A 72,089-nucleotide genomic window follows, 5' to 3' on the forward strand; every position below is an offset into this window, starting at 1 on the left:
GAGCAACCATCAATAACACTCAGCAAAAAAGTCTTAATAAACTTATTAGATGTCATTGAAAGTATATAATCAAAAATGGACGTTCAGTTAACACAGAACAAGGCTATGTAGAAGTGCTTGTTTCTTCTCAGCCATGCTTCATTCCCTCAAATAATGAAGAGACAGGTATTCTTCATGTCACCCTTCTGTCATCAGCTTCAACTAACTTCTTTACTATTCCTTTGGCCAAAAGTCCAACACTAAATAGCCTTCTGTCTAGCTCTACTACTACAGATAGACTGACTACTTCCCTTATAGTACAAAGATATAAATAGGTCCACAGATGTGCATAAATGGTACACACTACCAGGCTGGCTAGTCCCTTGTGTTGCAGTATAAAATAAGTCCCTTTCAATTTTGGCTCAGACAGTGGCTGTCATTAAAGTGTCACTGAAGCCATTCCTTGCCAGTCGGATGGGCCCACTGTTTCCGGTCTCACAGAGTGAATCTGTATGCCTGTGGCCCGTCAAAACACAGGGCACTTCTGTCTTCTTTCGGGCTGTTTTTGAGACGGAGGAGCATGAGTTTCCTTTGTCAGTTACGCAGATAGCGGCTTTCTGAAGGACAGACGTAGGCCTCGCTCTTTCCAACCTGTTTGTGTGCGAGTCCGTAATGTAATTCACTCTCTCACATGAGCAGAGAAAAGGACAGCAGTTGACCACTGTTAAACCCTCTCAAGTCCAAAGAGGAGACACATGACATTACAGTGGTAAGCAGTGCTGTGTTGAATATTCAACTCACAATTACCCGGGATTAGCCTTTATGCTACACCAGGTTTAAAATGCCCCCATTCCATTTTAGCATGCAGTACACATCTGGTAATTGCAAGCCATGGTGATGAACACTAAGCACTTAAACTGCACTGGGAAAGAAGCCATCATTTAAACATTCATTCATCTACTGCATTAAATTACTGCCAGCACCCTTATTGTGAATTACAAGCCGAAAGACCACCAAGAACTCCTTTATAAAGAAAAAAAAAACTTCACAGGTCAAGCTTTTGGTGCCAAAGATGTTTGTGTACTCAGCTGTGCAGTTCATTACAGACACACTTGATGGTTTTTGACCAAGGCCCTGAAGAGCTAACGACCTCGATTTCATTTAGAGGCGGCATCTGGTCCCTCATATTAATGAACCCAGCAAAACTGCTCTAAATAGGGCCAGTTGGTGTCCAGGCCTCACGTGCAACAAGTGCATGTGGAAGACGGAGCCAAAGTGTCCCGCCAGGGGAGGGGTGTGAAGAGACCAAAAAAGAGAGCGGAAAAAAAGCCCCCCGTCGTCACGGTAACGGCTGGGGCAGCGGGGCAGAGAGTGCGGGTCTGTATTCACACTTGCTGCTCTGGTCCCACTCAGTGTCTCTGGAGTACACACTTGAATGTGACAGTAGCTTAGCAACCCCCTCAGTGGCTGGATATGGGTATTGATATTCACTGAGGGGGCTCAAAGGAGGAGGGGGGTGGGGGGGTCAGGAACAATAGTGTCCTTATGAGAACCTCGATTCCTTGTGGTGTGCTGAGCGACTAATGTGGGAGGACAAATATTTTATCCGAGAGAACTGAGCCACCCTGAGCCAACCAGGCACAGAAACTTCCCAGCATCCCAACTCCAACCCCCCCCCCCCACACACACACACACACACACACACACACCAAACCCTCTTTCACTTCTGTTTGTGCATCTGTGTGTGAGAGAGACAAGGATAGAGTGAGGGAAAAAGAAAGAGAGGAGCAGAGAGAAAACATCATGTGTTAGAAAACAGACATGGTTTGAATGAGTGACTGGGTTGTTCCCTGTTGTTGATGGGTGGTTCACCCTTTTGTCTACATAAAGACTTGCAACTTGAACAAGTTATTTTATTGGGTCCAAATCAGTACAATCCAGTGTAAACATACAAATAAAAAAATAAAGGTCTAACTGGTTTTTTTTTGCTCATGATTCTCAAAACAGCCTACTGACAATACTTTTCCAGTGTAGAAACATTCATTGGAAATATATCAAAGAAACTGCAAAAGCGTTCTGATTACTGTTATTGATAATTGCTGAAAAAGTTTAAATTCAAAACAAATGCACTCAATTTTACATGATTTAAATGACTGAATTATAGAGATGTCACATTTCAGATTCTCATTCAAGATATCACGGTAATGTCAGAAGAAACAGGTTGGTAACAGATTCTACAAAGAAATATCTTTCCAGAGCAGAGTGGACAACAACAGACTTAATTTAGTTTGTTCACTTTATACCAGCTACCTACATTTAGCCAAAGCATGCCGTAATAGTGACTTGTGTATTTATAACTAACGTGTCTATTTGCTTTACAAAAAAAATGGTGTTAAACTATGAATCTTTCTATCCATGAAAATATTTCTAAAATGCTATTAAACTATTCAATTCATATTTTTCAGCACTGAGTAGAAAAGACATACTAAATCAGTCCCACAGCATCATCATACATATTGTTACCCACATAAACAGTAATAACTGTATGTATTGCTATGAGGCCTTGAGTTAACTAAAAATCAGTAAACATATACAAAATTCCAGCCCGTGGATGGAGCAATGTCATGTGTTGATGAATAAAGAATACTACATCACATTCCTCTCCTTGTTCATTATGCAACACAGAAAAAAGGGTTAGCATAACAGAAGACAAAGGCCATCTACTGAGTCAAACCACCAGATGAAAAGCCATCACTGGACTAATTTAGGCCCACATAACTCCACATGTCAAAAGTCCTTTCAAAGAAGGAGAGAAAAAAACGACTTCATAATAAAGGCCACACAAGCCGTTCAGTTTCAAGAATCGTAATCTTTCTTTTTGGCCAGCTTGCTTTTGACATAGAAAGAAAAATGGAGGAAAGGGGGATTTCTTATGCTCCCCCATTGTAGTGTGGTTTCTTCACTCTCCTTCTTCTTGGGTTTTATTTCAGAATCTGTCTTGTGCTGGTATAGCAACGAGGGCATCAGAGAGCTTGCATGTCAGCTGAGATGGTTAAACCACTAATACTGGACAGAGCCCTCGGCTTTCAACAGGTAAACTATGGTTTATGTACAGTAAAGGGTCACATCAGCAAACACAATGGCCCTCATTTACGAAAGGAACGTACAACATAGTCAAGTCAGTATGGTGTGGGGTGCAACAGAGTAAATTAGTGGAGGACTGGGGGGTTCTAATCATAGAATATAATCTATTGAAACTGCACATTTGTAGCGTTCATGTAGCCTGTTATGTTGACACAATGCTTAGGATACCCATCATGTGTCAGAATTACTTAAAAACCAAGAAAAGCACAGTCAGGACATGAATCAAAACAGTCAGGACATGAATCATGCATTTTGTTTTCGTGTGCACAAAAGATTATGTTGTCCTTCAACTTGTCTCCAGTGTTCCATGGACATATATAAAAAAAAATGTGGCTATCCCAAGGTCGGAAAATGTTCTCATCTGGACGTATTATGCACCTCCATGTCATAAATTCTAGGGGTGTGGCCTCTAAAATGAGAATATAGGGGCGTGATATTTAAATTACTTTTTTTTCAGCCGCCACATTAACCAACACCCGTTCATTTTCATGATGCAACAATACATTTCATGAATCCCATGTGAGCCCTCTCGTAAGGTGACTCCTGTGCTCAGATCTGTGCTGGTTTCTACGTTAGATTGATAAATGAGGCCCACTGAAAGTTTCAGCAAAAGAATAATCTTCATGATAAAATGACTCAACATCTTCCTTCATTATTTTCTACCTCAAGCCCCACAGATGGGACAGTAGGTCATGAGATGTCCCTGCAGCAAAGTCATTGAGGACGGGGTCCACAAAGAGGGCCCCTCAGCAGGGGGTGCCTAGGGCCAGTATGGAAGAGTTGTCCTTGGCTTTGTCGAAGAGGATGGCGGGCGTGGTGCCTGAGACAATTTTGAGTTTGTCCTCAGGGACGGAGGATGTGGGTGAGGAGGAGGTGGTGGCAGTGGCGGCTGTGGAGTGCGAGGAAGAGGAGGAGGAGGCGGACGAGGACGAGCGGTCAGGCAGACACTCGTCGCAGCAGCAGCAGCAGCAGTCCATGAAGGCCTGGCCCAGCGCACGGCACAGGCACAGCAGGATGACCGGCGTGGCGGCCGCCCGGGCGAACATCAGGAACTGGCCGATCAGCTGCAGCAGAGCCAGCGTCGCCACAGACACCTCCAGCCCGGCATAGGCCAGTGTGATGTTGGTGGCGTTCTCCGGCAGGCCGCAGACGCCGAACACGACGGCCAGCGCCAGGACTGTGCGTGTCAGCTGGCGCTCCCGCCGCCGCTGCTGCTGCCTCTTGGGCGAGGAGGAGGACGACGACGTGGATGATGACGACGCGGTGGAGGGCGAGAGCGGGCGCCCCGCTGCGGTGGACGCCGCCTGCCGTGCCTCCTCGGTCACGTGGCGTGTGAGGAGCTGGCACGCCAGCGTGAAGAGCAGCGGCAGGCAGAAGAAGCAGCCAAAGTACCACCACATGCGCGCCTCGTGGTACGTGAGCACCAGCGAGTACACCGACTCCGGCAGCTCCACCGAGGGCCGCTGCACGCACGAGTCCACCGGCAGGCCAGACGCCGGCGCCACGTCCTGCTGCAGCTGCCAAAGCAGGAGCTCAGGGATGGCTAGCACCATGGAGCCCACCCAGATGACCGACAGCTTGGCCAGGATGGACTGGCAGGGCTCCACCATCCGTGGCCGGGGCTGTGGGCTCGTGGCCGTGTGGAAGCGGTCAATGCTCAGGGCACACAGGCTGAAGGTGGTCACTCCCAGTGAGGTTACCTGGATGGAGAGAGAGGAAGGGAGAGGAGTGAAGACATGAATGATGGTAGGGGTGGAGAGGAGAATTGGAGAGACTGGAGAGTTCCATGTCATACCAACAGGTGGGGCAAACCACACAGTCCATCATCCATCATAAGACTGCCGAGCCTACTTTGTGTTTTCAGCCATTATGGGGTGGCCTAGGAGAGGCCTGTTCAAGTGTGTGTGTTTTTTTATCAACACACTTGATTAGTTTCAAATCAAACCAATTTCTATAGGCAACCAAACAAAGTACAACAGGAGTAAATAACCACTCATTATTGATCAGGTACTCCTGCTGGCATCACTGTAAATATCTGGCCTTGTTTATTTATGTAGGGCAGCACAAGTACACAATTGTCACTTGGCGACCGTTTGACCTAAATCTGGTCTCATTTAAAGTCGTAATGGCTCCATTAATTAGTCTTCCCCCCAGACAAATGTGGTGAATAGGTAATTAGCATAACAAAGTCTCGACTAGTAAAGGAAAACGAGGGGGCAGGGCAACATACCCCATAGGGAAGATATACTACCAGAGAGTGTTAAATGTATCTAAACATATGTAACTTATATAAACATAGTTACATAGGCTACATTAATATATGAATGAAACTCACCTCCATGTAAGGCACAATTCTACACGAAAGGTCTCCCATTAACCTCCTTTTGGTCAGTTCATTAAAGATGACCACGGGCAGACAGAAAAACAGGATCAGGAAATCCCAAAAGGCCAGGCTGGCCAGAATGCAATTCCAAGCAGTTTTCATGTAGTAGTTGTGCCACACGATGCACATCACCGCCAAGTTACCTATGATACCCACAGCAAACACTATCAGTGACAGGAGCATCACTGCATAAGCGCTGTAGGAACTGTCAGTCACGGGGTACAGAGGGTTGTGGATTCGAATAGAATTGCTACTATTTTTTCCATCCCCGTGAGTGTTATTAGGGAAATGTGCATTCCTAGGTGTTGTAAAATAACCGTCTGGGTCGTAAGGTCTTGGGTGCCTGAAGTTATAGGGAAACTTCGATGTTCCATCCTTCGCCCCCCTGGGCACTCTCTTCAGGTTTGCCTCCCGAAATAGCATAACATGATTTGTCCCAACCATATCTCCTATTGGATTTGATTTGGCGTCAGGAATTGAAATGTGCATCGCATTAGAGCCCGCTAATCCACTTGGTAACATGTCCAAAGAAGTCAGGTACCCTGATGATTCCTTCAGTGGTTTTGCGTAACGGGGCTCCGTTAATCCCAAAATAAGGAACAAAATAGGGCAAAACATTGTATCTACTCAATAATGCAACAGTTCCATCAAAACGACCAACCACAGTTGAGTTCAGAGAGTGTTTTTCACAGCCGACGAATAATTTACGATCCTGTAAGCTCCAGAAAGTCAGACCCCAAAGCCCAAAGACGAGATGTTCGGAAGTTTGAAGCAACTATATCCCCATCCTTTGAGCCCGTTATTCATAGGCAACCGCATTTTTGCTGGCTCAAAAGCCCTCTAGTGTTCATCAGTGGTTACACAAGCCAAGTTCCCTGGATCACGTGAAAGCTGCACATTTCACCAGGAATTCAATTAGGGGTTTGCACGGATGTCACGTTTTGGCCGGTAACCATGGTAACCCAGCACGCGCGGCCATATTGGCGGTACTCGGTGAATGAAGTACAATGGAGTATTATGCACTTTGGATATCTTACGTGATTGTAGCCGTGTCTAAACAACAGAAAAGCTCATCAAAATGCGTCTAAGATGCGAAGGCATATAGGGCAGGACTTGGACCACAAGAAAAGGAGTGATGGTTCGAGAAATTACAGTTTATTGGCAGCGCAGATCCATATGAGTTGGGTGAGGGAGACGAAGTACCAAGTTCGACCACAAGCGCCCCCCTTCTTCTGATAACTTCTGGCATTATTCTCCTTTCTCCCTGGTTTTTTAATAACTTTTGGAAGTCGATACCTACACCAGATGTTTTTCTCAGTCTGACCTATTGGTACAACCTAAAACACGGCAATAATTAAGCATTTTCCTTGACGATGTTAGGGATTTACTTCAGTGCCTAATGCTTTCTAATGAGGCGAGTATCTCCAATATGGCAACGTCCAGATCTGATGACACGCCGTGCAAACCCCTAATACCGAGAGCAACAATTAAGCAACAGCACGGCACATGTCCTAAAGGACAATGTAGGCTAAAGTTATCATCAAGATGTGCATTGCATTTTCAATGCAAGTAATCGTCAACTTGATATGGCACAGCAATACAGCTGGCTTACTTATGCCTATAGGCTATACAGTTAGTGGGAAGCGACAACACAGGTAGGCCTACACTACACAAGCAAGCAACATGATGGTAGGTTACACTAGTAACAAAGGAACACAATAATCAACACGGCCAGGTCATACAAGACCATGTAACACTGCACTGGCGTTGTGGCTTTGTATTTTTCTGAAATATTAAATATAGCAATCTATTTTAAATAGGGCTGTCAAAATAACTGATTAATTTCGATTAATTAATTTGAGAAAAAATAACTGATTAAAAAAAAATAACGCAGATTAATCGATTCCGTATGACCTTTGACCCCGAGCCGTTGTAGTCAGTAACCATTAGACTGTAAAAAGAAGGAGAGAGAAGAAAATGTGCTGCCTAGATCATTGATTGGAACATTTACTTTTAAAAAATGGCCTGATGGTGTTGATTAAAATAAAGTCCTCTGCAATGTCTGCAGCAAGGAATTTGCATATCACTGGAGTTCATCAACTCTAAAGTCGCACATCAATGCAAAGAAATAGTGTTGACATTGAGGGGAGTGTTAATTTATTTTCATTGTGTCCCCTAGGTTATATCTGTGGCCTGAAATACCTTGTATATGAAAAAAAAGTTCTTCCCGAAGCACTTTTGAATTTATTTCCTCAGCATACTAGGTCATATCATAAATTACTATAGCCATTATTAAAATAATAATAAAAGAGTTTTTGAACTTTAATGTCACTAATGCTGATTATTCAATGATTCATTTGAATTTAAATATTTAAAATACCTTCACAGAAATATTATATATGCGATTAATTTAGATTAATTAATCAGAGTATGTAATTAATTAGATTCTTTTTTTAATCGATTGACAGCCCTAATTTTAAATAATCTCAGTTGGGTACACTTTTGAATGTATTTGTAATTAGCAAGTTTCTTGATTTCGCAAACTGATTTGTTCACTCAGGGTGATACATTCAGTCCGCACTTTAAATGTAATAAAAAGAGGTTACTTAAGTAGGCCTACAGCAAAAGGCCAGTTTATGAACATGATAATAGGGACATGCATGCCTTTGGATTTGTGGTTTTCTGCAGTATGTCATGCAGTTTGCCAAAGACATTTCAGACAGCCTATTTCCTGATAGACTGGCATCACATGAAAATACAGTAATTGATCTGACAGTTTATACATTCCCATCCTGGTGTTGACATCAATTTGACAGGGGACATAGCTTCCTCATTATTCACTTATTATTTCCCGCAAACCAATTGCATGGTCTGGAATATTACCAAGAAAATACCTTCTTGTCCTTCCTGTTTTCAATACTGCCTGGCACATAGGTTATACCCCAATTGTCTGTGCACAAGCTTGCAATGCAGAAGAACGCCATTGTGTTTTGCCTTCACTGTCCGACAGATGTTAAATAATACAAATAAAAGTCTTCAGTACAACCAAGCCTGCAGAATTTGCCCCTTATAGCTAATGTATAGAGTGGGCAGTGTATAGCCAGAGAACTCCTAGAGCTTAGCCTTTTTTGTGTTTGTGTTTTTGATTGGGCTTGTATGTCATACCTTGTCTCTAGTCTGTGATTCCTTGTTAGTATGAAGCAGTGATGTCATATTTGGCTCCTGTGAGACCAGCACAGCTTAAAGGTGAAAACTCTGAATTCTGACCGTGTATGTATTAATATAATAATCTTTATTACAGTGCATGAAAATGCACTGTTCTGTTATCTGAAGTCTTCTTCCAGTGCCGGCCCAAGCCTTTTGGGGGCCCTAAGCAGAATTTGATTTGGGGGCCCCCTCCCACAACGCAGTCACCTGTGCTTGGCGATAATTGACAACTTCACACTATAATGTCATATTATAAATTAATACAGTGAGGTTATGTATTAATACAGCGACTGATTATGAACTACTGTCCCCCTGGACACAGATGCATAAGGACCCTCTCCCCCTACCCTCTTTGTGCAAATGTGGGTACAAACGGGTGTGTGTGTGTGTGTGTGTGTGTGGGGGGGGGGGGTTAGATGTGATTTCCTGTATTCTGGTGCATTTTTGGGATGGTCAGCTGGAGAAGGGCAGTACCTAAATTTGTTCAGATTCATAGCCTTTTGCTTTTTGACTTATTGGTAGTGAATTCACACAACTATTTGGGGTTCAGGGTCCCTTGACCTCTTGGGCTCGGTAGGCTCATTCAGTAATCCATCCTTGCTCACATGCCAAAAATGTTTTGGGGCTCCAATCTAGACTTCTGGCCCCATGTGCTTAGTAAACCAATGTATTAATATAGTTGTTATTTACACCAACCCTGTCACCTTTTAATCTTAGAGGGTACTAAAATCACAGATTTATTTGAAACATTCATATTCAAAGTGAAGCACTAAGGGTGGTTTACTGAAGTTGAATTGACAAATAAGAAAATTCAACAGCATTTGTATTTGTTGTAAACAAGTACATCAGTTTAATGACTTGTTTTTCAACAGATTTGCTGAACAAATCCGCAAATGTGCATTAAATGAGCAATTTTCAACTACAAAATAAAAACAAAATAGACAAACATTAATAATCAAAAATAAAATGTCCCAAAAAATAGATAATTATTCCTACTTCGTTCCTGGTTTTTAGGCATCTGCAACTCTGCAGTGGACGAACCTGCAATGATTAAATAAATACATAAATAAATTAAAAAAAACGATGTTAAATGTGTCGTGTCATATTAACAGGCTATGTAACCATTTGCCATCAAGAAAACCTCACCTTCTGGTAGGTAGAGTTAGGTAGAGGTAGAGATGTGCTCCAAAGGACTTCAAAAGTGTCTCTGAAAAAAAACAAATATGCATAAGTGCATAGTTGATCGAGCCGAATGAGTTTTTTTTGCTATCATTACTTACACTCAAATAACAAGCAATTCCACATGTAACAATTCATATTCTATTGGCAAATGAGGCATAATCAAAAGAGTATACTTAATTGCAGTATGGTGAACGCTTAACATGGTGATCTACTGCAGCCTAAATATTAGGGTAGCACCGCTACATCACTTGCCACTATCTTAATCAAATGTAAATTTATTTTCATCACAGAAGTCTCCCCACCCAACATGGTATATTTTCTCAAACACTACCATCTCTCTCCAAAGATCTTAGAGCAGAGCGCACGTACTGTTCCATCTTTGCCTATGAAGCTGGAACGTTACCGATGCCCAGAGTCGCGCTAGTCAGTGGGTTGGGTTGGGACTGGGAGCCTGGGCTTAGTCTGTTGTTGCTATCAGACTTACCACTATGTCACATATTATAGAGCAGTAATAAACTATCAACACTTTCAGGTGCGAAATCAGAAACAATCCCTCTGTGGTAAATTTGCCTTCAGCTACGTTTTCATGTAGCTACTGTAGTGCTAATGTCCACTTCAGTCAGCTAGCTAACTTTAATTTACGACATAATAAGCCCACCTAGAGCTAGGGTACATGCTTGATTGAACATCCAAAACAATCCCAATATCCTTGACATCTGAAATACATCTAGATAAATATATATTAATGGGAGACATTTCTCTGTTGATGGCGGAGATTTAGCTCTGGTGATGGCTTATATTAGATCATGACAGCTAGCTAGCTACCTCAAGCACAAAACATACCGTAAATAATCATGCAAAACATACCTGTATCTTGCTCGTTTTTCTCCTCCTCTGTCATTTTCTTCGTTCTGTTTTCGGCACCAGAGGGATACGTCCTTTTTTGTGACTTGTCTTAACATTACCGTCTCTTCCGATTGTTGAACTTTTTGCAGTGTCTGCACGAATTGTCTATCCACCCAGGTGTCTACTTTATGCGCGTGACTCAAAGGCTGGCAGACACAGTAGCAGTAGGCAGGCATATTGATCATGAAATCATAATTTTCTTGATTTGAATGATAATTGTTTCATTTATTCATTCATTGATGTCACTTGTTTACGTTATTTATTATGTAAAAAAAAAAAAAAAAGAAACTCGATTGGGGCCCCCCTGGTGGCCAGGAGGCCCCAAGCAGCCGCTTAGTTCGCTTATGCCTCGGGCCGGCCCTGTCTTCTTCTTATTAAAGTGCATGAAAATGCACTGTTCTGTTATCCGAAGTCGTCGTCTTCTTCTTCTTCTTCTTCCCACCAAATTTCTGCGTCTAATTCAGCTTCATCAGTTTAACGTAGAAACTTCGTTCAAACTTTGTAACGTAGGCCTTGAAAAGGACACTTGAGGAAATTATTTTTCACTTTTGTAAACTTTATAGATTTTGAGATGTTAACAAAAAACAAGCTTATTTTCCCCATAGACTTTGTATTGGCACTATGACATCACAATGGGCTAATTAACTTGATTTGCACCTGTATCAACTTCCAGCTGCTCAACTAGGCCCCATCAAAGAGCCAGTTAAACTGATTGCACCTATCAACTGCTTTCTGCTCAACTAGGCCAACTCTCTCTGTGTCTCTCCATTCTACAAGGATATAAGGCACATTCCATCCAACTTTATCCATTCATCCTCTTCAAACCATTCACTCATCCACCCATTAAACTATCCATCAACATCCATTAAACAATCTGCCTATCAACATCCATTCAACTTTCTGACTATCAACATCCATTACACTATCTACATTTAACTTTTAAACTATATACTCTATCTCAGGCTTTAAACATACAATCTGACTCTCTTAAGACTACAGATCCTGTTCAACTATTTCCTCTGCCCGCAACTGTTTCAAAATAAATGTCCTCCTCACTACAATAATTCATTATAATAATTTAACTATTTAAACTACTCAACTATTTAACTGTTCAGCCATTTCAACTGTCAGTTGTTATCAACTATGACTCCTGCCAACTGTTTCCTCTGCCCACAACTGTTTCCAAATAAAAGTTTGTTTCGCATTTTATGTTAATATATGTTTTGCACTTTCATGCACTGGTAATTTTCTCGAAATGACATTTTCTAGTTTATAGAGCGCTTTTCTAAACAAAGTTACAAAGTGCTTTACATATATAAAAGAATTAAAAGAACAACATTAAAATGGTCTAAAAATAATACAAATAAGACCATATCAACATTGGCAAGAATACTAGAAAAATGTATCTTTTTTTAATAACAAAAAACTACAGGAATTAGATAGCATACACGCAAAACAAAACAAGACACAACAAAAAATAAACTTAAATTGGAAATGCAATTCCAAGGAATTACCCGTGTATGAAAATGCAAAAAATGTAAATATAAAATATCATATCACAGATAATGGAGAGGTTACTAAGGTGTTGCTAGGACTGGCACTGAAATGGTGGTTGTATAGTTTAATGAAAGTTGATAAGTAGACAGTTCAAAAGTTGAATGTAGATAGTTTAAAAGTTGTTTATAGATGGATGGTTTAATGAATGATGATAGACAGATAGTTTAATGGATGTTGATACACATAGTTTAATGAATGGTTTGAAAGTAGATGGTTTAAAAGTAGATAGTTTAAACGTTGAATGTAAATAGTTTAATGGATGTTGATAGGCAGATAGTTTAATGGATGTTGATGGTCAGAATGTTTAATGAATGGTGATACACAATAGTTTAATGAATCTTGATGGTTTAAAACAGGGCCGTAGTCACCATAGACTTTGGGGGGGATGTCCCCCCCAATATTCAGACGTGACCAAAATGTCCCCCCCCAATATTCGGACATAGAAAAATAAATAAAGAAAAAAACGCTATAGGCTATTACAGAAAACCAACAAGTCCCGCCATCTGAAATGCAATCAAACGTAAATAACGCACAAATTAGTGACCTGTTGATGGTTTCAGAGAGAGTAGCCTACACTGTGAGTGATTTGTCCTGGAGGTTTTGCGTTTGTGCGTGCGCTATCAAAAGCTTACTGCACCCTGCTGCGGTGCAGGCTGTCAACAATATCGCAAAAGATACCTGTACAATTCTCACAAAACTTGTTGGAAAGGTGTAGCACTGTCTAAGGAAACCCGATTAATTTTTGAAGCTGATCAGACTCAAAGGGAACTTTGAAGCAATTCCATATTGTAGCCTATTTTGTCGCAATGATAGCGAAAGTGAAACGTAGTGTCCTTTTATTTGATTTTGTGCGTGCCTATGTCATTCATTTCTTTCACATGTCTTACAACATATAATGCATTCATATGCTAGTAGTAATGTCAGAAATGAACCGGTTTATAAGCCTCTTAGAAATGGTTGTTGCATCTTGCATGTTACATTTAGATGTGCGCTCAATCGAGCATCCATGCAGGCAAAACGTAGCACTCAAATGTGGCGACGGCACAAAAGTTGAAAAAACGTTTACAATGGCGGTGATAACCTACAGTTAATGTGAATCGCGGACAATAACCAAAGAAAGGAATTTCCACCTCCATTCACCAAATAAAGGCTGTGTTTCTACACAAAACGTAATTTCTGTCAGAAACCAGCCTATAATGCATAGGGTAACTTAAGGTGAGTCAGACAGAAGAGGGACCTGACTTAGTAGGCTAGCCTAGCTGTCTTGAACCCCATCCCGTTCAAACTACCTTAAAATTGTGTGATTAGCCGCCAGAATAATAAAATCAAAATACAAAATATGATTGGGCTATAGGTCCAAACCTATGAGTAAGCATTCAGTGTAATATAGAGGTTATCAAAGATACTCTAGTTTGTATTTTTTTTTTAAATATACATTTTGGAGACAAATGGAGTCATACCACAGGTCTATATCCAGAGATGGATTATTGAATGGACCTATGGGCCCAAGAGCTCAGGGGGCCCTGAAGCCTAAGACTGTGTGAAGTTGCTTCTCCGCCCTTCTCTTCTATTTCCACAAAATTCACAAGTCGTCATAATATAAAGGGTATTTTATTTAAGTCTTCTGGGGAAGTATGCCCCCGGGCCTCCCTATCTTAACTGGGGAGGTTTTTTTTGCATCTATGCCCAGGGGTTCATAATCCATCCGTGCCTATGTCCGTCAAAAGTTTGGTATATCCTAATTGACTGACTTAACTAATGACTTGTTTGTGATTTTAATAATATTTTTGCATGGCAGGAAATGTATTGAAATTCTGTTATTGAAATTCACACCGCACCACAGATTTGGTCCCCCCCAATGTTGACATCATGGCTACGGCCTTGGTTTAAAAGTAGATAGTTTAAAAGTTGAATGTAGATAGTTTAATGGATGTTGATAGGCAGATTGTTTAATGGGTGTTGACCGTATTAATATTAACTGATCAAAGTTGTCGGTAGTCGGTTAAAAAAAATAGTGATCTCTAAATTATAGACCAGTGGTCCCCAAACTACGGCCCGCCACCTCATTTTGGGTGGCCCCCCAAAACATATCTGTGGTATATAGCATCTGGTCCGCACAAGAGTATGACATCGCCAAACTGTAACCTCCGTAATTCCCCCCATTCATTCTCTATGGCGAGTCTTAACAGTAACGTGTAATACTCTTTTTGTCCACTGGTGGTTGTTTTGGCGCTGTTTCGCGTTTACCATTAAAAAACGGAATGAAATGTAGGCTTACAAACAATGTAAAGAGGCCTATGCTGACTGCATCAGTGCTCAAAGTATTCTAAAAGTTTATCAATTAATTGTTAATAACTAACTAACTTCTATTCAAGTCATATTTCTGGGACTTCCTGGGATAATTATTTCTATTTTTTATTCACTCGTTCAAATGTTCATCCAAATTCACACTTCACAAAGTTCTCATCAGGTGAGTGAAAGTTAGAATGGTGGTCATTTCAGATGTTTTTGGCAGCACTTCATAAAACTCTCATAGTTTGGTTATTAAATTATTTGTAGGATATTGCTTGTTCACAACTTGAGCTGTGTATGCAAAGACTCAGAGTTCACACATTTTAGATAAAATATACTTTTGGGACTCCCTGCTAATACTTTTGGGAATGCTAAAGTCTTTTTTATTAGTATCATTTCATTTGAGCTACATTTTACATGGCATGATGGAAATATAAACACAGTTAACAATGGTATTAAATTGCAGTAGCCTATGATTAAATGTTTGTTGTTCACAGCACTAAGCTATTTAAGGTTACTGATATACTCAGAGTCTCTGGCCCTCTCTTAGAGCCAGGCATAGTGAGCTGGCCCTCGGAAGAAAACGTTGCTTGTTATAGACAGTGGACTAAACGCTACTACAGTTAGCCACTCATTCCAAGATCTTTTTGTGTGAAGTGAACAAATTATCCCTCACTCTGAATTTTTCCATAACTCGCCTGTTTGTACTTAATAAACCAACAAAACATTTGGCGTGAGGTCACAGCGTTTGGGTTCGCGCGCTCACAAGGTTTGCGAAAAGTATAGGCTACAAGCTAAAACACTTCAGGTTAGAGCCTGGCCAGACGACAGGATGAAGTGTGCAAAGAAAAGTAGTGTGTGGGACCATTTCATCTAAAAGAATGACACAGATGTAAGTTGCAACTTGTGTGATACAGTGCTTAAATATAGTAGCACATCATGATGTATCACTTGAAAATGCGACACCTATGGAGTCAAAATAGGGTCATTAATATTGAGAGGTTGTAGAAAGATGTTCACATGTGTAATAAAGTTTTGCAACTGTGCAAAAGGAGTTCTGAATGTGCAAAGACATTTCGTACCTGTAGAAATATTTTGTACATGTGTGAACAAATTATGTACCTGTAGAAATATTACGTACTTGTGTGAAAGAAATGTCTATCTGTAGAAATGTTTTGTACATATGTGGGGGGAAAATGCGGATCTGTAAAAATATTTTGTACACGTGTGGAAAAAATATGTACCTGCACAAATACTTTACGTGTGTGTACGTGTGTGAATCTCCTACGCGATGCTTTCCTGCGCAACACTGAAAGTACGAGTGTGAAACTGAGATACAATGCTTACAGACTTTTGACCCTAATTTTACGGCCTTTCTGAAGAGCCAATCAACACATTGCTTATTGCCAACCAATCAGCGTTCATGCATGATGTTTTTTTGGTCAATTACATTCTCACAGAGGACCTGCAATACAAAATCAAAAGCATCCTTGTGTGCTGCAGTCAGGTGGGCTTGCTCTGTTTCTTGACTCTTTCTTCGTTTCTGTTGCAAATGGTTTCTGTAAGTGATACAAAATCTGTCACGACATGAAGGATGGCACTGACCCTCAGCAGCATGTAGATCCTTTCCATGAACCTGTCGATAAAGGCGCATTTGTCCTAGTTCTTGTGCTTCCAATTCAATCTTCTGCCATGCCGAATCTTTATAACCTGGCCCTAGCCAGATGAATGTCGTTCCGCTTAGCTCCGCCTAGCTTCACTCACATCCATCTGGAACCTCTTCCATTGAGAGTGATTTCTCCAACCAACTTTATGGTTTAGCCAATCAGGACACAGGGCGGGAGTTTCATAGATGTGACATAGCGTAGAAGCGACTGTGAGACTGTTATCAGCGTCACGGGTTGGCTTCGATGAGAGTAGTTGAAGTTGCACGTCAATAGATGACGGACAAGTGGCTTATTCAATCATATGCAAGCATTTTTTGATTAGGTCCAGCCTTCTGAAGCAACACTTCAATGGATCGGTTCCAGATGGATGAGTGGAGCTAGGCGGAGCGAAATTCATCTGGCTAGGGCCAGGTTAGAATCTTTATGCTTCCATGAGACAAACTTCACCGGCCTTTCAGTTTTTCCATGCACCTTTATTTCAAGCTTTTCACAGAATATACACTCATATACACTGATGGTGATTCACCTTCAGTTGGCCTGATCTTTTTCTGTGGAGAATGGTGCCGGTGTTGTGCCCCTTCTGGTTTTTCCACCTACTGGTTTCCGAGCTGTTTCCAAGCCTGTCCAGATGTCATGTATACCTATCAACAGCAACTGACTGCTACCCACGTCGACAGATTCGCTACATATTCATAAACATTTTACTGGCCTTTGCATGTCGCACCTCAATAAAAACTGCACTGAACTGAACTGAATACCTGAGCACTATATTACTATAACATTTTCCAGCGGGAAAAATGCTTTTTTAAAGTAACCTAATTTCGATTCTCTGTGTCGCGCTGGATTCGAACCTTCATCAGCAAAAGTATCACCATGCGAAACCGCCTCGCTCTCCACTAAACTATCATCATCTACATAACTTCCAGAACATAACGCGGTGTTCACTCAGTAGGCCATGATTCACCGTTTATCTGATTATTTTGAAACAACTGGTTACCTTGATTTAGGCTTCAAAAACATAACTGTATCATGCACTCTACCTTCTGTTACACCTCTGCGCTATTCATGTGCAAGGATTTGTCATAAATTCTGCCAGGCAGCGCACGGATCATGAAACAATTGGGCCTAAAACAACTGGTTACCCTGGACTGAAAACGCATGATCTCGCTGTCAAACATTCAACAGCTGGAGCTGGAGAGCTTTTGGTGCAAATTAACTAGCACATAATGTTGGTATATGCGCAAGCAGCTTGTGGGGATCATCTGTAGCCTAATTGAGGCAAGGTGACCAGTTTCATCCCAATTTAGAACAAGCTGCTTGTGATAACAGGGATATGAGGTTAACCTTTTAAAATTAAAAACCTGAAATGAAAAGCATTGTAGGGGTTGCAAATACTTATCTTCCGTCGTAAACATAACGTTGTAGGATAGCAGGCTATAACTTTGGAAACGAGACGCCATGGCCATAGAAATCTGCTTGTCCTAAACCAAAGGAACTGGCTATTGTAGCTGTTTTTCACAGTCTTGAATTCATGCGTTTCCAGGCCAGGTAACCATGCAGTTGTTTCAGACCCATTGTTTCAGAATCCATATGCTGCCTGGTAGAATTTTTGACAAATCATTGCACACAGATGGCGCAGCGGTGTAGCAGAGCGATATGTTTTAAGCCTAAATTAAGGTAACCAGTTGTTTCGGAATATTCAGACAAACAGTGATGTATGACCTGATAGAAAATAGTTAAACGATCATTGACACAGTGTTGATAGTGTAGTGGGGAACGGTGTGGTCACGCATGTAATTTGTTTTCCTGAAGAGAGTTCGAATCTAGATCATGGTCATGGTCATTAGGCGACTTCTAAAAAATAATTTTCTCGCTGGAGAATGTTATAGTGCTCAGCTGTTCCGTTTAGTACAGATTATATTAAGGCAGTGTTTTTCAACCACTGTGCCGGGGCACACTAGTGTGCCGTGAGAGATCATCAGGTGTGCCGCAGAAAATTACCCAAATGTCACTCACTGGTCCAGGAAAGTTGCATCAAAGAATTTATAACCACATGCTGTCATTGATTGTATGATTGCACTATTTGTGGTATGCAGGCATTGTACAACGGGGGCCCCATATCCAGTATTCACAGAATCATCACATATCCAGTTCATAACAACAATTAAATTAGATTTAGTCACCTACAAATGAAACAGAGGGCGCTCGTTGTCTTGCATAGAAGCCATAAGGCCATATCTGTGTATTATTTGACATTTTAGGCTATGGTATGTGTATTTTTTCTTCGCACAGGATGTTAGTGTGCCGTGGGACAATTTAAGTGTCAAAAGTGTGCCGTTGCACAAAAAAGGTTGAAAAACACTGTATTAAAGGAGAATTCCGGTGTGATATTGACCTAAAGTGTGTTGAAACATGATACCGAGTGTGAACGTATGTCTCATAGCCCATCTCGGCTTGTCCCCTGCACTCCAAAATCTGGCGCTAGTTAGCCGATGCTACCAACAGCTTTTTCAATGGTGGTGCTTCGGCATCGGGCTAGCCATGCAAATAAATTTTGCAGCCATCTTGAATTTAGTCACGATAAGTCGAGCGACGAGTAAGAATGAACAGGTATGATAAGGCATCAGATTCCAAAAATAATTCAGTGGAAATGCATGGATTCCAGTTTCTTCCAGTAGCAGCAACTGGAATCCATGCATTTCCACGGAATTATTTTTGGAATCTGATGCCTTATCATACCTGTTCATTGTTACTCGTCGCTCGACTTATCGTGACTAAATTCAAGATGGCTGCAAACGCTAAACTTCGTGAAGATACTGTCTGTATAAATCAGGGGTCTCAAACACCCGGCCCGCGGGCCAAATCCGGCCCACTTCCGGCCCGCGACGTATGTCAAAATAATAATGTAATCCGGCCCTTGAGACTTTTTAATTGCGAAAAACAACGCTACTGATTAAAATAGACGATAGTTCCAAGTACGGTGACAAATCTCATTTGCACTCTGCTCCACTATGTGCTAGACATCCAGAGCTTCATTCAAACCCAAAATCGCTGCGCAAAGTTTTCAGGAAATACTTGTATTACACGGGAGAAACACAAAGAAGTGCATTTGTAATGACGCGGAAGCGATGCAGGCCATAGTGTTGCATAAATTGAAGCAGAAATAGGCCTACACCAAATGTTGAAAAATGTTTACGTGTGATGAAGTCTTAGGTAGGCTATGTTATTCACCTATTTTAAATCTGAAGGAGAATATCCTTTCGGAGATTATGATCGATCGTCTATTGAATGGAGGTGCGTCTGCGTGTATACGACGGTGTCCACTAAGCATACCATGCTTATTTCGTCCCTCTGCCCAACATAGCTTGGAGGCTGCAGTGGTAATTGTGATGATAGTGTTCGTAATGGACGTGGTACAGACAGCAGGTCTAGTAGAAATAGGGCTCTAAACTACAAAATCACCCGCAATATGATGCGAACTTCTGGGTACTCAGATTACCCGCGATAGGAACTGATTTGACCAGAATACTTTATTGTAGGCCTTGTGGTTTAGAAACCATATACATCTTAGGTGTTGGTATACATCTTAGGTGTTTTCCTGTTAATTTGTTATGTGGATAATATGAAAAAAGGAAAGTAAACCTGCTCAAATATGTTCATCCAGTATTTACTGAAAGGTGCATAATTTGAGGTGCTTGCCATCCAGTGGCAAATTAGATGGGTAAATTTACCCCCTTCATAAACTTTTGTTTTACTCAAAGATTTTAGGACTTTATCTCTGACCACTTTCAAGCCATGGCCTTTTGAAATTTTGATATAAAAATCCAATGGTGTTGCTTTCTTAACCCTGACGCCTATAGTTTGCCAGGTCTAAAAAAGTTATGAGAGGAAAATATTTTTATTTGGTGTGAAACACACATACCTGTTTTTATGCTTTTCATTTGTTTTATAATTTGTATTAATATTTATTTTATCATTATTTTATTTATAAGCTAAGGTTGCTAGCACAGGTGTCTAAAACTAGATAAAAACATTTGCACTTTCTGTTTGCAGTTTTGTGTGGTATTTGAAAAAAAGAATATTGCATTTTCAGAAATAGCCGGCCCTCCAATCAGATGACGTTGGCAGAATTGGCCCCCAGCTCATTTGAGTTTGAGACCCCTGGTATAAATCGTTTTGTAAGTAAACTACCAGTGCTTTTTCAAAGTTCTCAATGTCTCGTTTTAAATGTCAGGGCCTTCGGTAGTCTACCAATGAAGTGTGGAGATACATTGAGCCTCGTAAATGGTGTAAAACAGTGATTTATTTGCATGGCTAGCCCGATGCCGAAGCACCACCATTGAAAAAGCTGTTGGTAGCATCGGCTAACTAGCGCCAGATTTTGGAGTGCAGGGGACAAGCCGAGATGGGCTGAGACATACGTTCACACTCGGTATCATGTTTCAACACACTTTAGGTCAATATCACACCGGAATTTTCCTTTAAGGTGCGAAACGCAAAGGCCAGTAAAATGTGTAGGCATATGCATCCAAAGAACGTAGGCTATTGCAGCCTAGCTGTTTGAGAGCGAGATCATGCGTTTTCAGTCCAGGGTAACCAGTTGTTTTAGACCCATTGTTTCATAACTCGTGCGTTGCCTGGTAGAATTTATGACAAATCCTTGCACATGGATAGCGCAGGTGTAACAGAAGGTAGAGTGCATGATACAGTTACGTTTTTAAAGCCTAAATCAAGGTAACCAATTGTTTCAAAATATTCAGATAAATGGTGAATCATGGCCTAGGCCTACTGAGTGAACAAAGCGTTGTGTTCTAGAAGTTATGAAGATGTTGATAGTTTAGTGGAGAGCGAGGCGGTCTAGCATGGTGATACTTTTGCTGATGAGGGTTCGAATCCAGCGCGACACAGAGAATCGAAATTAGGTTACTTTAAAAAAGCATTTTCCTCGCTGGAAAATGTTATAGTAATGTAGTGCTCAGGTATTCAGTTCAGTGCAGTTTTTATTGAGGTGCGACATGCAAAGGCCAGTAAAATGTTTATGAATATGTAGCGAATCTGTCGACGTGGGTAGCCGTCAGCTGCTGTAGATAGGTATACATGACATCTGGACAGGCTCGGAAACAGTAGGTGGAAAAACCGGAAGGGGCACAACACCGGGTCCCAGATGTTGATGGTTCATTTGATGTAAGCGCTGAAGAGTCTTTCAAACAATTTAAACTCAAGTGAAAGCGTTGGTAACATTGTCGGGTACTCAAAAAATACTAAGGCCATGAGAACTCTGATTCTGTATGAGTCGTATGTGACCTCAAAGGGTTATTAATGTGTCTTTTTTTTTTTTTTTTTTTTTTCTTTCTGCCTACCTGCCTGTCCACCTTGGCCTACTGTGACTGTGGCTGTACCCCTGTATGTTGTGTATTTGATGTAATATTGTATGTATTTTGTTCTGTCTATTTTGTGTTGTATTTGACTACAATGAAATAAGTAAATAAAAAAAAAAAATAAAAAAAAAAACATTGTCGGTGATAGCCGTATGTATCAAGATCCAAACCTTCCAGTGTGGTAGGAATAAGGTTACATACTGTTTCCATTCGATGAACTGATCCTGTTGGCTGAGCAAGTCGTCTCGGACTGTGAGGAGCTGTGACAGCTTCTTTCTTCTTCTTCTTTCCTTTAATGGCAGATTACATCGTTTAATTGATGTAATACCGCCACCTACTGTACAGGAGTGTGTAGAGTGATGCTATTTTGGCTACTCAATCAGAAAGGTGTAAAACTAGATGTACCGCGTAGCGGTACAAAATATGACCGCCGCTCAGTCCTGCACATCCATTCGGCGAAAATAAATCATATTAATGAATTTGTCTCCATCTTCTACTCCATCCCCCACTCTTGAAACTTTTGTGTATGCTTGTTTGGAATGTGTGTTTGCACACATTTCGCACACAAAGTAGCCTACTGGCGCTGCAAAGGTGAATAGATTTGTTTCTGGGCCAAAAAATCTGTAACATTGTTATAAAACCTTTAAAATATCTAAACAATCACAAGTAGGGCAGTTCATCACAGTCCATCCATTGCAACTGGACTGATGAAAGGTACACCTGTAGGCATTGTATTTGGGAAAAGCAGAACGTAGCAGCATAATGTATTTATTTATTTATTATTAAACAAAACAATCCCTGTCAGTTCCATACAGTTTTCAACAGCTATCAAGAAGAGAGGTCATGTCATGGATTTTTGTGAATGTTTCTTCTTCTACATATGCATAAGTTTAGTCATCTAGTTCAAATGATATTCAGCTTTATTGTCAATGCACAAATTAAATACCAGTAGTCTAAAACAAAATTCCGTTTTACCCAGTGGTGCAAATAACTGACATGTCCAAAAGGGCCTTCATGAAATGCGTTGCGAGACTGTTCATACACATTTTAACGGGCAAAGTTGAAGAGCTACTCTCCGTTATTGTTTGTGCAAATAATATGCTGATTCATGTTCCCTTGCATTTTGCAACCATGAGGTCCATGGTTAAGCTCAATCTTTTGACGCAATCTTTTGATTTTCACCCAGCCTAGTCCATGGTAGGCGCCCGATAGAAATATTGTTTAATTTTGCGATTGAGATATCCACGCACTGGCGCCCCCCCTGCGACGTGTTCGCCCCCCGGTTTTAGAGCTATTCTAAATGCAAAAATGCATAGAGGGAGTTATGACAAAACCGTGACTGTTAACAAACTATAAGCTATATAAGGTAGGCCCTATGCTAGGCCTATTACACAACACAAATTGTCACTAGGCTATGCTGGCGACCCAAATAAAATCTCCGTTGGAACCAATGGCTTACACCTTACAGCAGCGGTTCCCAAACTTTCCCCCCCGCGTACCACCGCCTACATTCCGACTCGGCTCGCGTACCCCCACCATCCGACACATAAACACATAGCCTAAAAACGTAACGCATTCTATAACACCCCCCCGCGTTGACAATATTTGTCCGTTTCCCGGTTTTAGGTGCGTGCATTTGGTCAGTTAAAAAGTTATGAAAATTAGCCTGCATAGTAGCCTAACTACATCCACATATAATATCTTATCTTATAATAATAGGCCTACAACAACGCATGACAAGGATGTATTCGTTTGTACAACACTATAGCCTACAGCCTAGAAAGGCTAAACTTAGGCTACCTTTAGTTTGTTAAATGTAAAGCCTAGCTTAATGTTACCTTTCTTGCCCATCTGAAATAACTCCTAGCTTTGCTCGATCCCTCCTTTCTGTTTTTGTTGTTTTCAAAAACCTGTTATATCCGCGAAACTTTCCCCCCACGGACAACGCATTCAAAAGTAACGCATTCTAGCTATTCCAGGCGTCATGTTTAATAAGCTGCCCTTTTTTTGATGAACACATACAGAGTTTATAAATGATATCCTTTAATTTCATGTTTTCATATCATTATGACCTGATTCGAAATTATGTATTTATTCATGAATTAATTACAAAAGATTTAAAATTTTCATTTTATAGGCTACCTGTCCGCCATAGCCCTTTTCATCTCGCGTACCCCCTTGAAGCAGCTCGCGTACCACCGGGGGTACGCGTACCACAGTTTGGGAATCCCTGCCTTACAGTATCAAGCTGCCACCTCTTGGCGAAAAGTTAATAGTTTTGCATATCAGTAGTAATACATTTCACGTAGCTGTGAATCACGGAAAGGGCGAATGAAGTGGACACTTCTAAATGGAACCCAACCCACTGTACAGTAGCTCAAGGTCTGTGGCTAAAGCAGCCATAATGAAAGCGTTATCATTGTTTGGATACTTCACACACACGTGTTTTTTAATCGCATAGACTACAACTACCAAGCTGGAATCAAAGCACATCGACTCCCCTCTCACACCCTAAACACGCACTTCGAACAAACAAAAAGCGCCTCAGTCTCACGGAATAGCCATAGGCAAAACTGTATCTGACCGGTGTAACGTTGGTACTAAATCATCCATCGCAAAGAATGATTTTTGTAGCACGTGCAACAAATATGTGTAGGTACAGCCCTGCCCTGAATACATCTCAACGTGCGCTCTAAAACATCTGGTTTAAATGGAGATGTAGATCATCACGGGATCATAGACAGGTTATCTTTCAGGTAGCCTAGGCCTATATATTTTCCATTAAAAAACCATCACGTAGCGAACGTGTTGTGGCTAACTCACTTAGCTCCTGTTAGTAGCCTAGGTTATGGTCATAAGCAAATGAGATGACAGTCGAAAGATACAATTAGTGCTGTTATCGATTTGCTTGGTAGCCTATAAACGCATTTATGGTTTTCTACAAATACATCAATAATCAAATCGGCCTCCATCACTCAACCATGCTAACGGTAACATTATTTTACCTACGTTCTGCTATTGATAGGATTAACGTAGCCTACCTGCAGTAAAAAACAAGCATGTCCGATAAACATTCTCAGATTTATTTCGGCTTCAAGAGGAAATGGGAATTACATTTCATGCAGAAATCATCCTACCCTTAGACGTTCTCTGCGGTAAACTACTGTAGCCTACAGTCTTGTCCTTGTAGGAAGCATAGTGTCTTTCTAACCCACTTTAGATTAACTTCCAACAAAATTACGTCTCACTGCAACGATGCGCCATCTAGTGGACAAACGACTACTTATCGCCAATACTGGAAATGCAGCCATGATGATGATGATGAATATTTATTTTGGCTTTCTTTTAATCCTACTGAATTTGTAATTATGTATCAGCCGTTCTAATACCGATAGTATGTGGGTGCCTGTGTGTGTGTGTGCATGTGTATATGTGTGCACCACCATCTACAGGCCAATGAGTGTAGAGTCACTAAATGTACACATAACTTAATTTTTTAGACCCCCCCATGGATGAAATTCTACGAAACTTGGCATACCCCCAGAGAATGTCAGGTTAATCATACACATAAAATTTGGTGCAGTTCTGAACGTCTTTACTGAAGAGAGGGGCGATTAAAGCAGAATGATATTGCATTTTCATTTTTTACCGGGGGGGTGCAAATCACAAATGAGTGATTATGGGCTAAGTTGATGTGGGCCCTTGAGACCAACATACCATAAAAATGTCTTCATCCTCGGTGCCACGGTTCAGGTAGTTATTTAGGAAAAACTGCATTTTTTGGGTTTCGGGGGGCCCAGCGCGGAGGGGGAGTGGCCCCCGGGGACCAAACGAAATTTTTCCGTAAAAGTCTAGTGGGGCTACATACCCACCAAATTTCATGTGCCCCGGGTATCGTTGACCAAAATTTCAGGAAGTAGATGACGGGAAAAAAAAAAAAAAAAAAAAAAAAACTTTGACAATCCCTATATGACCGCTTCGCTAGCTTCGCTAGCGGCGGTCATAATAAATCTAGAGATAATAAATAATAACAAAACAGAAACCAACAAATAAACAACCAATCAAAACAAAACCAAAATTAAATTATTTTCATTAGCTCAGTGTTTTTCAGGAAAACAAATAAGGCTCTAATTTTATCTACTTGCATTCCTTCTTCCCCAAGAATTTCCTCTATGTTCTCATCCAATTCTTGCCATGTTTGTCTCTGTTCCCTGTATTTTCCACATCTAAACAAAACATGTCCCACATCTTCCAGTGTTTGGCACTCTATGCATAATCCATCACCTTTTCCAATCAGTTTTAGTGTTGCATTTAGTCCTGTGTGTCCCATTCTTAATCTTCTGTACACTATTTCTTCTTTTCTATTTTGCATATTCATTCTTTTTCCTCCAATGTTTTTCTGATTGTTGTAATAGTGTCTAGCCTTATAGGTTCAGCGTCCCATTCCTGTTGCCATCTCTTCATTATTCCAATGTTTTTGCTTCTCCTTTCCCTATTGGAACATTAATTTCTATTTCTTTATTTTTTAGTGCCTTTTTGGCTAATCCATCTGCCTTTTAATTTCCTCTAACTCCAATATGTGCTGGAACCCAACAAAACTGAACCATTAGTCCTAGGCTTCTAATACTTAACAATATATTTCTGACTTCCATCATTAGGTCTTCTCTGACTGAATCACCATTTTCAAAGCTCTGCAGTACAGCCATTGAATCAGAGCATATTAGAGATGTTAATGGTTTTATCTCCTCTATCCACCTTAGAGCTGTTATTATGCCAGTCATTTCTATTGTGTATACTGAGAGGTAATTGCTCAATCTGTATTTCAGTCCTTTTTTAAATTCAGGAATGTAAATTCCTATTCCACAATGACCATTTTGGTCTTTTGATCCATCAGTAAAAATTTTAATAAAACCATAAAATGAAGAGGATATATCTTTCACTATAATTAGCAAAACTCTGATCATCAGGGTATTCCCTCTTTTCTTTCAGTATTTCTGTATTAACTTCTGGAATTGGTAGCATCCAGGGAGGGATTTCACTCAGAGCTATTGCAGGACTATTCTAAATCTTTAATGTCATACTGCTCTGCTAATTTATTTTTGTTCCATCCAAACCCTTTAGCCTTCGTTTGATACTCCCAACAATCATTCAATACTGATGCTGCTGGATTATTACTATCCCCCATTAGTCGTACCCTATATGTTAGAGCCAGCTTAGTGTATCTTAAAGTAAGTGGAGCTTCCTCTGTCTCTACCAGAATAGCACTTGTTGGAGTTGTTTTAATAGCATAAGGCCATTCTTAATGCTCTAAACTGAATTCTGTCCCAACTTAGTTAACTTAGTTTTACATGCTGTGCTATATACTAGACTTCCATAATCTATAATTGACCTTATTAATGCTATATAAATATTCATTAAAGATTGCTTATCTGCTCCCCAGTTATGTCCAGTAATCATCCTCATCAAGTTCAGGACTTTTTTACATTTAGTTTCGACATAATGCACATGATATTTCCATGTAAGTTTTTCATCCATCCAAACTCCTATAAGTATTTAAATTTCACAACTCTTTTCAAAATTTGATTATACATAAATAAATGGTGGTCCTCAGCCATTTTCTTTCTTGTAAAGTACATAACATTTGATTTTTCAATAGAAAATTTGAATCCCCAATCCACTCCCCATTGCTCTAATATTTGAATTTTCTTTTGCATAATTGTTGTTATATATGGAATATTTCTGCCTCTTTTCCATATTACCGCATCATCTGCATACAGTAATCCATCACTTCCTTTTATCATTAATCATTAAATTAAATAAGATGGGACTGATTACACTTCCTTGAGGAATTCCATTCTCCACTGTAAATTCATCTGAATTTTCTGAGCCTACTCTGACTCTAAAAGTACGTTGGGAAAGGAAGTCCAGTATGAAATTATACATCTTCCCTCCAATTCCCATTCTATCCAGTTTGATCAATAGCCCTTCTCTCCACATAGTCTCATATGCCTTTTCTATGTCTAAAAACACGGCCACCATTACCTCCTTCATAATCAGTGTTTTCTCCACCTCATTACACAGCTTCACCAAAGCATCTGCCGTAGATCTACCCTTTCTAAATCCAGTTTGATAATCTTTAAGAATACTTTTCTTTTCCAGAAAATAATTTAATCTTGCCACTATCAGTTTCTCCATTAACTTTCCTGAATGTGACGTCAGTGCTATAGGCCTGTAGTTCCCTGGATTGTTTGGCTCTTTTCCTGGCTTAGGGAAAGGAAGAATAATTGCCTTTTTCCATATCTTTGGTAATTTGCCCTTATTCCATATACTATTGAACAATTCTAATACCTTAACCAATAATCCATCAGGTAATTTCCTAAACATAACGTAACATAAATTACCAGGTCCTGGTGAGGAGTATCCAGTAGTATTTAAGGCCATTTTAAGTTCTGACATAGTAAATTCTGCATCTAGTATATGATTTGACTCTTGTTTAGCATTTCATATTTTTTTTATTTTCCTTCAAAATGTCCTCTTTTCTCATTTTGAACATTTCATCTAGGTGATTTCCTTTATGAATGTCAGCAAACTTTTCCCCCAACATATTTGCTTTATCAGCATCTGAAATAGCTTTATTTCTTCCATCATTTAACACTGGCATTTGCGTTGGTTTAAACTTACCTGTCATTTTCTTCACCATCATCCACATCTTATCCAAAGTTGTTTCTCTTCCAATTGTTGAACAAAATTGTCTCCATGCTTCTTTTTTGGTTTCTTTAATTACCTTCCTTGTTAGAGCTTTTTCCTTTGATAATCTACAAGATTATCCATTGTTAAAGTGTTACGTAGTTTCTTAAATGCTTTATTTCGATCTGTACATTCATCATTCCACCATGGTATATTTCTTCTTTTGTTTTGGCTTTTACTAATTGGAATACTCTGACTTGCTGCACTTAAAATAATGTTACTTACAGAATCATTCATTCTATCTATCGACTCTTCCAGGTCTAAAGATAAATTATTTATTTGATCATTACAACATTCCACATACTTAACCCAGTTGGCTTTCTGAAAGCACCATTTGTGGTTTATATAATTTTGCTGTATATATACATTTGTTTCTATCTTGCATAGAATTGGAAAGTGATCACTACCAATACTTGTATTTTGATCCACTTCCCATTCACATCTATTAGCTATTTTTCTATCCACTAAAGTTAAGTCTATACATGATGTCTCATTTTTATATATATTTATACGTGTACCAGTGCCATTGTTTAAACACACCAGCATTCTATCATTGATCATTTCTTCTATAATTTCTCCATTTGCATCTGTTTTGCTTCCCCATAATGTATTATGGGCATTGAAATCCCCACACCATATTTCTCTATGACCTCTTCCCTTATAAATACTCTTCATTAAGTCATTTGATAGTTCTTTACATGGATTATAATAGTTGATAATTATCAAATTACCTCTATCCTCTTTATTAACTATTTCAGTTACAATACATTCATATCCTTCAGATACCTTTATTGGGCTGTATGATATTCCTTCTTTAACAAATGTCAAACACCCCCCTCCTCTATCTATCTCTCTATCATATCTTATACTATTGTATCCTTTTAAAACAAAGTGTAGTTGTGGCTTTAACCATGTTTCTTGGATGCATATAATATCAGGTTTAATTGGTAAATCATTAACATAACTTTTGAATTCCTGTCCATTTGCAATTAAACTTCGTGCATTCCACTGAATAGAAAAAACCATAATCCATTTAACTAGTATGTATTCCATCATGATTAATATTTAACATTTCATGTACTTCATCAGCCTTTGCTATGATCCCCAAGTAATTATTAGCTGCTTCCACTACTGATTTTATTCTATCACTTTTCTTAGCATGCTGTATAGTGACATTGACTATTGAGCAAATGAATGCAACAAAATTGTTCTTGTTTACCAATATTGTATCTTCTGATATTTTAGCCTTATATTCATTCATTTCTGAGATAGCAGTGTGTATGATTTCCTGCTGAGTTCTTTCCCTGTCATGACCTCTGTTATTCTCTCTACCTCTGTCTGAAGCTTCAGCAGAGTCCCTTCTTCTGCTCTGTGCTGGTGTATGGGCAGGCCTCTGATTGATTCTATCATTATCATTCACTTTCTTAAGTGCTTCTGCATATGATACTTGATGTGTAACCTTATATTTCTGAATTTCTCTTGCCTCTTTTTGCTTTTCACATCCCCCATAAGCTGCACTATATGCTGGCCTCCACAATTACAGCATTTTAATTCAGTTATTTCCCCACAGTTACCATACTCATGTTCCCCTCCACATTTAGCACATCTGATCTTACCTCTGCATTATGCTGCTACATGTCCAAACCGTTGACATTTAAAGCATCTTAATGGGGGTGGGATGTATTCCCGCACTGGATAACTCATATATCCCATTTGAACTTTAGTAGGCATTTCCACCTTAAAGTATAGCAAAATCGACAAACTTTCAACTTTCTCTTTTCCTTTAGTCAGCCTTTTTGCATCCATAAGCTCACCTCCTTTTAGACTATTTTTGATTTCGTCATGGAAACAGATATCGGTATTCCTGTAATCACTCCTCTTGATTTTGATGTTGCACCTGGTATGTGTGATGTGATCTTGACCCCATTTAGTTTTTCTTTGCTTAGTACTTGTTTACGCTGTTCTTCAGATGCTGCAAATATAAGCAATCTACCATTTCCCATGAATCTGGCATGATTAATTTTGCCTATCTCTTTCTCAATTGCTTTCGTTACATGTATCGGGTGTAAATCAGGACCTCCATGTTGATCAAACACCACTACAACTTTAAATGTTTCACTTAATTGTTTATTAGCACTCTTCTTAGCTCTGCTTTCTTCAATCTTACTCCGTTTAACAGTGTCTAACGACTCCACGCTACTACTGGAATCTGATCTCAGTCTAACCTGCTTTCTCCTAACTTCTTCCCAGAACATCTCATTATCTTTATCCATAGTCAATGGATCTAAATCTTTGAGATCCTTCAAATAACCATCTGATTTTGCTGCCATCAGTCACTCTACATTCACTGTACAGTAAAGCTTTTTATTTACCAACTCCGAATGATACGAACGTGTCTTTCACCAACAGCAACCTAGAACCGGAAAATCCGCGCGTCCAAGCCCAGACCATGAAGCCGAGACGTCTAGACACAAATACACTGGATAGTTCAGCCTGTGACAGCTTTTCATGTGGAGCTCCTAGCCTATCTCATCTAAAAATGGCGGCTCTTCCGTTTTGCTATGTTAAGACGGATCGCTACTTCCGGTCATGCGGAACACCGTTCACGGTGAATGGCAATTGCACAGGCGGTATTATGTACCTCTGTGTACCAACAGCAGATAAAAACAACCATATTTGAGCTTTCATAATTTTCCCCGCAATGTGGACCGTTGAAGAAAATGGATTCAAGCCATCAGGAGAGAGGAAGGCCCACTGTTTAAGGTCTCTAATAGCACTGTCGTTTCTAGTATGCATTTCCATAGCAGTGACCTGTACAAAACACCTAGTGGTTTTAACAAACCAGAATTAAACAAGACACGGTACCTTTTGTTTTTTCATGGGTCTCTGACACAACCCAAGCCAGGAAGTCTGTTTTTGAGAGGACAACTGAGAGACTGGGGTTTGATGTTCATGAAGTCCAACAACCTTGTGGAAAAGAAGATGTTGATGTTGCTAGCTACGGACCACGACTACGACGCACAACCATCGCCTGGTAAGATTTGATCTGAGTAGATGAACTGGCAAGGAGATAAATAGCCAGGTGTACATTTGCATATACATTATGTTTATTTGGAGGATTTTACTGGCTCTGTGCACTAGATAATGAGTACTTAAATTGTACCAAAAACGTAAGAAACTAGATGTACCGCAGAGCGGTACAAAATATGACCGCCGCCCAGTCCAGCACATTTTTCCACAAAAAGGCCTATATGATTCTAACTGTCTCACTAAATTGCATTATCCACACTCAATTCTCACTGGTATCTGCTAGACAACAAGTACCAAAACATGATTAGTTCATAGATTTCACATGTAAAATTCATTTTATACAACCCCACCTCCATCTTGCCTGTTCATAATTCTGAGAAATTCTTGATTGTTTGTGTTATGTTTATGTGTGTGTGGGTGTGTGTGTGTGTGTGTGTGTGTGTGTGTGTGTGTGTGTGCGTGCTTGAGTGTGTGCCTGCGTATGTGCCTGTGCATGCAAGCGTACATATGTCTACTGTGTGCACTCTAAAAAATACTGGGTTATTTTCTCAACCCAAACGCTGGGTTGAGGCTGTCAGGGCATTTTGTGGGGTTGTTTTTACTCATGTTGGGTTATTTTCTGTAACCCAGCTTGTTGGGTTGATAGTTTAGGACAGCGCCCCTCCTCTCTCCCACCTGACGTGGAGTACACTACCCAGCACTGGGTGACTTTAACACAGCTGCATAGTTATTTGAGAATTCGAAAAAACATCGTTATTCTTCCAACCGTCCAGTCCACCAGCTGTCAGCATGCAATGGTAATCAGGCGATTTCGTAAGGTATGTATCTTTAACTTTTTTTAAATGTTTTATCCAGACGGATTTTAAAAGTCCACCCAGATATGTAGAAGCTACCCTTCATGATATGAATGGATATTCTGCCTGCCAATTTCATTCAGGCGATTTCGTAAGGTATGTATCTTTAACTTTTTTTAAATGTTTTATCCAGACGGATTTTAAAAGTCCACCCAGAGATGTAGAAGCTACCCTTCATGATATGAATGGATATTCTGCCTGCCAATTTCGTTCAGCCTCAAACAGGTTAACAATTGTGTCATTCATGCTAACTAACGTTAGCTAACATTAACTTACAATTACTGTTCATGTTAAATATACACAAAGACAGACTCATAAAAACATAGTTCTTTGTTCACTGGGTATGTACGGAAGCTTATTGCTGCCACACTAAAATAAATAAAAAGTCTCAGTATTATGTAATTACGTGAAAAGTTTCTTGTTATAACAATATCTTTTTCATGTTTTAACAAGATATTTATCACGTTATTACATGAAATTATCATGTTATTTCATGATACTGATATTTTCACGTTATAACATGAAAATATCATGTTATTTCAAGATATGATATTTTTACGTTTTAACAAGATATTTATCACGTTATTACATGAAATTATCACGTTATTTCATGATACTGATATGATACTGATATTTTCACCCTTCCCCACAGCCTTAGAAATGACAGCGATGACCTGACATGCAGGCTACCGAGCCAGAGCGGTCTATACATTCACCCACATTGCGTGAAGATTTGCATATTTATCAAAGCCCTTTCTCCCTCTTGCGTCAAGTTAGCGAAAGTTTTATTTATTGTGTTGATAAGAAGATAAAGCAGAACTATGAGGCTGTGTGAGCCATACAGTCTATGGTGTGAGCAGGCTATCCTGCACAGAACCTCTCTATCGGCCTCCTTTTCAGCAGCTCTCTGCCGATACACACACATCCCTCTTCGCTGCTCTTCAGTCAGCTGGGAATTGACCACACACACAGCCTACATACTCATACACACATGCACAAAAACAAACACTCATCAAGCAGCACTGTAATAGCAGTCAGGGTGCAAGTTCATAGACACGACTAGTTATCATTTATGCCAGCCATGAGCTCTCGTGGCCTTGTTTCGTTTAGTTTTGTTATTTTGAAATAACGTGATAATTTCATGTAAAAACGTGATAAATATCTTGTAAAAACGTGAAAAAATCCTATCTTGAAATAACATGATATTTTCATGTTATAACGTGAAAATATCATTATCATGAAATAACGTGATAATTTCATGTAATAACGTGATACATATCTTGTTAAAACATGAAAAAGATATTGTTATAACAAGAAACTTTTCACGTAATTACATAATACTGAACCTTTTTATTTCTTTTAGTGTGGCAGCAATAAGCTTCCGTAGGTATGAACTGCTGACAGAAACAAAACGAACTTTAACAACGAACTAAAATGAGCATACCAAGCTGGTTAACATTAGCAGACCATATAGCTAGCATCAGTGCTAATTAAATATGCTTCGTGGTGGTTGTAGCCTAGACTATGGTTGCAGCTAACGTTTGTCAGCTAATATTAGCCAACACAGTTGAAGTAATGTTAGTCTCATCACAAGCCACACGTACGGTAATAATAATGGCAAACAACATCTTATTAATTCATTCAGGGTAGCTTCATATTATAGCCATGTAACTTAACTTTACTGGGTGTTTTTGGTTGTAGCAGAGAAGACGGGCTCTGGTTGTAGCATCAGACAGTCATTTAGCTAACGTTACCCGGTAATGCAGTGATTAGTTCCCCCCTCATTATGAAATACTTTTTAAAGTTTTTCACTGTTTTTCTCAGTTGCTAAAACACTAAAACTCATTGGCTGAAGAAAGTTCTCAGTTGCCTGAACTCATTTAGCTAATTGTTCAGTCTGTTGTCAATACCTTAAACCATTTCACATGGTAAAACACAATTTGTAGATCCCACTTACACTTTTCACCAAAACTCTAAACACATTCGCATTCTCAAAACACATTCTGAACTCTAATGCACATGTCATCCATACTGGTAAACACAAGTGACGACAATTACAGTTTTTTTCAATTGCTAAAACACAATTTCTGAAACTTTGCTCCATTTTCTTAAAGCATTAAACATAAAACCCTATTTACAAGCACTATTTACAAAACCTCTGACTCCTCTTGCAAAATCAAACTTTCGCCTCAACAGGAAACATCAAGTACTTTGCTTTGCTCTTTGCATTTTTTTGTTCTTCCTCCTCCTTGTACCTCTATTTTTACAGTATCCTGCATCTCACAAACTTGTCCTTTGATTCTTGTTCTTTGTTGATATGAACTTGCACCAGTCAAAATCTATTGAGCAGTCAGCACTGTAAACAAATGGCAGGGCCATACGATTTGTTTACAGTATTGTACAGTATACAGCCTACAATGCACTGTACTACAGTGTCCAATAAAAATCCTCTTTCTTGCCATCCTCCCCTTCCTCCTCATCCCCCACCTTGCATATACTCGTCCATTTTCATTCCCACCTTCAACAACCTGTTTGCTTTCTGAACTGGCGTATATTGGTTTTGTCACATCATTTGAAAAAAGTGAAATCAATTTTGAGTGGTTGTGTTTAATCGATGTGTATGTCTATTTCTATTTCATTTTTGCCACTTGTGTTTACCAGTATGGATACAGTACATGAGCATTAGTGCAGAATGTGTTTTGAGAATGAGTGTTTAAAGTTTTTCTAAAAATTGTGTTTTACCATGTGAAATGGTTTAAGGTATTGACAACAGACTGAATAATTAGCTTAATGAGTTCAAGCAACTGAGAACTTTCTTCAGCCAATGGATTTTAGTGTTTTAGCAACTGAGAAAAACTGTAAGTACTCATATATTTTAGATGTTACATGTAATGTACATATACTGTATATATCACCACATATGTATTGTGCATACATTGTATGTGCATGGTCTCATATATACATATATATTGTAACATATATTGTGCATATATGTTACAATATATATGTACATATATCTTTACAAATATTACCAATACATTTCCCCATATACATCTGAATACATTATGGTGGATATTTCTAACTAATTTGGGGCAGTCATGGCCTACTGGTCAGGACTTGAAACCGAAGGGTTGCTGGTTCGATCCCCGACCAATAGATAAAATGCTGACCTGATCACGATGTTGTGGCACCATTCTTCATGGCACCAAATGTTGTGGCAACATCACTCCAAATACTACATGGCAACATCATCGGCTGACGTCGCCGGTACATTTCCCACAGCACCAAATGGCAACGTCATCGGCTGACCTAATCACGATGTTGTGGCAACATTACTCCAAATACTACATGGCAACATCATCGGCTGACGTCGCCGGTACATTTCCCACAGCACCAACTGGCAACGTCATTGGCTGACCTAATCACGATGTTGTGGCAATATCACTCCAAATACTACATGGCAACATCATCGGCTGACGTCGCGGGGACGTTTCCCACGGAACCAAATGTCAACGTCATCAGCTGACCCGTTTACAACGTTGTGGCAACATCACTCCAAATACTACATGTCAACGTCATTGGCTGACGTCGCAGGGACATTTCCTGATACTAAATGGCAACGTCATCAGCTGACCTGATCATGATGTTGTGGCAACATCACTCACAATACTACATGGCACACTCTCAAAAATAGGGGTACGGTTGGGGTACATTTTTGTTCTTTTAGGTACAACTTTTGACCCTGTACCTTAAAGGGAACAAAATTGAGCCCCTAAAGTACTAATATGTACCATTCCTGGATCATTAATGTACCTTTTCGCAAAGGGACCATATTTGTACCTAAGGGTACAAAAAGTACATGGCCTGTCACTCAAAAGTTGTTGGGGGAGGAGATTCGGGACGGGAGCAACCGTTATTTTCCCCCTCAACTTTGTTCATCTCACTCACCAAGAAATGGAGCAACTTTCAGTGAGGAGCTTGGTGTGAGAAAACACATGTGCAGGATGGAATAATCTTTGTGGAAGAGGAGGCAAAGCTATTCAGAGGTAAGGTGTAGTTGCAATTTATCGAAATTTGGTTTGTACATTGTAAATAGCCTACTGTTACAGTAATGGAGTCAGATTGTTGGCTTAAAGGCTAACATTAGCATTCGCTAGCAACTTAGCCTAGGTTAGCTATGAATTCAGATATTTTTAAATGGAGTTCAAACTCCTTCAATAATGCATGACTATCGTGATAAATGGTAAGGAAATGATTTGTGTGTGTGTTTTATCTACTATTTCCCATGTCAATGTTAAGTTTTTGTGGAAGCCATTAAAGCCAACTTTCACTAGCAATCATTATCCTAACTAGCTTAGCCCATAGATATATGAGCATATCCTAGCACTGTTAGCCATACATACTTGCTAACTTCCCTGAAAGGCTGGTTTAATATCAATGGTAGTGCAGGTGAAAGAAGCCTGGTAAGTGCATACATGCAGTAAGCATGATCACTCTCAACACTGTCATTTTGTTTAGGTGAAAATTAATTAGTTGAGTTGCCTATGTTCACCAGAACATCCTGGTTGTCATTGCTTATCTAGTTAGAAGCTAGAGGGAGCAACTCAGAACCATTCTATAATGTTATAAAGTTACTCAGAGCTTGATAATGGTCTAAAGTAAATCTAACGTTAATCCTTCTCACAGATACCCACCAAGGCAGAACATGGCCACTTGGAAGTAAGCTTACCTTTCCTAAAGGATCTAATGCAGGGATGGGCAAACTACGGCCCGCGGGCCGGATCCGGCCCGCCAAGCACTTTTATCCGGCCCGCCGAGCATTTCATTTAGGCTAGTTATCAGGCTGCTCGCTATTTATTTCCTGCGATAGACGTTGGTTAGCTTTACTGCAAACTGCTTTTCACTCTTCTTAGATAACGTTTACAATGTCAATGTCAAAACATCATGTTAAATAGAGATAACATCATGTTAAACTAAGTTAACTCTTAGTTATCTCCTTTGCAGCAGATCTAACGTGAACATATGCAATCCATTTAATTGGGAACGCGTCTGCACTCACGAGAGGGAGAGAGAGCCGCAGGTTCCAGCTGGCTTGTGATTGTTGATAATTGATATCTCCTCCTTATAAGAAAGTTTTAAAAGGAAATCATGAAGGCAACAGTAGTTCCCACTACTGACCATTTAAAAACTGTGAGAGGGCCCAGCCGTAGGTACAGCACTAGCCATAGTGGAGCAGGCAGAAGATCATTGAGAAATAAACGTGAATTAAAGCGACTGTCTTAAAGCGATAGTGTACAATTTATACATTTGTTTAACAGCATAAAATTAGCAGTATTTTTAAAACAAATTAGCAGTATTTTAAAACAAATACTTTTCATACTAAATTATAGGCTATAAAAAATGTATTTTTTTAGGCGTGTGTCGTGGGGGGGGGGTTGTGTGGCCCGCCGGCCAATTTTCAAAACCCAATGTGGCCCTTAAGCCAAAAAGTTTGCCCACCCCTGATCTAATGGCTACGTAAGTTACCCAACTTGGTGTTTTTTTTGTAATGGTATTTTTCTTATTGATGTTAAATACATATAGAAAAGTATTGCATAATAAATTATGCAAATTATAATAATACAGACAACTTTTTGATTTTTTTTTGTCCAATAGCAATTTATATATTGGTTAAGATTATCTTTGTGCTATTTCATTGTTGTGTCATTTTGTTTAATTATATTATTCTATTGCATGGCATTTGTCTCTCAAACACATAGTGGAGCAGGCAGCTTTTGTTCATGAAGATACGGTGAAAAGGAGTAAGGAGAAGTTTGGGAGAGTCAGCCGGTCCATGGAACTTGTAATGAATCAACGCTGATCTATGCCAGGTGAGCAGATTCATATAGTTACATACATGTATTAGACAAGGTATTTTACACAATCTGTCTGAGGCTATTTATTTGTGTGGTTGAAAAAAATCTTATTCTGAGGTTTGTGTTTGCATTTTGCTTCCAACAGATGTAAAACCCCTGCTGTCATTGGTGAGGCTACCACTGCTATTGAAAATATGTGAACGTCCTGTAGATCAAGTAAGGTTCCAGTAAGTCAAAGTGGATATATGCAGAGGAACAGAAGTTGAAGAGGGGGGAAACAGCAGCCTCTACTGCTGTTGACCTTTACTTAGCACACTCTCCTGAAGAATATGTTGGATTTCTGCCAGTTTTTGAAATTGAACTTTGGTGCCTTTTGAGACTCTTGCCTTTTTAGTGGCTCGCCTCATGATTGGAAGGATTGGAGTGTGTTTTCTGATTGATTGATTTATTGGTGAGGTAATGAACATTGTAACAATATATTGTACATTTTTACAGGCTTGCTAATATTTCCCAAAGGCTTGCACATTGTTTTCTGAGATACTACTCTAAAATGTCGCTATATGACTCATTACATCACACATATCGTTCACTCAATTCTATGGTGTATGCACTGTGAATGAGATCTAAGATCATAGCTACTAAGTTACTGCAAGGACTTTGTTAATTTTGCAACGTGTAATGGTTATGGCAAGCAGATACTGTATTTTCATCACTGTCACATACACGAGTATTAACATGAACTTGAAAGCATACAAGGTTTGTTGGAGTAATTACTAGCTCAAATATTGGTATTTTATAGATCATATAAAGGTGTTATTAGTGCTATCGTGCAAATTAATATATTTTTTTCCTTCTGCGTATAAACACAATGTGGCTATTCAGGCAAAATATTGTAAACCAAAGTGTTTTATTATTTACACTTACATTAAGAGTCATAACATGTTTTACGTGAATATGTATATTGATATGGATATAAGATATTTTGATGTTTTGATATGAATGTGTTTTTAATATGAACATGTTAACATTTATTGTACCTGTATTCATGTGAAGTATTGTGTGTAATATCCCCCCAGAATAAACATTTAAATGTACTTATTGGTTGTGCATATATTTTAGTTATACCACCTTAAATTTTCACTGGGGTTGTACCCTTGAAGTACAGAATAGTACCTTTTAAGGGTACTATGTGATAATGATATATACAGGTACATTTTAGTCATTGCAGGTACACAAGTGTACCTTGATGGGTACAGATGGCTAGGGTACACAAATGTACCTGCATTCATAGGTACAGTATTGTACCTCAAAAGGGTACTGCCCCAGCGACAAGCATTTGTACCGACTTAGGTACACACTGGTACTTCCATTTCTTAGAGTGCAACGTCATAGGCAGATGTCGCGGAAACGTTTCCCACAGCACCAACTGGCAATGTCACCAGCTGACCTAATCACAATGTTGTGGCACCGTTCTTGGTACCAAATTGCAACATCATCAGCTGACCAGGTCACGACGTCGCTGCAATGTCACTAATGGTACTGTCACAGTGAATTTGTTCCGGCCAGGGAAAAAGTTCCGGATGACGCAACAATACCGTTCTAATCAGCTGTCTGATATGGTGTGCGCTCGTGAATATAAAGCAGGGGGAGCAGTTCCGGAAGACGTAACAATAGCCTACTTGTAAGACGTAACAATAACCTACCTTATTTTTTACAGTCTATGATTAAGACATTTGAATGAGAAAACATACTGAAGTAGACATTGAATTACAGTCGGATGGACAACAAATGCAGTGATGGCCTATGCGTTTTCTATAACGAGGCTGAACTTGGCACCACTTTCGTTTCCGCGGGGGAAGACCACTTTCAGATCGCGGGGGAGTTAAGTTTCCGTTCCACCTTAAATAATGCAATTTTCTACCTCGTCCACAAGGGGCCAGTGTTGACCGCAAATCCGCGATAACACAGGCATGTGCCTGTTGCAGATGAACAGGCATTGTTCACAGACGTTCAAAAGCCTGTATATCTTTTTTCTGTTGACTCCACTGCCGAATGTTTTGAGAAATGTTGCCTTTTGTGTTCTATTAAATAATTTGGTAATTTAGAGGGGGGGGGGGGGTTATGTAGAGGGTGGCAGATTATGTAGTTTTTTCTTTATTTTCTGTGCTGGATCTTTTGATACATGTTGTGTTATGTTTTTTTCTATTAAATAATTTTGTTAATTTTACACTGGGGGGGGGGGGGGGGGGGTAGCAGATTTTGAAGTAAATGTATTCCCTACGGCCTACATGTCATTTTGCATCGGACTTTTCAACACATTCTGAAACTACACTCTCTCCTCTTTCCAATGACACCCCACTTGTGAAATTCTATGGTTGAAAAAGCCCTTTTTTGCCCCTCTGAAAATACAGTATATATTTTGTGAAATTGCAGAATTTCAACCCTTGAACAGGGGCAGATATCCCATGAAGGATTTTGCAAGGGATCTTTCACCACATTCTGAAACTACACTTCCTCCCCTTTCCAATGACACCCCACTTGTGAAATTCTATGGTTGAAAATGCCCTTTTTTGCCCCTCTGAAAATACAGTATATATTTGTGGAAATTGCAGATTTTCAGCACTAGAACAGCGACTGATGTCCCATGAAGGATTTTGCAAGGGATATTTCACCACATTCTATATCTACACTTCCTCCCCTTTCCAATGACACCCCACTTGTGAAATTCTATGGTGGAAAATGGGATATATAGCCCCTCTGAAAATATAATATGTATTTGTGAAATTGCAGAATTTCAACACTTGAACAGGGACAGATAGCCCATGAAGGATTTTGCAAGGGATCTTTCACCACATTCTGAAACTACACTTCCTCCCCTTTCCAATGACACCCCACTTGTGAAATTCTATGGTGGAAAATGCCCTTTTTTGCCCCTCTGAAAATACAATATATATTTTGTGAAATTGCAGATTTTCAGCACTACAACAGCGACTGATGTCCCATGAAGGATTTTGCAAGGGATATTTCACCACATTCTATATCTACACTTCCTCCCCTTTCCAATGAAACCCCACTTGTGAAATTCTATGGTGGCAAATGCCCTTTTTTGCCCCTCTGAAAATACAGTATAAATTTTGTGAAATTGCAGAATTTCAGCACTTGAACAGGGACAGATAGCCTATGAAGGATTTTGCAAGGGATATTTCACCACATTCTATAACTACTCCATCTCCTCTTTCCAATGACACCCCACTTGTGAAATTCTATGGTTGAAAATGCCCTTTTTTGCCCCTCTGAAAATACAGTATATATTTGTGGAAATTGCAGATTTTCAGCACTAGAACAGCGACTGATGTCCCATGAAGGATTTTGCAATATTTCACCACATTCTATATCTACACTTCCTCCCCTTTCCAATGACACCCCACTTGTGAAATTCTATGGTGGAAAATTGGATATTTAGCCCCTCTAAAAACAGTATATATTTTGTGAAATTGCAGAATTTCAACACTTGAACAGGGACAGATAGCCCATGAAGGATTTTGCAAGGGATGTTTCACCACATTCTGAAACTACACCTCCTCCCCTTTCCAATGACACCCCACTTGTGAAATTCTATGGTGGAAAATTGGATATTTAGCCCCTCTGAAAATATAATATGTATTTGTGAAATTGCAGAATTTCAACACTTGAACAGGGACAGATAGCCCATGAAGGATTTTGCAAGGGATCTTTCACCACATTCTGAAACTACACTTCCTCCCCTTTCCAATGACACCCCCAATTTCAGCACTTGAACAGCTACACACATCCCATAATGTCCTTTGCATCGGCTGTTTCAACACATTCCGAAACTACACTCGCTCTTCTTTCCAATGACAACCCCCCATGTGAAACCCCCATCGCATAAAATGGCTTTGTTTTCGATTAGAACTCCCATTGCCTATTTCTCTCATTGCAGTTTTTATACACTAAAATTGGTCCCTATTGGTCTAGACTGATTTGTTGCAAACAATTCCACTGTATATGAATAGTTGAGTGTGTCCTCTTCCAATGACTTCCTTCATGAGCAATTCCATCCAAGAAAATAGGCTTTTTTAATTTCAAAATCCTCAAGCTATTATTCTGATTGTGGCTTTCAACACTACATTTTCTCCCTATCACTCAAGTCATTTGGCACATTTTGGTCATTTTGGGGGCCAAGCAGTGAAGCTGCGAAGCATCATTACTGTTTCTAGCTTTTCTTATTGGGGGCCAGTAGCAAAGCCCAATTGTATATTTACGCTTTCCTATTATTCGGGACCAAGCAGTGTAGGCACCCATTGTGTTTGTACATTTTCCTTTTATTGGGGGCCAAGCATCAAAGCTGCAAGGCACCCACTGTGTGGTTATATGTTTTCCCATCCTAAGAACACACAATAAATGTGGAGTCTTTTTACCACTGTGGGGGCGCTATAATCACAGGATGTAGGCTGATATATCAGTAATGCTTTCGCGTACCGAAACAAAACTTGGTATATGGACTTAAGACCCCATCCCGAGGACACACAATATATTTGGTGACCTTGGACCACTAGGAGGTACTAAAGTTACAGGAAATGAGCTCATATCTTGGCAATGCTTTCTCGTACCAAAACCAGACTTAGGTCATGGATTCTCCACACAATAATGTTGGTGATGTTTGGTCACTAGGGATAGATTAGATTAGATTGGACTCAACTTTATTGTCATTGTGCAGAGTACAAATTCAGACACTGCTCTTGCTTGCTTGCCTGCCGGTTCACACTTCACCCCTCACTCTCAGTGCAACATGCACCTCCACCATCAAAGGCTGATGCACCCCTCCCCCACAACATGTTCATGAACAATGCGACTACACTAACGCTGTTCACAAGCCACCAGTCTACAGCCACCAAATACCCCTCATCCCCCCATCCCCCCTCCTCTGGACAAGGGGAAGAGTGCTGTGAGTATCATGTTCCTTGACTTCTCCAGTGCTTTTAACACCATCCAACCCCTCAGACTGGGTGAAAAACTCCTGCAGATGATTGTGGATGCTCATCTGGTATCCTGGATTGCAGACTACCTGATAGAGCGGCCACAATTCGTCAGACTGAAGAACTGCCTCTCCGACACCGTGATCAACAGCACTGGAGCTCCACAGGGAGCAGTGCTCTCTTCAGTCCTTTTCAACCTGTACATGTCTGACTTCTGCTACAACACAGAGTCATGCCACATGCAGAAATTTTCAGACGATACTGCAATTGTGGGGTGTATCAGGGATGGGCAGGAGGAGGAATATAGGAGCCTGGTGAAGGACTTTGTGCAATGTCCGGAGGTCTAAGCCCGCTCTGCTCCCAGTTACCATTGAGGGGGTCAATGTGGAGGTGGTAAGCACTTACAAGTAGCTGGGGATACATCTGTACAATACACTGGACTGGTCAGTCAACACTGAAGCACTCACAAAAAATATGAACACAATTCCCCCATCCTAGCATCTTTACACTGGTTACCTGTTAAAAGTCTCATTGACTTAAAAATATTACTTCTAACATACAAACATGGCTGGGCACCTATATTACAGATCTTTTAGTACCATATTACCCACCAGACTGCTACGATCACAGAATACTAGACTTCTTGTAATCCCAACAGTAGAGGCAGAGCTTTCTGCTACAGCGCACCCCTCCTCTGGAAATAACTCTCTCCATCAATTTTATAAGCAGACACCCTCCCTATTTCCAAGTTTAGACTTAAAGGAACACGCCACCCAAAATCAGTAGTGATATATGTTCTTACCGTAACTTTCACGAGTTGAGTCGTACCTCTCCCGCGTCGGTAGGTGCACTCAAACGCTCTGTCGCGCGGCGCGAATGTGTTAGCATGTTGCTATGCTAGCGGGCTCTGCCGTGGCCGTAGAGAGAGGCACATAGCAGTATTCAAACACCTCCACGTTTTACCTACTTAAATACAGTTGCACGAGTAGTTGATGAAAAATGTTAGGGCACACAACATGAAACGTGACGATTTTCCAAGCGAATAAACATGAGAACTACAATGTGTGGCGCAATAGCACTTGGGAGTACTTCGACCTAGCGTGGTAATATTATTAACACCTAATTGTAGATCCTATCCACCACAGAGTTTAGAATCCATGCTGGATCGACCCTCAGCCTCTCCCTCCCCTCTGAGCGAGAGAGGCACACACACTAGAGATGCGCTGATGGGCTATTATTTCAACCATAACTGCATAGCAAAACTTATCATCCATCAGCACTAAAGTTTGTTGACCAATTTTCAAAACTGCACCCGCCATTCGCTGGTTGTTTTAATGTAGGCTATATGGGTGATGCAGCGCTGCTGACGTGAGGCTAGAAAGCCCTTGCCTGTTCTAGAAAGACTGATCTAATGCAGCAAGGCAAAAGTCGTACATTGGCTAGGCCTATCCCCAGAATATCAGCAGTAAACTCAGTCTCTGTCGCGCAAAACAGTCTCCAAATAAAACGCACATCGGCCTGTTGCCTATTCTGCCAGCTTGTGACAATATATCGTCCAAAATGCTTGATTGCATTGCATTCTCCACATTTTTAGCTACATTTTCATGTACCACATCAGCATTTTTGTTCAGTGAATCTTTTGTAAATTGCTTTACAATTACCGTCGGGCCCTTGTCAGCAGACTTCGGCTTGCCTCTTGCCATATTCACTCCTTGTCTTCCGATGTCATTTCTGAGTCATCTACAGATGTTCACCTCCCTAAATAGAACCAACTTCAACCTGTGTTATATCCTAGATGAGACTGCCTGGGTTATTTTGCTTAGATATTAGCCTATATATAAAACACATAATTGTAGCCTACCATTCAGGGAATAGGCATTTAAAAGAGAGACAGAGAGTGATATGACTAAGAAATGACATCGGGCGATGGCAGTGCGAGATGTTCAGAACGTAAGAGCTAAAACTTCTACAAACTCACTAACATCCACAGCGGAAAAAGAAGGTAAGAAAAATAGTCGGAAAACTTAGATGTGTAAGGCAAGCAAGCAAGTTTGGCGATTGTTACTAAAAATGTGAACATGCACGTTGCATTGTTGTGCGGTGGACTTTCAGAATGAATGGAGTCGGAGTTTCTTTAATATCGAGGCGTCATATTTGTCCGATGGCCTGCTAGGCTATAAAATGAATTGCGATGTCTGTCTGAAAAAGACGCGCTCGTGCAGTCAAAATGAATGGGAGTCTTCAGAACAGGCTTGTCAGTCAACCTGACATAACAGTGTGTAAAGTAGCCTTTAATGTGAATGACTTGTTATTTTATCAAGGATTTCTTTCTTTTTGCAAAAAATAAAGTAGTCTACAATAGGCATTAATTAGTAGGCCAGGAGCATGCTGAAATTATGTGGCAAATTGCGTTTTTTATTACAATGATAAAATTGTAAAAGGACGTGACCGAAGCTGAGGCAAGCCAGGCAATAGGCCTATAGGCCCGACGGTAATTGTAAAGCAATTTACAAAAGATTCACTGAACAAAAATGCTGATGTGGTACATGAAAATGTAGCTAAAAATGTGGAGAATGCAATGCAATCAAGCATTTTGGACGATATATTGTCACAAGCTGGCAGGCAACAGGCCGATGTGCGTTTTATTTGGAGACTGTTTTGCGCGACAGAGACTGAGTTTGCTGCTGATATTCTGGGGATAGGCCTAGCCAATGTACGACTTTTGCCTTTTAATATATTTGCTGCATTAGATCAGTCTTTCTAGAACAGGCAAAGGCTTTCTAGCCTCATGTCAGCAGCGCTGCATCACCCATATAGCCTACATTAAAACAACCAGCGGATGGCGGGTGCAGTTTTGAAAATTGGTCAACAAACTTTAGTGCTGATGGATGGCTGATGGATGATAAGTTTTGCTATGCAGTTATGGTTGAAATAATAGCCCATCAGCGCATCTATAGCATGTGTGCCTCTCTCGCTCAGAGGGGAGGGAGAGGCTGAGGGTCGATCCAGCATGGATTCTAAACTCTGTGGTGGATAGGATCTACAATTAGGTGTTAATAATATTACCACGCTAGGTCGAAGTACTCCCAACTGCTATTGCGCCACACATTGTAGTTCTCATGTTTATTCGCTTGGAAAATCGTCACGTTTCATGTTGTGTGCCCTAACATTTTTCATCAACTACTCGTGCAACTGTATTTAAGTAGGTAAAACGTGGAGGTGTTTGAATACTGCTATGTGCCTCTCTCTACGGCCACGGCAGAGCCCGCTAGCATAGCAACATGCTAACACATTCGCGCTGCGCGACAGAGCGTTTGAGTGCACCTACCGACGCGGGAGAGGTACGACTCAACTCGTGAAAGTTACGGTAAGAACATATATCACTACTGATTTTGGGTGGCGTGTTCCTTTAAAACATACATCTTTAGTGCCTCCCATAGTTAGGTATGGTGTAGTGTGGAACTTCCGGGTTTTTATTGGAATGGACCACCTCTGCTGTGTCCTCATGTGACTGGCGCCCTAGTCTTGTGTGTCATGGTGGCAACTGACTACCATTCACCATGCCTTAGGTATGCTGCTGTAGCATAGCGCTGTCATGGACTTTTCATGTGTCACGCCGTACAACTCTGCTTCTTTCTCTCTCTCAACTCCCCCTCTTACCTTTTGTCTTTGTCTTGCCATTCAACTCCCTCTTCTCTCCTAGGCAAGTTCAACTCCCTCTTCTCTCCCTCTCTTGCCTTTTGTCTCTATAGTATAACACTATATAATACCATTGATATACTTATTAATACTAACCATCATGACTTATAGTAATACCTACTATTTATCTCTCTTTCTTCCCTCTTACCTCACTTGTGAGCAGTGTTGCCACAGTTACCTTGAAAAAGTCATCTGATTACTGATTACTGATTACTCCTTTAAAAAGTAACTTAGTTACTTTACTGATTACTTGATTTTAAAAGTAACTAAGTTAGATTACAAGTTACTTTATTAGTTACTTTCAGCAGCTGCCGACAACACCCCCAATAAAAATGATAACGGTTTTGTCAATACTCAATATAGGAAGTGGCAAGTGCATTTTAACAGCAATGTATAGTAGACATCCCAACCTAACCTACTTAGATACTGAAATTCAGATGTTTGTTCAATAATGTCTAAGTACACCAAATAAGGAAGGCCTATTGATAGAAACTGTTATAGTAAAATATGTAGATTTTTTTTCATGTAGCCTTGGCAACTAGCCATCTTGTAGCCTATAGGCCTGAATAATATGCAAATGAAATTACAGTTGTTAAACTCACCTCAACAAGTCTTTTGCAATCATTTAACCCGCCGTGAGCAATGCTAAAGTTGCTGTTACAAACAGTGCAGTGTGCAAGATTATCATTATGTTTTAATCTTTTGAGACAATTGGGTACACTTTTGTGTAGTCTGATGTGAAATGGGTCTTAAATCTTCCTTTTTGAGGGGCACTGACGCTGCCATGACGCTTCTGTTCCTAGATACACTGAACTGATTAATTATGTTTGGGAGAAAAGAGATATAAGCACTTACACTGAAAATGGATTGGTTGATTTAGCAAAACAGACCAGGATGCTCTCTGTCTTGGATGCGCTTCAGGCACAAACGCACCCCTCCTCTCTCTCTCCCTCTCCGTTGTGTGCGCATTAAGCTATGCACACGCGATTTGAAGCAAAGATTCTAGAATCTTTGATTTGAAGTCCGGTCTGGCTTCCGTGCTCTTGTTCGCTCTAGGTTCCGGGAGATTGTATGTAATTTGCGGGCGTCAGGAAGCCGCTATCAATATGTGGGAGTCTCCCAAAACTTCGGGAGACTTGGGATGTCTAGCTAGACAGCACTTTGTCGCCAGCACAGAATGTACAATGTAGCCTAGCTACCCAGTACTTGAGATATGACAATTCCTAATCCCTATGGACAATACATGCCCTACATTGGACTATTTGAATTTCCTGACACTAAATAGGATTCATGCATACATCGTACTGGTTATGTAACCATTTTACCTCTTTGTAACATACCTCAGGTTGTTGTGTTCTATTCTGTACACCTAACTAACCTATTAATTTATTATGTATACAGTACAGACCTTACTGCCCTGTAACTGATCCTAGGCAGATAGGTCAGGCCCTTGAGTCTTGTATCCACTCAAGGTTTCTTCCTATATGTATCTCCAATTGTGGAGATACATATAGGTGTGAAAAGTGGCCTGAAGTGAATAAGTGGCCAGAGTAGAATAAGTGTGCAAAGTTTGAGCATTTTACTATGTACATTTGTATGTGCTGCCATGGACTCCCATGGCATTAGAAAGAAGCATAATAACAAATCCTACTAGCCCTATAGGGTCCCTACGCAGTTTCAATGCTTGCCCCCCAATAAGACATGGTAGAAACACTAATGGCCCCAAAAATGACAGAAATGTGGCAAATGACTTTTAAGTGATAGGGACCAAATGTAGTGCTGAAAATGTATAATCAGAAAAATAGGCCAAAATAAATTTCCCATGACAAATGAGAAGTCTAGACCAAATCTAGTGCTGAAAATAATCAATTTCTCAAATACATTTTATTTTCAAGGGCCATTTTTAACGATAGAATTTCATATAGGGGGTGTCATTGGAAAGAGGAGAGGGTGTAGTTTCAGAATGTGGTGAAACATCCCTTGCAAAATCCTTCCTAAGATGAGTATGGCTGTTCAAGTGCTGAAATTCATCAATTTCACAAATACATACTATATATTCAAAGGGCAAAAAAGGGCATTTTCCACCATAGAATTTCACAAGTGGGGTGTCATTGGAAAGGGGAGGAAGTGTAGTTTCAGAATGTGGTGAAACATCCCTTGCAAAATCCTTCATGGGCTATCTGTCCCTGTTCAAGTGCTGAAATTCTGCAATTTCACAAATACATATTATATTTTCAGAGGGGCTAAATATCCAATTTTCCACCATAGAATTTCACAAGTGGGGTGTCATTGGAAAGGGGAGGAAGTGTAGATATAGAATGTGGTGAAATATCCCTTGCAAAATCCTTCATGACACATCAGTCGCTGTTCTAGTGCTGAAAATCAGCAATTTCCACAAATATATACTGTATTTTCAGAGGGGCAAAAAAGGGCATTTTCAACCATAGAATTTCACAAGTGGGGTGTCATTGGAAAGGGGAGGAAGTGTAGTTTCAGAATGTGGTGAAAGATCCCTTGCAAAATCCTTCATGGGATATCTGTCCCTGTTCAAGTGCTGAAATTCTGCAATTTCACAAAATATATATTGTATTTTCAGAGGGGCAAAAAAGGGCATTTTCCACCATAGAATTTCACAAGTGGGGTGTCATTGGAAAGGGGAGGAGGTGTAGTTTCAGAATGTGGTGAAACATCCCTTGCAAAATCCTTCATGGGCTATCTGTCCCTGTTCAAGTGTTGAAATTCTGCAATTTCACAAATACATATTATATTTTCAGAGGGGCTAAATATCCAATTTTCCACCATAGAATTTCACAAGTGGGGTGTCATTGGAAAGGGGAGGAAGTGTAGATATAGAATGTGGTGAAATATCCCTTGCAAAATCCTTCATGGGACATCAGTCGCTGTTCTAGTGCTGAAAATCTGCAATTTCCACAAATATATACTGTATTTTCAGAGGGGCAAAAAAGGGCATTTTCAACCATAGAATTTCACAAGTGGGGTGTCATTGGAAAGGGGAGGAAGTGTAGTTTCAGAATGTGGTGAAAGATCCCTTGCAAAATCCTTCATGGGATATCTGCCCCTGTTCAAGGGTTGAAATTCTGCAATTTCACAAAATATATACTGTATTTTCAGAGGGGCAAAAAAGGGCATTTTCAACCATAGAATTTCACAAGTGGGGTGTCATTGGAAAGAGGAGAGAGTGTAGTTTCAGAATGTGTTGAAAAGTCCGATGCAAAATGACATGTAGGCCGTAGGGAATACATTTACTTCAAAATCTGCTACCCCCCCCCCCCAGTGTAAAATTAACAAAATTATTTAATAGAAAAAAACATAACACAACATGTATCAAAAGATCCAGCACAGAAAATAAAGAAAAAACTACATAATCTGCCACCCTCTACATAACCCCCCCCCCCCCTCTAAATTACCAAATTATTTAATAGAACACAAAAGGCAACATTTCTCAAAACATTCGGCAGTGGAGTCAACAGAAAAAAGATATACAGGCTTTTGAACGACTGTGAACAATGCCTGTTCATCTGCAAGAGGCACATGCCTGTGTTATCGCGGATTTGCGAACACTGGCCCCTTGTGGACGAGGTAGAAAATTGCATTATTTAAGGTGGAACGGAAACTTAACTCCCCCGCGATCTGAAAGTGGTCTTCCCCCGCGGAAACTAAAGTGGTGCCAAGTTCAGCCTCGTTTTTCTATAGTAGGCTACATTAACGCAAACATAGGCCTATAGTAGCCTAGGCTATTATACAATGTGACCGTCAAGTCCTCCGTTTAAACTAAATAAACTAAAAAAAAATAAATGTGTTTGTTTCTCGGACTAACGTTTAAATAGCCTACCTTTACCTTGTACCTGTGAAGGTCAGTAGCTCTGGATATGTCCAGCTCTGAAGCTGTATGCAACAGTCTGGCATAGTAGCCAAACCAACATTGAAGACGTGTTCCTTTTCGGTGTTATTTTGGTTTTGTTGATTGCAACAGCCTAGCATTATACCTGGCAAAAGAAAAACATGCTTTTTTCTTTTTGAGGATAACGAAATAAAAAAAGAACAATTGAGTCCTAAGAAAAGTGAGAAGCCTCATAGCAAATTCTAACAGCCAAATCCGCCTACGTAATCTTGTTAATTTGGAAATTCGCTAACATACATATTTAATCTTTTTAAAAAGTAGGCGATGTGAACTGCTAGTGCTTTAACAAATACTATTTGGTGTGGCTATAACAGAGCTACAAGATACAAGAGTTAATATAGCCCACATCCAATAATGCATGCAACATATTGGTAAACTAAAAAAATATTAGATGTTAGGTTTCAGAGAAGTGAAACGTCCAACAGTATTCTTTTCATTTTACATTTATTAATCTAACAGACACTTTTATCCAAGGTGATTTACAGCAACAGAATAACATTTAAGCTAGTGTCTAAATGTTAAATAAATGAGACCATAGTAAGGCATTACCACTGCATTTGTTAATACTAGTATTAGAAGATAGGAATGCCTACAATTTAAGTACTAGTCAAAGTGTGGTAAGAGAAGTGGTGGAAGAGGAGGTAGAGGGAAGAAAGGGAAGTGTAGAGGAAGGTGGTGGAGGATAGAGGAAAGAGCATGGTAAATGTGTAATGTGTGAGGTTGTCAGAGCTGTACAGCTGCACTGGGTTGTCTGGACCTCTTCAGGGATTCCTCTCCATATATGTTCCAGAAGACAAGAAAGCCAGCCTCTGGCGTTTGTGTGTGCGTGTGCAAATTAAAAGTTGTGTGAAAGTTAAGAGACTCAATACACCAGTGTTGGGAGTATCTCAGTATGTTCTCAGTAACTGATGTTACTTTGCTTTTTAATCCAAAATTGAGAAATGCTCAATTGGCACCAGAGAAGATTATCCAAGAATTAAAAAAGTAATCTATGCTGGTCCTGGAATTTAATTGCTTTGTTTAAATGACTGTAGAAAGGGAATTTGAGTTATCTCTGCCATTCATGCAACAGATCTAACATGGTTAGGCTATACTTCTCATTTCAAGCAGTGAGAATAACTAAAATGTTGCTTTTACAAAGATCGTAGCCATTATTCTCAAACTATTTGCATTAAGTCTACACCACTGTAAGTGGAAGGAAAGGCAACCAGCAATGATGAGAACCATTTAAAGTCAACATACAATTTCACTATGGCTATATTTTACTATATTAAGTTGTGAGTGACCTTTGGCCTTTAGGGCCTACATTGTCCCATGAGCCATAACTGCAACCATTATATTGTTCTTTTGTTAGCCTTAAGTCTAGCTCAGTCATTATGCCATACCACATCACCTCCTGCCATAATGAGCTGCATTGAATAGATCTCAATTGATCTATTGAGAACACCAAATCCATATTTCCTGTTATTTTGGTGAAAGTAATGTAAACGTAGTGTAATGCCTCACAATTCAAAGACAATAATATTGTAATGTAACAAATTACTTTGAGATGACCGTAACAAGTAATAAATAATGCATTACGCTTTTGAAGTAACTTGCCCAAGACTGCAATAGACTACAAATTATGTCACACTTGGTGTGAGGTCCTTAACTACCAACATTAAAGTTCTCCACTGCTAGGAAAAGGCAGACCACTGATTTACAGTTTAACAAGTTTAATAAAGTACACAACCACTATAATAAATAAGCAGTAAAAAACAGTAGTGTAAATTATATAGCAATAGTATAAAATCACAGGATCTGTCATTCAGCTCAAAATAGACAATGTGCACTTAATCAACATTCAGTCATAGTTCATTAGCCAATCCGTAGATGAGAATCTCAAAACAGTGTGGAATGTGACGAGGAGAGTTATAAATACAGTCCACAATGATAGAGTCCGGGTCCAACAGTGCAAGTGCACCTAGTTACAGCACCAGAGACAGTGGATGAGGTGGATTAAGTGAAGTCATCGTACTCTCTCGCTGACGCCTGGTGGCCTTCTACACCACTCTTCGGGCTCGTTTAAATGGCTTCACCACTGTTAAAAGAAAAAAAAAAAGCCCTCAGTCACGAACACAGAGTTTCAGATCGCACTCACACACATGCATACAAACAGGACAACTTTCCTTCACTTAGCTCAGATAGGCGTTGAATCAAGTTCCGTGTCTGGCTGGCCTGTCCTTCCGGTTCCACCACGTTGGTGTGCGCTCTGTCCAACCCAGTCCACACAGATTCTTCTCTATCTGCTTTCTCCCGGTTTCTGCCGCTACTCTCTCCCCTGCGTCCATGCCCTCTCAGTCCATTTCACCTTCTCCCCCTACCTCCACTGAACCTGTCTTTTTATCACACAGAACAAACGCAAGCCCCACACATCTCGCACACCGCCAATTCTGGGCGAAGAGGGGTGTGTCTCGTGTAGCCATAATTGTAGATATAGAAATGTCCACAGCAAATCCATGACACACAGTGCTCAAACACACAATGCTCAATCACACTGTACAAATTGTAATGAATTAAAGTATAAACCACAGAGGTGCATTAATGAAAGCACACCATACATAAAGTACACAAATTAATTAACTACACTTGACAAGGCCTGGTTTAGTGAAAAGCCCCCTCACCAGCGTCAAGGTACAGGCCTTAGAGAGGGGTTTTTTTTTTTTTTTTTTTAACTGATTAAATAATTAACAATAATTAACTGATTAAATAATTAACTTATTAGATAAATAACTGATAAATTAAAGAACTGATTGATTGATTGATTAATTAATTAATTAATTAATTAAACTGATTGTAACTGAATGTCTGGATACAATCTGCAAGTGACCAACTTAGAGAAAAGATTAACACAACAGGAACACGACAGCAGTACATCTAGGACAAATAACAATTAAGAATATGGAACACAGCTTAAATATGGTATATTTATGCTCATAACATTCTGCCAATACATACAAATTTTATTTAAATGTTCTGCATTAAACCTGCGAGGAAAAAAAAACTCAAAGAAAAGATTAACACAACACAACAACAGTACATCTAGGGCAGACATACTCTGCAAAATCTAAAACATGGCTCAGACAAAACTGGTGGAAAAGTTGCCTGCACCTCCTGCAGACAACAACAGGATCCTTACCTGATCGGATTGCTCGGCGGCAGAGGCAATGGATGTCCACCTCCATGGCGTGGCCTGAGGTCATCGGGGGGCTCTCCACAGAACCCGGGAATGGCGTCAGGAAGCCCTTCTGAAAACATGCAAAAAGATGGTCTCGCATGAATCTCTGATCATAAGTGGTAATGCATGGATCCTCACCTCTGCAGATGGTGAGACTGTTTGCAATAGCAAACAGCCCACAGTCGGTGCCACCTTCCTGCTGCTGGACAACGGGCCACTGCATGGTCACGCTCTTCCCAGGAAAACAGAGCAAACCTGTCACCTGAACCTCGAACTCCTGCGTATGGGCTCTGTTTAGGGAATCAAAAATATTCACAGCACCCACCTTACACCCAATGTCACTTACCGTAACCCAGTGGTTAGCACAAACATTTAAAATCTGCACAAACCCCTGGGTTTTTGACGGCACAGTAGATAGTAGAGCCACGGAGGTGGTGGCATGGAGGCCTCCGATATTGGGGTACTGCAACTTAAGGAGAGCCTGGGCATGATCAATTGCTCGATCGTCAAGCCAGCTATGTGGACTGTGTAGCATGGCCCTGAAGTCCTCCACCCTTCTGCTCAGCGCTGCTGGCAAAGTCCGCCCTGACTGGACACCAGTGATGACAATGCCATCCTCCTAAAACATTAGAAATAATGATTAATTCACAATGTAAGGACATAGCTTCCCATATAAACTATAATAGCAGTTTTTTTTTTACCTTTAGTGTGTCTTGCTCAGTCTTGGAGCTGGTATCATTTGGGGAACTGCTGCACGTCACCTGTAGACTGACAAGTACATTTGTATTTACAAATCCAAAGTGACACACATATTGTCTTGAATTATATTACAAGGGCCATTGTCCCCTACAACTTTTCCGGCATCTGCGCTAACCCAACTCCAGTAAAAGCATTGTCCAAGTAGTAAGATAACCAATATCATGAAGGTTGCAGACATAACATTAAGTCACTAACATTCTTTAAGGGCTGTATTTTGGGTACCAGCACATGGCGTAAAGTTCGTTATTCACCCGTGCAAAGTTGAATTCGGTATTTTGCACGTTTATATTTCAAGCATTGCGCCCAGAGGTGTGGCAATAGGGAGGGGCCTGGCGCGTTGTCTAAAAATCGCTATCATACACCACCTAAACCTGGTCAGAAGTCAATGGCGAGTGGTTCATATGCTATTTTAAGAGCGCATGTCAACAGTCATATTGGCAGGTGCACGCACCATCCTTCTATCATTCATGAACGCACACTAGCGCACGTCCATGTAAAGCATTACAAATTGCACGATTACAATGGGAAACATAATTAGAACAAAGATATTACGAAATACTGTACATCTCATAATGAGTAATTATTCACCATCATTCACTCATAATGAGTAGTTATTCACCATCATTTGCAAATTGGTAATGACGGTTAAAAGTGATTAGGGGAGAGGCGAGAGACACATATGGAGCACAGCTGAAGACGCACTGTCACGAGATATAAGCAACTCCTCTGCAGGATAAATGTTGTTTTATTCAGTCATTTGAGCAATATTAGGGTGTGTTGCTTTTTCCAGCCTATGTTTTCGGTGGTAACCCATTGTCAGTCAATAGTGAAAGTAACTGCATATAACTGTGCTCCACTTTTGATAGCGAAACCCCTCCCAATGTGAACTGGAAATCCTACTAAATTTGAATAGACTTTTGACGAGTGACGATGCACTTTAGAATGTCATGATAGGGCCCTAAATGTTGACTAAGCTTAACTAACTTACCTTGAGAGTGTCCTCCACCAACTCTGAGCAGTCAGCACCTCTGTCAGTCTGGGACCCTAAGATAAAAAAATAAATGTATTACTTTGTTGTTACAGTCATGATCATAAAATAAATACATATACTGACTTAAACACATACTTTTCAGCAAAGGCTTCACTGAGGCATAGGGTGTTTTGGAAGTCAGGGGTTTGCCTGCCATTGTCTCCAACTGGACAAGGTTGTCCTCCACTCCGATGACCCTTTCAAGCATAAACAATTTAAGTTATTACATGCTATGTCACCAATCATCAATTGATCATTTGCAATCAACAACATTCAAAAGCTAAATATACCTATACTTGTTTGGCCAGTCAGGAAGCATAGTCATGCCAGGTCTGCCACGTTTCCTCTCATTTTTCTTCAGCACCTCCATACCAGGAGTGATGGTGAAGCGCTTGGCCTTTGTCTTTTTTTTCCGATAGGCTGCCTTCTGCCTCTCTTGGGCCTTCTCGATGTTGACGAGCACCTGGACAGATTCATGTACTTTGTAAGATTACACAGAAAGAAATTAGACATTCTGTCAGTTTTCAGTAATAAAATTCATTACTTTGTTGAACACATCCGCATCTGCCTCGGTGCGTTCTCGAACAAAGGCCTCGATGTCCTCCTCTGCAACAGCTGAAACTTCTCCAACTGGGTCACCATCTACAATCTATTTTACAAAGTGATACTTCAGATTCAGTAGGTTAAACATGCCAAAAAACAAAACATGAATAAATTACATACATTTCAACATACCTCACAGAAGAGTCGTGGCTCTCGGCCATACATTAGCCGAAAAGGAGAGTACTTGGAGGATGCCTGAAAAGAGGAGTTATGTGCAAACACAATCTCCTTCAGCTTGTCCTCCCAACTTTCTTGATACCCCTTTAGGGTTTTCCCAATTGCTTTTTTTAGGGTCTGGTTTGTGCGTTCATTCAAACCTACAAAAAAATAAATTAGATTTAGAGTAACAATCATAGTAGTCAATTACAATAACAACACTACCAACAATTATGCATACCATTTGTCTGTGGGTGGTATGCTGATGACATTCGGTGTTTCACCCCACATTTTTCAAACATCTTCTGATTAACCTTAGGCAGAAAGACATACATACACACACATTAAATTACATTATTTAAAAAAAAAAAAACTGTTGCTCTGTAGCACTTTGAGATTGCTAATTCTAAAACTGATAGTTCCGGTCCTTGATTGTGATTGGCTGAATCACGTTCAATTCTGTTGTAAAATGCAGCATAAACATACATCCGTGTGGAGTACAATGGAGGGAGCAGGAAGAGTAAGAAGAGTGAGAATTAGAGCAGGCCTAGGAAGAAGACGTGTTTTGCTGATTTGGTGAAAGGTTTTCCTATTAGAGTTTTGCAAAAATAGCCAATAGCTACAAAAAATGTGCTTAAGCAATCAGAAAAAACTGTAAGCAATTACTTAGATAACACCAGTTAACTGTAACGACTACAGTGAAACGTTACCCTGTTCCAAAATTCACGACCTCGGTCCGTTAAGATGACCTCAGGAGAGCCATGCGTGAGGAAGATGTCCATCATTGCCTACAACATAATGTTATAAAGGATTAGATCATTGGTGGTAATTAACATGTGCTTAATCACATTTCATAGTGACATTTGACCCAGTGCAGTCTGGCTATCGTGACTGAAGGAGGCAGACGAGAAAGCACTGCTTTGAATGAAACATTTAGCCTAGGCCTACGTTTAAAAAGAACACCCAGACCAATACTGTTGACAGGAGCATCAATGTACTATTTCTGCAGTAAGAAATTTCTGTTGCCTACCATAGGAGTTTGTCAAGTCTGAAGTAGCACCTCAGTGCAAAACACTGTTTTGCAGAGCCTACCCTATGACCAAATAACTAACTAACCGGCAAACTCTGTTAATAAATTGTCTAGATTTGTTGCACACTTGGAACAGAATGTCTTCAAAAGTATGTGGAAGGTGGTTACATTTATTTCCATTCCAATAACTTCACACATTACATTTCCGTGTGCACCTGTAGGATATGCTAGCCTAGAAATCTAGACGCACCCTAGCGGCGGCAAATTAATTTGCTCAGCCTGTACGTCTAGTATCAAACCATAGGGATTTCTATTGGCTGACGCCGTGGACATCATCCAATCACAGCGCTCTATTTTGTTAGAGAGTCTTAAGGCAGGCTTAACAGGATGGCGACAGTCCTGCGACAGTGAACAACAAGGAAGGTGGCTATGGCAAACGAAGAGCGGTTGTTTAAATCGGCGTTGGCATCAACTTTGGAGGAGTTGGACTTGTGCTTTTCTTTGAAAGTTGAGCAACACAATGCACTTAAGTCATTCCTTTCGAAGAATGATGTATTTGCCGTTTTGCCGACCGGATACGGATATGGTCGTAGCGCTGGCCTATTGCATGCCTAGGCAGTTTGAAAGACAATTCTCTGCCCGCCCCTTGGATTAAGCGAGGTGAATGGTTTGATTCCAGACTATACATTTCAATGATATAGGATGGCCCGTCAGGCTAAGGATATGCTCCTTTAATATCTTTGTTCCTACTATTTAGTTTATTTTCTTGAACTGCTATTTCTTATCCTGGACTGCCACCTACTGGATAGAAAAGGCAACAACCTAGTAATTATGTGAATCAAAATCTACATGTTTGAATGGCCAAAAAAAGGATAAATCATAGGTGTTATTCCACACATTACTTTGGGTAGCCTACTCTGCACATGTCATTGACAGTGAGTGGTAACTTCAGTCATTTTCATTTATCATGCTAAAAATCTGACACCAGGCACTATGCTGACCCAAAGGGAAAATTATAATAAAAGAGAGACACGTTGAACTCTATATGTTCTATAAGCTCTATAAGTCTATAATATTGGTTTGGCTGTTCATTGATTCACTCATCTGCCAAAGTTGTTTTTAAGATATGTTCATAGCAAAACTGGATGCATGCGATTAATCTAGGTTAATTAATCACAGAGAATGTAATTCATTAGATTCAATTAGATTTTTAATCGATTGACAGCCCTAGTTTATATACATACCTCAGATGTCAGCACTGCATTTTTCGCCTTAATGGGTCTAGTCTCCACCCATTTGGTAAAAAAATCAGTGGCAGGTATCGGTTACCTGCTTTCCGCAACTTCTTCAATGGACCGATGAGGTCAACACCTTCATATAAATGTTGGATAGAAGAAAATAAAGGGTAAGAGTTCAATCTTGTTAATGCTGTAGCAATCTGTCACGTCTCTAGCAAATCCATGTGAAAGTGCAATCTCACCGATCATGTGCCAAGGTGCCACAGGTTTAATTGGTTTCATCTCTGGTGGCTCTGTCTTCACCCTCTCGAACGTCTGGCATGGTTCGCAGGTGCTGACCTTCACAGCAAATGAAGAATGAACAGAAACTGTTAATAGCAATTCATCTGTACATAGAAAATGAAACAGTTGTACTGTCAGAACCGAACTAATATAAATTCACCAACCCAATTGTCAACATCAGCTGTGATGTTGTGCCAATAAAACCTCTGCCTGATCTTCTCCATCATCCTGTCCCTGCCGAAATGGCCAGCATGGACCTCCTCGAGGATGGTAACCTTCTCTTCCTCAGAGAAAACAACCCTCCTCATGGAATGTCCATCAGTCCCTCTGTAGAACATGATGTCATCTGAAAAAGAAAAAATATATAAAAAATAAATTATAAAAGAAACTACATTACAATATTGTCTAGGTGGAAGACCTGGCCATTAGTGTGGGTACACCAACTAACTTGCGTTACAGTCGCCATTACCTCTGGGCTAGATTTTATTAATGAAGTTGTCAATCTAGCTTTAGTCCCTCAGGTGAATTCTGAGGTAAATATACAAAAAATGTCATAATAATCACACATGTAATCGTGAAAGTAGATATACACCTTTCATAACCCGAGAAACGCGAAATATTTGATCAGAAATGGCAAATTGTTGGGGATTGACTCATTTTGAAGGCTATGTGCTAAGGTGAATGTGCTAACGTTAAGGTGAAGTGCTTGGCGAACTTTGATGCAAGTTAGCAGTCCAGCTAGTTTTTTGATAATATAACACAAATGGTTAGCGAAGTAATTCAGTTAAGTTAACATAACAGATTTCTGACATTGTCTTTGAATAAAATTTAATACAAACATATTAAAGTTAATTATCTAAGTTGTCTGTCACTGGGCTATGCTGTTCTAAAACAAATTCCATCATGGGGACATTAAAATATAATCAATTTTATTATATTACTGTAAATGAAGATATACAAAATATACTCATCCAAGACATTTCCCCCACTCTATGGCCATCTATTTTTGTAGCTGTTACAATAATTTGACCTGCTTTTTTGTCTATTTGTTTATTTTCTCAAGAAACTTGAGGTTGGTATGAAGGAGTGTATTGTGTATGTGAGCAATTTCATCTTCCTGAATCTCAATATTATGATCACAACAAGTCTGGGTAAATTATTAATTAAATTTTCACGTGGGGTAACTTGTTGCAGGGCAACCATAACCGGTTCCATGTCCGATTAGATGATTAATCCTCAGTTTCTTGAGAACTTTAAAGTTCTCAAGAAACTTGAGGTTGGTATGAAGGAGTGTATTGTGGATGTGTGCAAACATTGTGCACGTTGCACATGGTGCAACTTCTTGCAGGGCAACCACATAACCGGTTCCATGTCTGAATTGGATGAATCTCAATATTCTGATCACAACAACTCTGGGCAAATAGTCAGCACCAGTGCTGCATTCATTGTTTTGCACTTTTATAATCACATCACCAAAAGTAGGTTATTGGTTTTACCAAAATAATTTGGCACTATTTTTAAACTACAAACCTATAAAGTATTTTGATACAAAATATGATGCCATTTTTTTCCAACTAAATAAAATAAAAATGACAACATACTATTTTGTATTTTACATACATGTATCAGACATACTGCCTATCCCTGGCTGTTGGCTGCAGCAACTCAAGCTAGGTAGTACTGATTGTTTTGTGTTTGTTTTGTGTTTATGTTAGTTTTGATCCAATTTGACAGCTTTGTTTAGCCTGGCGAGCCAGACCCACATTATAATGTAGGGTCTGGGCACTCACCGTTCGCAGTGCTCAGTCCGAGGGTCGGGATAATCAGTTGTCTTTCAAATTCCCTCTGCACGCAATAGGACGCAATAGGATATTTGTTTTCAAGTAGCAGGGAATTCAAGCCAAACCGTTGCAACTCTGCCATCAATCATTATGTTAAGCCCAACAAACGACTCTATACACGATTTCAATGCCAGATTTAGTTTCGATTTCTAGAGCTCACAAGTCAACGGAGAGTTGTAGACTAGCCCTGGCAGCAAATATAATTTGCTGCCGCTAGGGGCGCGTCTAGATTTCTAGGCTAAGCTTTGTTATGTTGCCCACCCAAAATTTCTACCAGCCCACCCAAATATAGTAGCCTAGCCTAGGTTAGAACCAGCCCTGCCCTGCATGGAGACATATTTTACGATAATAATGGAGAAAATGTTAGCAAAACTTTAGGTTTTTGTTAACGGAATCTCCCGACCCTCATTCATCTATTTGCGCAACAGCCCACATTCTGCCTTCAATCCAGCGAGACAAGTGAAATAAATGTTTTTTTTTTTTAAAGCTGTCATCGTCATAGGCACGATATTTAGGCTACCTCTGTTAAGCCTACACAAAGTTGCGTATTAAGGAGTATTTCCTGATCGGGGAAACCTTTCGTTCCGCAGTTCAATTGTGCCGCAGGCCAATAAAGGCAAGTGTGTTTGCCACTTACATTTCTGACGTCTGACACTTCACACTGCTGCAAGTGCATCAAGAAAGGTCTCGCCTTAATGGCCAATCGTAGACTAGGATTTGGGGTGGCACCTGGGGTGGCCAATCGAATCTCAAGGGTGGCCTGTGCCACCCGGAGCCACCCCTCTGGCTCCGCCCCTGTATATATATTATACATACATACATATACATAGCCTAAACATTATGATGCTCCGGACCTTTGCTTGAGGAAATTTTCCGTAACGACCTCGCTGAAGATTAATTGAATACCCCTGGTGTATACTGTATTTTCTGTATTTTGTTTTTGTTCTTGACAATTGTCAGTGTCTCTTGAGTGATCAGAGCTAAATGTTTTGGGCTAATTTAGATGTAATATTGAGTCATTGTCTTTGATTTACCGGATTGACCCTAAAGCACTCCTTGTTTACAAATCACTTAAAGGACAAATCCGGTATGAATTGATCCATAGCTCTTGTTGGAAATCACTGTGTGCTGTTCATAGGAAAAAGAAAATGTGGCACAGCCAATTCTGAGTTATGGACAGGGAAGTATAGCCCAGAGCCGTATAGAAGTACTTTTGGTATTCCTGACATAATGCAGGGTAGCCGCGGGGTCTTAAAAGTCTTTAAACGGTCTTAAATGTCATGTTTCTTAATTAAGGTCTGAAAAAGTCTTAAATTCCGTTGCCAAAGTCTTAATTTTTTAAACGAAGGTCTTCAATTTTAATTATACTAGCCTGCAAGCAAGGTGAAATGGGGGAAAAAACTAGCCTGGCGGGCCATCCTATATCATTGAAATGTATAGTCTGGAATCGAGCCATTCACCTTGCTTAATCCAAGGGGCGGGCAGAGAATTGTCTTTCAAACTGCCTAGGCATGCAATAGGCCAGCGCTACGACCATATCCGTATCCGGTCGGCAAAACAGCAAATACATCCTTCTTCGAAAGGAATTACTTAAGTGCATTGTGTTGCTCAACTTTCAAAGAAAAGCACAAGTCCAACTCCTCCAAAGTTGACGCCAACGCCGATTCAAACAACCGCTCTTCGTTTGCCATAGCCACCTTCCTTGTTGTTCACTGTCGCAGGACTGTCGCCATCCTGTTAAGCCTGCCTTAAGACTCTCTAACAAAATAGAGCGCTGTGATTGGATGACGTCCACGGCGTCAGCCAATAGAAATCCCTATGGTTTGATACTAGACGTACAGGCTGAGCAAATTAATTTGCCGCCGCTAGGGCGCGTCTAGATTTCTAGGCTAGGAAAAAACAACAACAATGTGAAAATTCAACAGGGGGTTGATTAACGTCAGAGATCGTCTAATTTAGTGTTGCACGGTGCACCGATACTACAAAAGTGTCGCAATAGCTATTAGCAGTTGTCACAATACCTATTTTATTAGTATCAATACTTTTAAGAATGACCGTGTTCTTGTTTGTGTGCACAAGGCATGCTTCTAGTGCCTCCTCCCCAAGCCTGTGGCTGTGCGTCTTTTCTCCTCACACACATATGCGCAGCTGTCGTGGCATAAACAGCGAGACATGGCTGCTAGTTTAGCTTAAGTGATTCTGTGGTAACACATAATAATAGGCTAATATCAAGTTGATTTGCTCACTTGCACCTCTCAACTTTGTGTTGCTAACCTACCTAGGCTATGAGATGTACGTAGGTCTACTATTGGGTTTAATGTCATTTAGAAATAGGCAGCGCAACCTTTGCAAACTTTTACATCTGGAGAGAGCTCCTTGCTAACTAATTCTGCTAGCTCAGGTCATGTATGTCATTCGTAATTAGTGCTAAAATCATTATTGAACATGATCCCTTCTATGAACTTGATAGTTTTTTATTTACATTTATTTTATCTAATGATAGACAACAATGAATTGCATCCACATATCCTTATGCATTATGTGCAACTATTATTCACTAGCCTAAAACCGTGAGACTGAAGGCTACAGTAATTACTCACGTATTTCTTAAAGTGACAAACACTCAATTACACCTAGGCCTACACACCACATTAAAATTTGCCTAGGTGTAATAGTTTAAAAATAAATATGAAGTATTCAAATGACTAAATATGTTTAGCAATTAAGCAGATTAATAGTAATTATGCAGATTTAAAAATACTATACATTAACTGTACACTTTATATGAATTCGAAGGTATATGAAATAGAAACATATGAAATAAGCCATAATTTTCCGTGTGTGTGGAAAGAGTCAAGCAGAATCTAGGATGCCCACTGGTGTGAATGATAACACTATATTCAATATTACTGATGATGTCAAGGTGGTCTGGGCCCCCAAATCAAATACATTTTTTAAGAATTATCGAAGAAGTATCGAAATTGCAATTGTTGATGTGGTATCGGTATCGAAACAATAATTTTGGTATCGTGGCAACTACACTAGTCTAATTTCTTAGGATATGCGCAAACAATACTTTGGGTTTTCGCACCGCCAGCAATGAATCAACATAATCAGTCGAAAGGAGAGGACAGCACATCATGGGGAAGTGTTTTAATTGAGTCAGCTTTACTTTCTTGTCCATAACTTTTCTAGGTTATGACACATTTTTATTGTTCTTTGTCCTTTGGACAGTGCCTGGTGAGCTCGAACAACAAGGCTTTGAATCAGTTTACACCAGATTTGCCCTTCAATTAGACTGTGTGACATGTTCCAGCAATACTCATCACTTAAACCTCACTGATCACAGGAGAAATGTTCCTGTTGAAACCCACTATCAGAACTAAACAAGGCAACGCTGCATTTAGTTGTTTTGCGTTCTGACTATGGAGCCAGCTCCCAGATGACAAAAAAAAAAAACAATTTACTTTTTTGACATCAGGACTCTGAACTAAACTATTTTCAGATGCCCATTTTTTTTTTACACTGAATAGGCTTAGTCCAACCAAAACAAGGTTTTGCCTAGTGGTAAGCTGGATAGGGGTTAATCCTAGCCTGACAATACAGTTTACTCACTAGATGAGGTGAGGGAATTCAACAAACTTGTTTAAGCTTGACAAATATATCAATACAATCTGTTTTTCAATTGGGCAACATATAGCAAATGTGAGTGGTAGCTATCACATCCCCCATTCTGTGATTAATAAGGTGTGTCTGATCTTTGTGCTGTATCAAAATTCCCACAGTTATGAAAGCAGACGGTCAAACAAATGTCTTACTTTGTATTTTTGAGTGGCTCACAAACTAACAATTTTCTGCTCTTCTCTCCCTCCTCCCTTTGGTTGGTTCCACCACCAGGATAAAAGACGCAGATTGACCAGCCCACGCTTTCATCCACCATTGTACACAGTATGGCACACTTTGGCACAAGTTCAGTTTGTTTATGTTATTGTTTATTAGTTCATTTCTCCATGTTGTATGATTTATAGATAGACTTAAATTGTCATTGTGCAGTTGGTCCGTACAATGCAATTTGCTTGTGCAGCTTTTAAAAATAATACTCACATACACACGCACACACACAAAAAAAAAAAAAATAAGAATACACATTATAAAAAGAACATATCAAGGCATTAACATGCTTCCATTGCTTGAAGTCCATTTTAAAGTGCAACTGTGCAAGCTCCCATTGCTTAAAGTTCATTTTTAAAGTACAACTGTTTTGCTTTGTTTTATAAAATAAAAGTTTGAAATGCTATGGAGTGCCCTATTTTTTGACCCTCAAACTGATATCTCAATTGTAACTCCTACTTCTCAACAGTTTCTCATTGCAATGTCTCCTCATTTGCTCTATTATTTCTCTTAAGGAGAAACAAGTTGTAAATGAGACTACACTCAAACATATAAGAGATCTCCCGTATTTCTCCTGCTTCTCAAACTAATATCTCTTATGTGACTCCATCTGCTCTATTATTTCTCCTAAGGAGAAACAAGTTGTAAGTGAGACTACACTCAAACAACAAAAAAAAGAGAATCACCATTTTGCCTCCTTAGCAACAGAAGGGATACAAATGAGAAGCAAAAGTTTCCTCTGGGACCACACGGTCAGCATTTGAAAATCTAGGCTACCAATAAGAAAACCTTCACAACTGCTCTCGGATCAGCATTTGCAAAGCATTTGCACATAATTGTTACAGGCAGGATGTTTGCAATTAAGGTTATTTAATTTGTCGACTCTGAGACAGGGAAATGGAGAGAGAAGCGTGGAAAGAAGGAAAAATAGTGTTGCCCTAGGCAACCCTAGGCCTAATAGGCCTATAGGCAATTCTTTTGTTTGATTGACCCACTGGACCTGCTTTACCTAACTGAAAAAGTATATTAACAAGTGCTGTTTTTGCCCTTATAGGCTATTCTGCACTAACAAATATAACAAAATGGAAAGTAACTTGTATTTTTAGTAGTTTAATAACTACATACTTTTCTACTTTTACTTGAATACATTTCTCAATAAGGAATTTTACTCCATTTTAAGGGAGTTATTGTACTTTTACTTGAGTATAGATTATAGAAAGAAATGTACTGGCATTTGTGTTTTTTTTTTTTTTTTTTATAAATCTGACTATATCTGAGCTAAATGTCAACCCAGACCAATGTGAATTGTACAAAGGGCCCACTAGGGGGCAGTCCATATCACTTCAAATGAAGAATTAACCCTATGGTTGACAAAGTTTATTCAAGGATAAGCTTGTAAGGTATAGTTCATCTCCTCTTAACCAACAAACTTTTATCATGTGCATCTCCAAAAGTTGCTTTTTAGAATTTGAGGGCGATATGAAATAATTTGCATCGCAAGATAACCCACAGTAATTTGGATAGTGCAACTACATCCTGATGGTCATATCAAAGAGTTGCCTCATTCTGTATATACCTCCTTCCGATCCACTTTAAATTCTAACAGTTCTTCATATACTATTGTAGTTGAAATAGTCATGGAGTCATTACAGCAAAGAATAACAAAACAAAATGTCTCAATACCCGAAGAAGAGATGCAAGCCCTTGCATACTGAAGGAGCTGGCATGTTACTGCACACACGGCTACTGCCCAACCCCGCCCCCCCCCCCCCACACACACACACCTTAAACACACACAATTATTGCACACACACACACACACTCACAAACAAACACACTCAAATTGCAGTAAGGCCAAGTCTGGATAGGTATGTGTCAGATAGAGAATGCTGCAGGACTGCTACTGCACCACTGTCTGGCCCCATTTTGGTGTCTGTTTCGGCAACAGAAACTTTTTGGTTTTCCTTTCCGCATCGTGCTCTTATGCCTTCTTCTATTGGTTGGATCTACCAGATAGACTAGAAATGCAGGATCATGCGGTGTCTTTATGTAACTGTGGAGTAGTGTTATCACCAGAGAATTATTTGGATACCAGGTCAACCAAACAGATTCATTTGTCAGATTGAAATTAACTGAGGAATTTGATGTATGGAATCCTTCATCACCTTTAGGTTAATGTTAAAATTAAATGATCCAAATCCAGTTTGCTTCATAACAACAACATCTGTATCAAAAGTTTCAGTTGGCAGCTTTTTAGTTTTGATAGTTGTTAATACCTTGTTTATAGTTGCAATAATGTACTAACAGCTAGCCTAAATTGACAGGACCATGTAGCAAAGTCTGTGCAAAGTACATTGCACCATTGTAAAATAATAACAGAACAGGCTCAGGTTTTAGAAAAGCAACTTTAGACAGTCACCACTATAAATAAAATCAGATTGAATGGAATGGAATTGAATTTAATTGGATATTTGCTGTGAAAGAATACTATGTATGTCAAATAATAAAGGCAAAAGCTCAGCAGTGAATATTTTTAAAGTACTGGTGCAGCCACTTGGACTTCAGATGCAGGTCAGATAAGTTCAGTCCAGTCACTTAAGTTGTTTGTCTTGGCACTTTCCTATCCTTTCCTTAGTCACTAAAAAATAGAGAGGCAAAACTGTGCACCCTCTAACACGGAGATGCATGTCGGCCGACCACCTCTAGACCACTTTTCTCACACTCCACACTGTGACCTTATGGGGTCAGTGGATTGTGAACACTGATGTCTAAATATATTTGGCAGGCCCTTTTATCATATGCGTCTTATATATTATAAGTTGCCTGATGTCTCAGATTCCTCAGTCTTGCTGTCCCCTTCCGGTCACCTTATCTGTTCATCAGGTGTGGCATGATGCCATACCTTATCTGTTCATCAGGTGTGGCATGATGCCATACCTTATCTGTTCATCAGGTGTGGCATGATGCCATCTGCTCCGCATGGCAGCGTGTTGTCCTGATGAACTGGTTTGGCCAGTGATCGCATCACCCATTTTTATGTGTTTGACAGTTGGGTTATAAGAAGCACTTCTTCATGCATGACTCCCTAATCGTTGTTTCCCAGGGTCAAGCTCCTATTCCGTAAATCAGGGGTGTCACACTCATTTTCATCACGGGCCACATCAGCATTATGGTTACCTTCACAAAGGGCACAACTGACTTTGCATTCTATTATTATTGATTACAAACAAATGAACTAGCTTTGAAAGTAGAATAACCATGACCATTACGGCAAGTAGATATTCAAATGTACAACTATTGTACAAAAAAAGAGTTTGGTTACAAAAAAGTATACTTATGCATCAATGTATATGCATTTGCATAAATGTAAAAATATACTGTATGTGGGTACCCACTCACATTTCTCTGTGTTCTTATAACATCATTTATCAGATTAAGAAACCCTCATCATTACCGTATTTTCCGGACTATAAGTCGCACTTTTTTCAGTTTGGCTGGTCCTGCAACTCAGGTACAACATATATATTTATGTATATGTTTTTTTCCTCTTCATGACACATTTTTCGACTTATACTCCGGTGCGACTTATAGTCCGGTAAATACGGTGCTCATCCTTTAAGACAACAATTTATAAGTGAATAGCAAAATGTAGGCTAGAAAAAGCAAGCTCATGTAAAATCACTTGGTAGGCCGGAAGACATTACTTGGGCATTGCTTGGCCATGAACTGGTGCCACCTGATTATTTTGATAAATATGTAAGAAAGGAATTGGGTCAGAATGCTATGAGCTATGTAGGTCATGATTATCCGCATAATTTATATGCATGACATCTCATGATTTTGGCACGTGCTATAAAGGCCTGAAAAACTCCCGGTGTAAACTATTCAGCATAAATTGATTACTCAAATTAATTGTAAACTGGTAACAACCGCTATATTATTATTTTGTTTAAAAATGGTAAATGAAACAAAAAAACGTTTTAATCTATGAAGTTAATGCATGTAATTGGTATGAAAGTTAATTACGGAATAGCATCATACATGTGTTAAGCTGCAGGGAGAAAATTACATTGCTTTAACCGTTGTCCACTGTTTTGCAAGATTTGCAAAGCGTGTTGACAAGATGTGTTTTTGGTATTCAAATTTATTATGCAAATACTACATGGAATAAAAACAAGCTTTACTGAGAGCCATGTTTGTCACCTAAGCTATATTTGAATATGTATGCAAAGGGATATACTCCTGAACAGCAAAAGGAATGGCCTTGTACTAATAAAACAGAGAACCTTGGTCAACCCTCAAAACACCCAACCCCACCCCCCCACACACACACCCACACACACACACATCGCATCACATCGCTCCATGATTATGCAATGATTATCTGTCTACTGCAAAAACATGACTGAAACATGGCAGACCACCGCCATGTTTCAGTTCCCCTTTTTGTTTGCATAAAGTAACTTGATTACTCAAATTAATTGTAAACTGGTAACAACCGCTATATTAACCGCTATATTATTATAATTTCTCTTCCAAAATTCTGCACCTCTTAGCATCGTTGACCCAGCCACTGAGTAAACCCAGTCTAGACATTAGGATGGTTTTATTTTGAGCTGGTGTTGAAAAGGTGTGTTATTGCTTTGTTTTTAAACATGCTTTCTGAAACAGAAACTATATACTGGGTTGCTTCCAAAACTCTTCTGTACAGCATTTTTTATTGTCCAATACTTATGACAACAAAAGCAAGGTGAGAATAATTTATATTTAAATAATTTACCTACTCATACATAAATCAGCCTTCGGTTGGTTCTTGTTAACTTCTTACTTTCTATGGAAAATACATGACATATATAAAACAAACAAAAAAGCTCAATATCAGTCCCATATGTCAACATGTGAGACATCAGGTACAATAAAGAGAGTGAGTTCTTGCACCCTCAATCAAGGTGTTGCTATAGTGATTAATTATCAGTGTCAAGTGGTCACCAACCTTTTTGTCAATATCCGTGACCTCGGCCCTGAACAAAGGCAAGATCTACCTAGAAGCGTCAAAAGAGAACCAAAGGCAAAATACTTCCAATTTAAAGCCTTTTATTTAGGCAAATGTATCAGGTCAAAAATATCACATCCTCCACCCCCTTGTGAATCCGTGCCTCTGTACATTTTAGTCTGGGTTAGCCTACACAAGGATCGCATACATTTTACAAACTGAAATCGCATTTTCCTTATTAGGGGTATGCATGGCCATGTTGGAGGCACTTGGCATAAAGAACTGAATGAAGTACAATGGAGTATTATGCACTTTGGATACCTTAAGTGATTATAACCATGTCTAAGCAACAGAAAAGCTCATCAAAACGCATCCAAGATGCAAAGGCATATAGGGCAGGACTTGGACCACAAGAAAAGGTGCGATATTTCAAGAAATTACAGTTTATTGGCAGCGCAGATTCATATGAGTTAGGTGAGATACGGTACCAAGTCCAACCACAAGCGCCCCCCTTCCTCTGATAACTTCTGGCATTATTCTCCTTTCTCTCTGGGTTTTTAATAACTTTTGGAAGTCGATACCTACTCCAGATGTTTTTCTCGGTCTGACCTACAACCTAAAACACGGCAATAATTAACCATTTTCCTTGACGACTTTAGGGATTTACTTCAGTGCCTAATGCTTTCTTATGATGCGAGTATATCTCCAATATGGCGACGTCCCGATCTGATGACACGCGTGCAAACCCCTAATACAGGCGTCAATGAGATAACAACACTTAACATAGTCTTTACTTACATTATTTTGTTTTTGATTTTTTAATTGAATTAAGTGTTTGTGACAACACGTCATGATACATTTGATAATGTTTGATCGCTGTTTTGTTATGAAGCATCTTTCACGTAATGAATGCGCACTCCAAAAAGTGAAAGGAACCTAGGCATACTATGCACTCCGTGTCTGTAGCTGTTTGTGCACGTCCACAATCGATTATGTTCCTCAAAAGGAGAACACATCCATGTTCCCTCGCGTGTCATGGCCACTCACACATCTCATGGCCACTCACACATGTAATCCTTCTGTGTTTGCAAAATTCCTGACAGTTCCTGATCACTAAACTTTTGTTTTCCTTTCCTGGAGAGCGCACCTGCAAAGTGGTTCTATGCGCGTGTGTGTGTCTCTGCATGGGGTTACGTTCGGTCCAAATCAGTTGGTCCGTCCGGTTAGATTAATGTTATCAGCGTTGTAAAATGTGTGTGGGAATTTCTCGCATTATGATGGCTAGAGTTGCAGGACTTGAATAAATCATGCGTTATACCCGCAATCCCGTGCTGAAATTTAGGCCCTGTGACGTTGGCGAACATGCAGGAATTTGGTGATTTTTTTTTTCTGTTATTCTCGGGATCTACTGGAAAAGTCCCAAAGATCTACAGATAAGTTGAGATTGATGGGTTGGTGACCCCTGCTCTAAACCATGAGTGGTTTTGAGAGACTGTGTTTTGTAATAATTTATCTCAGTCAGGTACTAAGAACATGAACCACTGCTAGCTGATGTGGTGCTTTTAGTGAGCATATCCATTGCAAGTATTCATGCCAAGGGAGGTTTGAGCAGGCAGTTGAGTTCAGCAGTGAATTTTCACCGCCTACTGTATCTCTGGATATACCTTAAACATGGGGTGTCAGGTTTAACAGACCTTTCTTCTTAGAATGCTATGAAGCACATCAACTAATTTCAAAGCCATGTAACAAATTAATGCATTTTGTCCATGAAAAACACTGACACATTAGCATTTGCATCCACAAAATATTGAGGAAGAAATCACAGAGAAGAAAATGTATGATTCCTGTTGTGCACTAATTGACCATTGTGCTTTTAATTTACCCAGGCAAGGCCGAAAACACTTTGCACTAAAAATACAAAAGCTCGAGGGAGAAGAGGGTTCCTGTCTTTTAGTTCTACACACGAGCATATCATAATCTCTATGCTGACCAAGTGAGTGCGGAAGTGTAGGCGTTGCTGTCAAAATGATATGCAAAAAAGTGATTTTGTGCATACATGACATGACTCAGCAGGTCACAGAATGCCCACGAAGAAAAAGAGTTGCTGAAACTTTTATAGGCGTATGAACAGACACTAGAGCCTATGAACAGCCTTGTTGTATGTTCCTGTACGGAATGAATTCTGTAGTCTCCTGTCCACTTACAGGTGCTAAAGAAGCTCTCTGTTCAGAGGTGAAGGCTGCAGAAAGA

General features: G+C 39.8%; 1 protein-coding gene and 2 long non-coding RNA genes across 3 annotated transcripts; 1 reads left to right on the forward strand and 2 right to left on the reverse strand.

Moving 5' to 3' along the window:
• Positions 1 to 3,474: 3,474 nt before the first annotated feature.
• Positions 3,475 to 6,074, reverse strand: gpr37l1a (G protein-coupled receptor 37 like 1a). The gene is made up of 2 exons (XM_076268134.1): positions 5,459 to 6,074; positions 3,475 to 4,823 (listed from the first exon to the last, which is right to left on the reverse strand). The coding sequence occupies exons 1-2, from the start codon at positions 6,026 to 6,028 to the stop codon at positions 3,870 to 3,872; spliced, it is 1,524 nt and encodes a 507-aa protein (XP_076124249.1). The 5' UTR covers positions 6,029 to 6,074; the 3' UTR covers positions 3,475 to 3,869.
• A 31,755-nt stretch (positions 6,075 to 37,829) lies between these two features.
• Positions 37,830 to 38,409, forward strand: LOC143104095 (uncharacterized). Its single transcript, XR_012982998.1, has 3 exons — positions 37,830 to 37,843; positions 38,086 to 38,196; positions 38,327 to 38,409. It is a non-coding gene; the product is annotated as an uncharacterized LOC143104095 (long non-coding RNA).
• Positions 38,410 to 56,177: 17,768 nt separating this feature from the next.
• LOC143104394 (uncharacterized) lies at positions 56,178 to 56,647 on the reverse strand. The gene is made up of 3 exons (XR_012983065.1): positions 56,541 to 56,647; positions 56,350 to 56,454; positions 56,178 to 56,268 (listed from the first exon to the last, which is right to left on the reverse strand). It is a non-coding gene; the product is annotated as an uncharacterized LOC143104394 (long non-coding RNA).
• Positions 56,648 to 72,089: the final 15,442 nt, after the last annotated feature.

This window comes from Alosa pseudoharengus, unplaced genomic scaffold (assembly GCF_046254945.1).
Source record: "Alosa pseudoharengus isolate Yale_2024_CS ecotype anadromous, Long Island Sound unplaced genomic scaffold, YU_APseudo_1.1 YU_APseudo_1.1_scf_5, whole genome shotgun sequence".
Lineage (NCBI taxonomy): Eukaryota > Metazoa > Chordata > Actinopteri > Clupeiformes > Clupeidae > Alosa > Alosa pseudoharengus.

Excerpts from the sequence above, each read along its gene's own strand:
- gpr37l1a (XM_076268134.1), bottom strand. The coding sequence starts at position 6,028 with ATGTTACCAAGTGGATTAGCGGGCTCTAATGCGATGCACATTTCAATT. Across the intron at positions 4,824-5,458 it reads GAATTGTGCCTTACATGGAG|GTAACCTCACTGGGAGTGAC; the intron begins GTGAGTTTCATT and ends CTCTCCATCCAG.